Source organism: Zingiber officinale, chromosome 4A (assembly GCF_018446385.1).
Source record: "Zingiber officinale cultivar Zhangliang chromosome 4A, Zo_v1.1, whole genome shotgun sequence".
Taxonomy (NCBI): domain Eukaryota; kingdom Viridiplantae; phylum Streptophyta; class Magnoliopsida; order Zingiberales; family Zingiberaceae; genus Zingiber; species Zingiber officinale.
The window spans coordinates 40,853,882-40,925,970 of record NC_055992.1 but is presented as its reverse complement, the minus strand read 5'-3'; the positions used below and the strand labels follow the sequence as shown (position 1 = coordinate 40,925,970).

Sequence of the window (72,089 nt, the reverse complement as noted above, 5' to 3'; positions counted from 1 at the left end):
AAAAACAAGACCTCTGTTATTATGGAAGTGTGTGCTCTTAATCTCGATATAATAACAAGTACATATATTTAGTATTTATTTCTTTAATTTATCAGTGGATGAGATTTAGTTCGATAAATCAATTGGCCCAATAAGTTGAGAAATAATATTATTTATAGTGTGTGTTGTTAATTATAGAAGGAAACTGTGTCCTAGCAATCTAGGTCGATGATGTCCCCAAGAGGAGCTCATAAGGATTGTCATGTAAATCCTGCAGGTGGACTTAGTCCAACATGACAATAAGGTTGAGTGGTACTACTCTTGGAGTTAGATACTAATTAAGTGAGTTGTCAGTAACTCATTTAATTAGTGGGTATATGATATCTTAAACATAGGGAGATTAACACACTCATGATAAGAAGGAGCTCATATAGTAATATGGGATTGGTGTGGTAGTTTAATAATAACTTTTTAGTGGAATGAGTTATTATTAATGAACTTGAGTTGGGTGTTCAGGGTGAACACGGGAAGCTCAAGTTCATCGGGAGACCAAAACCAATTCCTCCTCTCGGTCCCTGTCATAGCCTGTTATTTATAAAGTCTTATATACACTCAAATTCAACTTCTTACCCACCTTAAGGTGGTCGATCAAGCCAAGCTTGGAGCCCAAGCTAGCGCAGGCCAAACTAAAGCAAGATGGGTTCAAGTGGTGGTCGGTCGTAGCTTAGAGCCCAAGCTTAGGTGGTCGGCCACAATAAATTAAAAGGGGATTTTAATTTTTTAAAATGTTTCCTTATGTGGAAGTCTTGATTTTAAAAGAGAGTTTAGAATTTAAATCTTTCCTCTTATAGCTTTCTACAAAAGATTAAAAGAAAGATTTGATATCTTTCCTTATTTGTAGTTGAAAAGGAAAATTTTAATTTTGGAGAAAACTTTTCTTTTTTGTAACCATCCACATATTTTAAAAGAGAGATTTTAATTTATAAAAGTTTCCTTTTATAACCAACCATGAAGGGAATTAAAAAAGAGAAATTTTTATTTTAAAAATTTCTGGAAACAAATAAGGAAGTTTTAATTTTGTCTTTAAAATTTTCCTTATTTAGAGGAATGTAGGGGCCGACAATAAGATGGATTAAGAGGAAATTTTAATTAAAATTTTCTTATTAGCTATTGGCAAAGAAAATAAAGAAGTTTTAATTATGTTCAAAACATTCCTTATTTGCCATGACCAAGGATTATAAAAGAGAGGGAGGGGTTTCCCCTTGAATGACACATCTATTATTTCTCTCTTCTAATTCCTTGGTGGTCGGCCCTCTCCTCTCTTCTTTCTCTCTTCTCCTTTTGTTAAGGCCGGCGGCACTTAGAGGTCTTGTTTCATCTTGGTGGTCAGTTGCTTGTGGAGAAGAAGAAGAGAAAGAAAGCTTCCCTTGAAGAATAGTTGGTGACTGAAACTTGCAAGGAGAAGAAGGAGGCTTGGGTGGATTCTCATTTTGGTAGATCGTCGCCCACACGACGTCCGAGATAAGAAGAGGAATATGACAGAAAATCAAGAGGTCTCTAGCTACAAAGAAAGATATAACTAGTTGTCTTATTCAGCATTATACTAGTTTTCTTTGTATGGATTTTGAAATACCAAACACAAGAGGCTAACGATTCTAAGTTTCGAATTTATGATTCGATTTTGTGTTTCTTTTGTTTTTTCGATCTTGTGATTCAATTTGTTGGTTAGACCTAGGAAAATTTACCGGTTCCACTGTACAAAAATTTTTGTACAAGTGTTGAACCTTTCCTTAAATAACATATTGTGTTCTTTAAAAGTTAAATTAGGAATCGCAGACGGAACTTAACATCATTGATTCTAAATTTAACTTATCTGTTTTTAATGGTTTAGATTTGAATTGCAAGCGGAACTTAACACTATTGATTCAAATTCACCTATGTTATTAATTTCATTAAATATTAATTTCCAAAATTGGCTTCCAGGATTGCATGCGAGGCACATGACCTTCTTGGATATGGGAGCAACCACCACCGCCTAGACAAAGCATTTTAAGGAAAGCTAATATTTAATTTCCTTAAATAACTCTAGGTTAACCAAAAAGAACAATCGAATCACAAATTCGAAAAATAAAGAAAACACAAACTCAAAAAAACTAATTCAAAAAACTAGATCTAATGCCTCTTGTGTTTGGTATTTCCAAAAATAACTATACAAAGAAAACTAGTATGATGCGGAAAACAATTACTAGTTCTACCTTTCATTATAAGCAAATAACCTCTTGATCTTCTACCGTATTTCTCTTCTTATCCCGGACGTTGTGTGGGAAATGATCTACCGAGATGAGAACCACCCATACCCTTCTTCTCCAAGCAAGTTTCGACCACCACATAAACTCCAAGAGATGTGAGGTTCGGCTACCACCAAGCTCCAAGGGATGCTAGAAATATTGCCTCCTTTTCTCTCCTTCTTCTCCAAGAAAGATCCAGCCACCACAAGGACTCCAAGGATGAGATGAGGTTCGTCCACAAGATGGAGAAGAGAGAAAGAGGAGGGGCCGGCCACACCCAAGGAGAAAAATAATAGAGTTCTCTAGCCATGAAGGCACCTCTACCCCCTCTTTTATAATCCTTGGTCTTGGCAAATAAGGAAATTTAAATAAAAACTTCCTTAATTCTTTTGCCATGAAAAAGAAAATTTTAATTAATTAAAATTAAATTCCTTTTTTTTAATTACAATGGCAGGCCACCTATTAAGCTATAAACAAGGAGAGTTTTAATTATAATAAGAATTAAAACTTCCTAATTTATCTCCGGAAATTTATAAAAATTTCTCCAATAATTTTTCCCTTCATGATGGATTATAAAAAGGAAATTTTATAAATTAAAACTTTCTTTTAAACATGTGGATAAAAAGAAAGTTATCTCTAAAAATTAAAATCTCTTTCAATCTACAAATAAGGAAAGATATCAAATCTTTTCTTAATCTTTTGTAGAAACTTATAAAAAAGAATATTTAATTTTTAAACTCTCTCATGAACATAGTTAAAAAAGGAAAGTTTCTTTAAAATTAAAATCCCCCTTTCAATCTACAAATAAGGAAAGATTTCAAATCCTTTCTTAATCTTTTGTAGAAAGCTATAAAAGGAAAGATTTAAATTTTAAACTCTCTTTTAAAACCATGGAATCCACATAAGAAAAAATTTATAAATAAAATCCTTTTTAATATGATGTGGCCGGCCACATCATGCTTGGACTCCAAGCATTGGCCAGCCACCAACTTGGCTCAACCTTTGGGTCTTGGCCGGCCCTAGCTTGGGTTCCAAGCTAGCTTGGCCGACCACTAAAGAGTGGGTAAGAAGGTGGGTATGTGGTGGGTATAAATCTCTATATACAAGAGGCTACGATAGGGACCGAGAGGAGGAATTAGTTTTGGTCTCCTGATGAAATTAAGCTTCTCGTGTTCGCCCCGAACACACAACTTAATTTCATCAATAATAATTCATTCCACTAAAGAATTATTATTGAACTGCCGCATCAATCCCAAATTACGTTTTGGGCTCCTTCTTATTATGAGTGTGTTAGTCTCCCTGTGTTTAAGATGTCGAATGTCCACTAATTAAATGAGTTACTGACAACTCACTTAATTAATATCTTAGTCCGAGAGTAGTACTACTCAACCTTATCGTCATGTCGGACTAAGCCCACCTGTAGGGTTTAACATGACAATCCTTATGAGCTCCTCTTGGGGACATTCTCAACCTAGATAACTAGGACATAGTTTCCCTCTATAATCAACAACACACACTATAAGTAATATAATTTCCCAACTTATCGGGCTTATTGATTTATCGAGCTAAATCTCACCCTTTGATAAGTCAAAGAAATAAATACTAAATATATGTGCTTGTTATTATATTAGGATTAAGAGCACATACTTCCATAATAACTAAGGTCTAGTTCTTTTATTAAGTCAGTATAAAAAGAACTTACCTTAAATGATCCTACTCAATACACTTAGAGTGTACTAGTGTAATTTATTAGTCAAGATAAACTAATACCTAATTACACTACGACTATTTCAATGGTTTGTTCTTTCCATCTTAGTCATGAGCAACTGTTTATAATTCATAAAGAAGCGACAACATGATCTTCCGTGTGTGACACCGCACACCATGTTATCTACTATATAAATTAATTGAACAATTACATTTAACAAATAAATATAAATATTGACCAATGGGATTCTTTTATTTCTAAATAAATGTTTATACAAAAGCTAGGCTTTTAGTATACACTCTAACAATCTCCCACTTATACTAAAAGACTATGCTGCCATAAATGTTGTCATACATCTGATTCCCAACCCTTCAACATGCCCATCAAAAGCTCTTGCCTTAAGGACCTTAGTGAAAGAATCTATAAGTCATCACCTGATGCAATCTAGGCGGCAACAACTTCTCCTCGTTTATACGATTTCTCGTATTGGGTGGTACTTGCGCTTTATTGTGTTTACTTGCCTTATGGACTTATGGTTTCTTCAAGTTTGCTACTGCACCACTATTATTACAATAAATTGTAATAATTTTTGGGCAAACCAGAAAACATGTCTAAGTCCATCATGAAGTATATGAGCCATACAGTTTCTATGACTGCCTCAGAGGTTGCCACTTACTCAGCCTCTTATGGTAGAGTCTGAAAAAGCACCTTTGCTTATCACTCTTCCATAGTTATGACTTCACCTCCTAAAGTAAACACAAAACCCCGAGGTCGACTTACTATTGTCCCTATCTGATTGGAAGTCAAAATCCGTGCAACCCACAGGGACCAAATTATCTGCCTTGTAAGCTAGCATATAATCTCTAGTGCCTCTAAGGTACTTTAATATATGCTTTACCACAGTCCAATGTCCTTGTCCAGGGTTACTTAGATATCTGCTAACTATGCCCTCGGCAAAATAGATTTCTGATCTCGTGCATAGCATACATTAGGCTTCCGACAGCCGAAGCATAAGGAACTGCCTTCATTTCCTCTATCTCCTTTGATGTCTTCTGAGACATCTCTTTAGATAAAGCTACTCCAAGCCTAAAAGGTAAGAAACCTTTCATAGAGTTCTACATGCTAAAATGAGCAAGGATTGTATGAAGTTCGGGATAAGCACAACATTCTTTTCTTATGATCCCTTATGTCTTTGATCCCAAGAATATATGCATTCTCCTAAGTCCTTCATATCGGAATGTTTGGACAACCATACCCCTACTTCCGAAAACACTTTGATATTGTTTCCAACTACCAAAAATGTTATCTACATATAGTACAAGAAATACCACCACGCTTCCATCACACTTCTTATATACACAAGACTTATCCGGACGCTGAATAAATTCATATGACTGGATTACTTCATTAAACCAGATGTTCCAAGACCTTGAAGCTTTGCATCAGTCCATAGACTGATTGAGCTTTCACATAAGATGCCTTTTGCTCTTTGCAATGAACCCTTCTGGTTGCTTTATATGGATGTTTTCTTCAAGACTTCCGTTAGGAAAAACTGTCTTGACATCCACTTGTCAATCTCATAATCCATATGAGCAGTCAATAGATAAAGGAATCCGGATAGACTTTAAGTATGTCTACCGGTAAAAGGTTTTCCTTTTTTCAACAAGCCTTGCTTTGAAAGTTTTCACCTTCTCGTCTATCCTTCCTTTTTCTATTGTGAACCTATTTAAACCTAATGGCTTTTACACCATTTGGTAATTTTTCAAGCTCCCAGACTTTATTAGAATACATATATTCTAATTCTTTATTCATTGCTCTTTGCCAAGATGCTACATCTTTATCTTGGAGTGCTTTGTCATATGTCCGGGGATTAGGTTCATGTTCACTAGGGTTCTGGTCCAAAGACTCTCCTAAAACATGAATCTTTCAGGTTGCCTAACAACCCTCCCACTACGACGAGACTCTGTCTGTATTTGTGTATTTATTTGTGACACGTGTTGTAGTTTCTTGTGGTATTACATCTTGTATAGTTGGTACTAGATTAGACGTGTCCTATTTCTTTTAAGAATAATTTTACTTATGGGCTTTGGTTCATAGTCCTCTTAAAAACGAGCATTGGTGCTAATAATGACATTCTGATTTTAAGGACTATAAACCTCCTTTCATTTCTCTAGGATATCTAACAAACAAGTGAACTCCTGTCCAATTTATTAGTGTCTCTTATGTGCTAGATGTTAGTTAGAACCCTAGAGCCAATCATTTGATGATTGTATGGACTCATGTATATCATATTCTTGTATATCAATAAAGGCATTTGTTTGGTTATTATACTTATTTATATTAGTGTCAAATAGACTAAGTATAATAGCGTCCTTGAGTAGAAGGTTCATACCTATATCAATCGATTAGTTGAATCGATAGTGAGATGATATAGGGAACACTACTCTAAATCATTCCTAGTCGAGTATTAACATTCAGGGACAATGTTAATACAATAAGACTAGCATGTAGGTCAGCTCGATGACTTGATCTCACAAGTCATGGATATAGAGATATCAAGCTGACACATGGGTATGCATTAGAGAATGTATACTGAATGACCCGCCATGAGAAAGTATCATGGATCGTTATATGAGTGTCATATACTTTCTCATGTGACTATTAGTATGACTATTAGTCCTTAGACCTGAAGTCACCATGGATCCCTACATAAGGAGTTATGTACTTTGGTTTCGTCAAACGTCACCCGTAACTGGGTGGACTATAAAGGCGATTACTGGGTATATAACGAATTATGTAGAGGGATGTGAGTGATGTAGATGAGATCTATCCCTCCCATATGACGGGAGCGACATCGGTATTCTTGATAGAGTGAGACCACTAAGTGCATGGCCATGCCCAAATGAGTCAACATTAGATGTTGAGCTCATTTGATCGAGTGAGTCTACTTGGAGTTCAAGATTTAGATTGATTAGAGGATGACACGGTCTATGCCTCATATTGATCAATCTAGATGCCTAGGATAGAAGGACACTTGTCATTATTTTGTGAGTAGTCACAATTGGTAGTCACAAGGTGATGTCGGATCTCGACATTCTTGTAACTTGGGTAGTAATGATGTGTTGCTAGATACCGCTCATTACTTATGCTCCTAAATGGGTTTAGGGCATTGCCAACGTTACAAGAACCTATAGGGTCACACACTTAGGACAATTAGGTGGAGATTATGTTCATATGATGAACCAAGAGGATTAGATTCATTTGATGAATCAAATTGGATTAAGAGTAATCCTAATTGGGCTAACTTGAGTTCGACTCAAGTTGATTCATGTGTTAAATGAGTCTAATTTAGATTTTGACTCATTGAATCAATTTAATTTAATGAATTAGATTCATTATATTAAGTTGGCTCGAATCAAATGGTTGGATTAGATCCACCATGGTAGAGATTGAGTCAAGTTTGACTTGACTTGAGAAGGAAGACCAAAGGTCAATTTTGACTTGACCTTTTTGCCACCTCATTGGTGAGTTGGCATTAGGTGGACCAATAATGATGTTCCACATCATCATGGGTGCCACCTCATGGAAGTAACAAAGCCACTCTCTTAATGGTTTCATATTAATTGCAATTAATGCAATTAATGTGATTTTATGATTTCATATTAATTGCAATTAATGCAATTAATGTGAATTTTGAAATGTGGCCGGCCACTTGATTTTTGGGCGAAAAAATTCATTTTTCATTCACTCGTGTGCATCTTCCTCCTTCTCCCTCTCAAGCTCTCCCTCTCCCTCTCCTCCCTTGGCCGAACCACATAGGTGCTAGCACACCTTGGTTTTTGGTCATCTCCATCTAGTGTGTCCGTGTGGATACTTCTAGAGGACCGGCGCTTGACGGTCTTGAGATCCGGCATCATTTGGACGAGCGGGAACGCGAAGGGCATCGCATCAAGGGTAAACACTTTTTCCTCATAGATCTAAGTAGTAGATCAGTTTTTGAACTCGTACAAGAAATAGTTTTTCGAATTTTTATACGAATCTTTGCACGGATCTACGGCTTTGGGTCCTTCGGGGTTTCCGCGACGCGAAAAAGCGGTTTTCGCGGCTCGAAGAACCCAACACTAGACCACCCAAATCCGAATATGCTTCAAACTAGGCTTACGCCCATACTGCAATTCTATGGGAGTAGAGAGTTCTGACTTAGAAGGTACTATGTTCACTTCCGTTTCCAGTGTATATCCTTAAAACGAATTTGGTAATTTTCTGAATAACTCATCATCGATCTAATTATTCCATAAGAGCCTCATACCTTCTTTCTACTACACTATTCTGTTGGGGTGCACCAAGTGCAGTTAGTTGGGATTGAATCCCTACTTTTGATAAGTGACTCCTAAATTCTCCCAAGAGGTACTTGCTACTACGATCTCACCTGTAGTGTCTTGATATTTTTACTTTGACGTTTCTCTGCATCAGCCGCATACTCTTTGAACTAATCAAAGCACTTAGACTTGCGGTGCATCAAGTAAATCTATCTGTGTCTCGAATAGTTGTCTATAAAATAGATGAAATATTTGAAACTACCTCTTGTCTGGATAGTCATAGGACCACACAAATCAGAATGAACCAATTCCAATATATCTTTGGCTTCATACCCCTTAGACTTAAAAGCTTCTTGGTTATTTTTCCTTCCAAGTAAGACTTGCAGGTTGGAAAGATTTCCATTACCAATGAATCCAAAAGTTCATTAACTACCAATGAATCCTACTTAAGTTAAAATAATCAAGCCTTTGATGCCAAAGATATAATTGCTTCATTTCTGAAGGTTGCTTTCTCTTAATAGTTAGAAGATGTGTTATTAATTTCCATTTATTACATCGTGGGAGTTATTGGATTTATAAATTGTCAACCAATGTACCAGAACAGATAATTTTCCTATTTTTCTTGATAACAAGTTTGTTATCAAAATAGATAGAATATCTATTCTTTGATAGTTTAGAAACCGAAATCGAGTTCTTTCTAAACTTGGTATATATAGACAATTTCTCAAAATTCATTTTTATTCCTATCATAGGATAAACATCTCCCACTGCAACAGCTGCTACTTTTGCAGTAGTGCCCATGTAGACAGTGATTTCTTTTCATATAGTTGTCGGGTTTCCTGGAGCCCCTGCAATGAATTGCATACATGATCAGTGGCTCCCGTATCTACTCACCAAGTACCGGTAGATAACACCACTAAACATGTTTCAACAACTAATGAATCAAATACACCTATATTGTTCTTAGTTCTAAGAGGACAGTCTACCTTAATGTCCAAGTCTTATTTCTAATCAAAATAATTGGGACAACTAAGTCTATTATATAGTATAACAACTAGGAAATTGACTAACATTTGAAAACCTAAGAATCACAAAAATATTTGGTCAAGACCAACATCTCAAAAATCTCCATGAATTTTGTATGCCACGATAGTGTGGACGTATACAAATTCTAAAAGGAGATTTTATCCATTAATTTTTATTATCTTGTCAACCTATGACAAATAAAATTAATAATTAGTCTGTCTTTGATCAAATATTTAGTAAAGACTCTAAATTTAAAATAATATTGATTCCTCAAACAATACTATTTAAATTTACCAACACCTCAAAACACCGTGAATTTTTCATACCACGTTAGTGTGGGCGTATACAAAATCAACATTTGTAAGAGGAGAGTTTTACCCATTAATTATCTTGTCAACCTAATTTTATGACATATAAAATTATCTCAAACATCATTAATTTTGTATGCCACGTTAGTGTGGACGTATACAAAATCAATCATTTGTAAGAGGGGTTTTAACCCATTAATTTTATTATCTTGTCACCCTAGTTTTATGACAAATTAATAGTTGGTTTCCCTTTGGTCACACAAGTAATAGCAGTGACTCCGTTGGGGAGGATACTATTAAGTGTGTCTAAGTGTATACCATTACTTGATACTTAGTCCATTAAATAGAAATGTGCCCCGTCAGTTGGAGAAGATCACACACATCCTAAATAATTTCCTATAATCATCCATAAAGGAAGTTTGATCTAGTGATCCACAAACAAACTCATCCTTTGTGGAGGGAGGCACTCAGAGCCAACACGCAAGTTAGTTGCATCACTTACAAACCAGTAATGGAGACCGTGAGATTTATATATTAATCCCTCTCCCACTTAGTTATTTATGGTGAGGAATTTTAACCTATGCTAGCATACATCACATGCACACACACATCACATTAAATAAAAGCAATAAATATGGAAATTAATTTTTCAACTATTATGGCATTTTCATCACTGTCCTCCGTGTGCTCCAACCTTAGCTGCTGTCATCTTTAGCCACCGCCATCAGGTCGAGTTGTCGCATCTATCTTGCTTCTTATTCCGCTGCGCCTCTGGTCCTCCGATAGCACCACGCCTCGCAAGGATACGATCCGCGACAAATATAGAATTTTACATATATCGATCCTATATTCCATAAAGGAATGTACATATATTCTAGATCGAACAAAAATAAAATTCTAAAAATAACACAGCTCATGCTGTATTTGATACATACAATCATGCACACACAATAAAATACCCTTGACATGTCCAAGAGTCCAATCACACACAATATCTATATGTCATAATAGTTGGAGCCTACAACTACAAAGTTAGCATATCCTACTATTATCCTACCTAAATTCTATATGACATGTGCATAATCTATTTGAAAACCAAACACACAGAGGCAAACCCTAGCTCTGATACCAATTGTTGGTTAGACTTAGGAAAACGTACCGGTTCCACTGTACAAAAATTTTTGTACAAGTGTCAAACCTTTCCTTAAATAACCTATTGTGTTCTTTAGAAGTTAAATTAGGAATCGCAGACGGAACATAACATCATTGATTCCAAATTTAACTTATCTGTTCTCAATGGTTTAGATTTGAGTCGCAAGCGGAACTTAACACTATTGATTCAAATCCACCTATGTTATTAATTCCATTAAATATTAATTTCCAAAATTGGCTTCTAGGACTGCATGGCGAGGCACATGACCTTCTTGGATATGGGAGCAACCACCACCGCCTAGACAAAGCCTTTTAAAGAAAGCTAATATTTAATTTCTTTAAATAACTCTAGGTTAACCAAAAAGAACAATCGAATCACAAATTTGAAAAATAAAGAAAACACAAACTCGAAAAAACTAATTCAAAAAACTAGATCTAATGCCTCTTGTGTTTGGTATTTCCAAAAATAACTATACAAAGAAAACTAGTATGATGCGGAAAATAATTACTAGTTCTACCTTTCATTGTAAGCAAATAACCTCTTGATCTTCTACCGTATTTCTCTTCTTATCCCGGACGTTGTGTGGGCAACGATCGATCGAGATGAGAACCACCCAAACCCTTCTTCTCTAAGCAAGTTTCGGCCACCACATAAACTCCAAGAGATGTGAGGTTCGGTTACCACCAAGCTCCAAGGGATGCTAGAAATATTGCCTCCTTTTCTCTCCTTCTTCTCCAAGCAAGATCCGGCCACCACAAGGACTCCAAGGATGAGATGAGGTTTGTCCACAAGATGGAGAAGAGAAAAAGAGGAGGGGCCGGCCACACCCAAGGAGAAAAAGAGAGGAGAAAAATAATAAAGTTCTCTAGCCATGAAGGCACCTCTACCCCCTCTTTTATAATCCTTGTTCTTGGCAAATAAGGAAATTTAAATAAAAACTTCCTTAATTCTTTTGTCATGAAAAAAAAAATTTAATTAATTAAAATTAAATTCCTTTTTTTCAATTACAATGGCCGGCCACCTATTAAGCTATAAACAAGGAGAGTTTTAATTATAATAAGAATTAAAACTTCCTAATTTATCTCCGGAAATTTATAAAAATTTCTCCAATAATTTTTCCCTTCATGATGGATTATAAAAAGGAAAATTTATAAATTAAAACTTTCTTTTAAACATGTGGATAAAAAGAAAATTATCTCTAAAAATTAAAATCTCTTTCAATTACAAATAAGGAAAGATATCAAATCTTTTCTTAATCTTTTGTAGAAACTTATAAAAGAGAATATTTAATTTTTAAACTCTCTCATGAACATAATTTAAAAAGGAAAGTTTCCTTAAAATTAAAATCCACCTTTCAATCTACAAATAAGGAAAGATTTCAAATCTTTTGTAGAAAGTTATAAAAGGAAAGATTTAAATTTTAAACTCTCTTTTAAAACCATGGAATCCACATAAGAAAAAATTTATAAATAAAATCCTTTTTAATATGATGTGACCAGCCACATCATGCTTGGACTCCAAGCATTGGTCGGCCACCAACTTGGCTAAACCTTTGGGTCTTGGCCGGCCCTAGCTTGGGTTCCAAGCTAGCTTGGCCGGCCACTAAAGAGTGGGTAAAAAGATGGGTATGTGGTGGGTATAAATCTCTATATACAAGAGGCTACGATAGGGACCGAGAGGAGAAATTGGTTTTGGTCTCCCGATGAAATTAAGCTTCCTGTATTCGCCCCGAACACACAACTTAATTTCATCAATAATAATTCATTCCACTAAAGAATTATTATTGAACTACCGCACCAATCCCAAATTACGTTTTGAGCTCCTTCTTATTATGAGTGTGTTAGTCTCCCTGTGTTTAAGATGTCGAATGTCCACTAATTAAATGAGTTACTGACAACTCACTTAATTAATATCTTAGTCCGAGAGTAGTACCACTCAACCTTATCGTCATGTCAGACTAAGTCCACCTGTAGGGTTTAACATGACAATCCTTATGAGCTCCTCTTCGGGACATTCTCAACCTAGATAACTAGGACATAATTTCCCTCTATAATCAACAACACACACTATAAGTAATATCATTTCCAACTTATCGGGCTTATTGATTTATCGAGCTAAATCTCACCCTTTGATAAGTCAAAGAAATAAATACTAAATATATGTGCTTGTTATTATATTAGGATTAAGAGCACACACTTCCATAATAACTAAGGTCTAGTTCTTTTATTAAGTCAGTATAAAAAGAACTTACCTTAAATGATCCTACTCAATACACTTAGAGTGTACTAGTGTAATTTATTAGTCAAGATAAACTAATACATAATTACACTATGACTATTTCAATGGTTTGTTCCTTTTCATCTTAGCCGTGAGCAACTGTTTATAATTCATAAAGAACCGACAACATGATCTTCTGTGTGTGACACTACACACCATGTTATCTACTATATAAATTAATTGAACAATTACATTTAACAAATGAATGTAAATATTCATCAATGTGATTTTTTTATTTCTAAATAAATATTTATACAAAAGCTAGACTTTTAGTATACACTCTAACACAATTGTTTTTAGTGGTTAAACCTAAGGTTACTATAAGGAGATTAAATATTGAATTTCGTTGAAAGGCTTTGACTAGGAAGTGGTGGATGATCTCATACCCAAGAAGGCATAGTGTCTCGCCATGTTTAACCTGAAAGCCGATTTCTGAAATAAATATTTAATCAACTTTGTAATATGGGTGGATTTGGATTAATAATGTTAAACATCGTTTGCGATCCAAGTCTAAACCTCTAAGAACGGATAAGTTGAATTTAGAATCAATAATGTTAAGTTCTGTTTGCGATTCCAAATTTAATTTCTAAAGAACACAATAGGTTGTTAGGAATGGTTCGGAGCTTGTATAAAATTTTTATACAAAGGAATCAGTACGATATTCCGGGTAGCAACCAACACTTTGATCTACTTGACATCTTGACCACCTAATATATTGATCAAATATCGAAACCTTAACTCAAGTCAACTCGAGCTTAATCAACTTAATTAATCTTGACTAGGGGTCGATTACCCCCACAATTAATTTTTTTTAAAACTCTTTTCCTTAATTCAACCACACATATCTTGATTGGTCATTAGCAAAACATTAAAACTATCCATTATTCTAAAATTAATAACTTCTATTAAAAAAAATTGCATCTCCTAAAACTTATTTAATCAACACAAATAAGTAATTTATTAATAATTTTCTTTCTAATTCAATTATTATAAACACAAATAAGCCATTAGTGTTAATTGTTTCCTTTGCGTCTAATAAAAAATTAATATCTTTTTCCCTATAATAACTATTTATTTCACTACTTTTCCGTTTTATTTTTTTTTAAAAAAAAGACAAATTTGAAATTCTAATGGCTGATCAAAAGTTCCCAATTAAAAAAGGGCTACTTTTGTAAATTGAGCATCGGACTCGTCGCCTTATCCAATCTTTATCCACAACTTTGAGCTGCGAATCCAGGTCGGCAGCACAACTGTCCGCCGCACTATCTTGAGGACCAATCACGGCATACCCCAACCGTACCTCGGCGGGTCCCAGTGTGGTTACAAGGGGAGGAACATTCACGAACCGGGCCCCACGACCGCGGCGCTTTTGTCTTCATCCGGCTTTCGGCACGTGCCGGCGGCCACCGCACGTGGCCGAGCCCGACATATCCAATACGACCATGCGTTTTCCTACCTCAAAAGTCGAAGCAGCCCTTTGCTAATCACTGTTTTCTTATTAAATCTAATAACAGATTTAATTATTTATTTTTTATGATAATTGTTTAATTCAATATACATTTTTTTGTTTGTAGATATTTGTAAGAAAAATGAGTCAACGGCAAAATTGTACACACCAGGAAGAAGCTTTGACATTTTTTTTTTTTTTTTTTTGATATGCCACGTGGGCTGCTGCACGAGGCACGTGTGTGGCCGTACGACATGAGCGACAATTTTTGCAATTGCCCGTTTATTTATTCCGCCCAAATTTTGACAAGAAGCCAGCTTGACAATTCCTCTCCTCCACCTCCCCAGCCAAATCCGAATTCGTCTTCTCTCCCTTTCGATTTTGCTTGTTTGTTATTGCGCTCTCTGGATCTGGATTCGAAGAGAAGCTGTGCAGGGCCGACGTGGTTGCGTGGATCATCTGTCCGTTGTTCTGGGGTTCCCGGCCGTCGTTGATTGTGGTGTGGCTTTATGGTTCAGTTGGCGGGTTACGGCAAGCTGCGGCGGGGGTCCGAGCTGCCGGTGAAGAGGCCTTTGGTTGCGGACGCGTCGGGTTCTGTGAAGTTGGAGATTGAGGACCAGTTTGAGGGCGAACGAGGGCCGGTCGTCAAGCGAACTAAGGTTGCCCCTTTTCTGCATTAGGTCAATCTCAAGTTTGGTAAAATTCTCTTTCAAAAGGATTGAACCGAAATTGTTTCTGTCATTTTCTTCGTAGCTGCGGCTGGCTGAGGATGATTCTTGAATACTTTTATAAAGTGATTTGGCTTGATAGTTCGTGTTTCTGGTTCGTCATGATGTTTTTGATATTATTTGGAAACTTGATGGATATGCTTTTACAAAGATGTATCTTGGTGCCCGATTTCTAAAAACTTTTTTTTTTGTCCCGGATCCTAGGGAATAATAACCTCCTAACTGTTTTTTTTTTTTTTTTTTGATATTCCATTCCAGTAGGAAAAGGTTAAATATTTATTCCTAGTTTGTTTGGATGCTTTTCGTACTTGATGTTTAACATCAGTTTTTGATGCTTCACATTCTCTTATTTTCTTTTTATGAGATTGGTTACCTCAACAATTTAAGATTGTGTCCTATAATTGGAAATTCGATGCGATTTGTTGCGATGCTGTTTACATAGAGAAAAAAAAATTAAGTTATCATGCAGATTAACTCATTAAAATGTTGTGTTATATCAGTGGGGAACGGGTAGCATGCCGCCAACTGAGGTCATCCAGAATAGCTTACTTAATGAACCTAGTCCACTTGGTCTTCGTTTGAGAAAGAGTCCGTCACTACTGGATTTGATTCAAATGAGATTGTCTCAAGCAACTTCTTCTTCCAATTCATCTTGCACGACAAATAATGAGAGCTTGGATGAAAGCAAAAAGAAAGATACAAAATCTGATGGATTTTTGACTATCAATGAAAAGATGAAAGCCTCCAACTTTCCAGCTTCCCTTTTAAGGATTGGGACTTGGGAGGTAACTCGTTTTTGTTGAAATCTTTTTTTTCTCTTTAAATTCACTGAAAATATTTTTAAGAATGAATTGATTTCTCTTCATAATTTCATAAAAGTCCAAATCTTTCATTAATTTAAATATTTATTGCATTTGTTAATTTGTTGTTATCGAGATGAATTTGTAGGTATATTAATCAAATCAAATTGTTTTTGGTACTTCTCACTATTTTGAGTATGCTAGCCTAAACAAAAATATTTTGCACTTGTTTTCTGTACACTATAGTTTTTCCTACAATATGCCAAGATTAATAGTATTGCAAAGCTGAGTTAGTGCATTTAAGTGTGGATCTATTAAATGGATTCAAGGGCTTTACTTCTGCTAGTGCAACTGGTAGATGTGAGTCAAATAAAGGCATATTTCACCTGGTTCCAAAGAAAAATTTGCTCAATCTGTAGATTATGTTTTTTTGACGCCTTTCACCTTGTTCAAGCTATTCTTGAATGGGTGTGACCAGTTGTCGTATGATGATAATCACTGAAGGAGACTAATTCCTAGTTGAATCGTCCCTTCAACAGGTTCTGCTTCCTTGAAAGAATAAGGAGGAGGGATTGGGAGCTAGAGATAAGTCAAGAAATGGATTCTCTATTTCTTGTTTCTTTTCACAAGAAAAGAGGGAAGATGAATATTTGAAAAGATAAATTTAAACATTCATTTTTTTTGTAACTTATCCATCCAAAATCAGACCAAACGCTAATAATATAGTAAAAAAGTGATTCATCCTCTTCATTCACATTCATCGAGGAGACAAACATAATGTTTCTTTGGTCATCCCTCCACCTTTTCGTCTTTCTATATATCCATTCTTTTAATTTACCATATCTTCAGGGAAAGAAGACCAGTTTGATAGCTTTTGAGCACAAGTTGCGTCTCCCCTATGGTTTGGATTACAAATGATTAGTTTTCTTTCTTTCTTTCACAGTATGTATCAAGGTATGAAGGAGATTTAGTTGCCAAGTGCTACTTTGCAAAGCGGAAGCTTGTATGGGAGATTCTTGATGGTGGTCTCAAAAGCAAGATCGAGATCCAATGGTCTGATATCACAGCCCTTAAGGCAAATTCTCCAGAAGATGGTCCAGGGACTTTGGATATAGTGGTAACTTTGATTTGATCTTCATACATTGCAATGCATTTACCCAGAATTCTTTACTAATCAAGGCCCTTTTATAAGTTTTTGCAGCTGGCTAGACAACCTCTTTTCTTTAGGGAGACCAATCCACAGCCTAGAAAGCACACTCTATGGCAGGCTGCTTCTGACTTCACTGAAGGGCAAGCTAGCATACACAGGTAAAAGATAATCTTGTGTTGGTTAATTGACATCCAGTGGGAGTTACTGGTGTGCTGGTTAATTGACATCCACTCAGAGTTGCCACTATATCGGTTAACTTAATTCACTAGGAGTTTATAGTTATAATCAGTATAAAAATGTACTTTAATTCACAATGTTTTTTTCCTGTTAAGATCATAATATTGCTTTTGTTTAGTCAGCTGTGTTTATTTTGCTTTTTCATTTGAAGATTGGTTTTGTGCGTCACTAAGAGTATGGTATTAAAGCCAGAACCATTTTTCAGGGTCAGATTTTACAAGTCCCCTAAGGGAAGGTCACCGCTCCCACCACTAGTGGCCTCCTTTTGTTTAGACCATTTTCTTCTTTCTCTTTTTGTTGTCCCTGCTGCTTGCTTCAGGTTCAGCTCCATGTTGCGCAACAGCCCTCTGCATACAAATAGATACTTTTTTCTAGCTGAACTGAGAGAGGCATGAGCATCTTTCTTGGATTTGCTACCCTGCTAGGTGATATGAAGATGTTTCATGTGGTAGATAAGCTACACTTTATTTACTTAGGTTACTTCTGCAAAGCATCCAAAGGAATTGCTCTAGTCATGTATGCTTAGGCATGGACATGATATTATTTTTGACCTGCTTATGTGAGGAAAATGTAAATGTACAGAAGAGTTACATTTGAGATAATTACTAGAAGTTAGTAGTTGGCCTTAGTTTTTTTTGTTTTTGTCACGCACATCACTAGGTTTTATCTTCATCTGTAAAAGTGCCTTAGGAATGCCCTTAAGTCATCTGAAATTCTGTAGAAATTTTCTAATATACTGGTATTTCAGGATTCACTTTCTGCAATGTCCCCAAGGTGTATTAAGCAAACATTTTGAGAAGCTTATCCAATGCGATCCACGGTTATGTGCACTAAGTTCTGAACCAGAAATTAGTTTAAAAAGCCCATTCTTTGAACCAAAAAGCTCTTTTTTAGAGGACCATGAAGAATACAAGTGCCATCAATTTGATAAGTTGAAGGACACATATGGATCTGCAATTCAGGAATCATCTTCAAGTTGTACTAGCACGTCAGCTTCTGTTAAGAATGACATCAGAGATTCTGTTGCTAGGTTGTCAGATGTTTCCATGGGTGATATTCATGCACAAGATCCAGGTAGGCTTCAAATCTTGTCTATTAGTTCATCAATTTTCTAGTTTTTCACTGAGTAAATGTTCTGCACTTTCTACTAATAAAATTGACAACTTGCAGTCAATTGAATGAAAATATGCTATTCCAAGGATTAGACAATTTTCAAAGTAATATTCTATATATCCCAATTGAAATTATTTAAATTTGTAATTCCATCTCTTAAAACTCTTTTTTTGGGAAAAATTAAACTTTGAGTGACTATAAATGTGTGTGTGCGCGCTTTTAAAATCATATTACATTTTCTTCAATTCATGGTTGGTAAATCTCCACATTGAGAGAACTATAGTTGATAATTTTTCTTGTTGTATTAGTTAGTTTCTTTTATCTTTTATATCATTTCTAAATAGAAACTTGTTTCGGTGTTATCATTTTTTATTGGACTGTATTAGAAGTTCATTGCTGTTTTGGCTATATCCAAGTGAAAGGGTCAGGTGAACTTTAATTTAATATTAATTTAAAATTCTTCCAAGTTTTGACCTAACACAATTTGGGCAATTACTAGGCCATGTGATTACTATTACAATTACTTTAGACGTGCCGTCTGATACTTCTTCATTGCACTTAGTCTTTTTGCTTCTAGTGTTTTTTTTTTTACATTTTATTCCTACTTCATGTTCCTCTCAATCTTGCATACCAACACACTTTTAATTGCCCATGTTTCTTGATACTTCATGCATTCCTAGGCTCATCTATGCATCTTTTCTATACATTTATGCACCTGGACCTTGTTTGGACAGATATTAATATACTTAACTTTCAATAATTTATTACTACAGTCGTTTGTATCTCGATGGATAGATAGGGATGACTCAATGTGGTTTTGTACTTCACTTTCTGTAAGATTATGTTATTTCCTAATAGTATTCCTTATCATCTGAAATGCAATGATATTGTTGGCGAAACAAATTCCATTGCATGTTAATATTTATACATTTTGTTTCAGTGATAAAATCTGGATTTCTCAAAGGAGTTAATGCAGTTGGCTCTGAGGTTACTAATCTTCAAAACTCCTGGGATCAGTTGAAAGCTTCTGGACTGAAGCCTTCAATGTCTGTTAGTGACTTTGTAAGTCAACTGGAACAATGCATCTCTGAGCAGATCACTTCAGGCAATCCACATTTATCGGGGGCTACAGCGCCTGCCAAGGTGATGTTGGAAGAGTTGGTTCAGCACCTCTTCAGTGATTCCCAGGTTCCTGCGTCTGATGAAAACTGTGTCATGACGAAAGTGAATTCCTTTTGCTCCCTGCTCCAGAAGGATGTTGGTGTGGTACAGAGCCAACAGATGAAGGGCGCTTCCACTTCAGCCTGTGCTGGTGTCTTGCATAATGATTCATTGGAGCACACGTCAGTTCAGGAAGACATCGGCACAAAGAATGCAACAGGAATGCCGAGAAGAGATTCATTCGGGGAGTTGCTGATGCATCTTCCGCGAATTGCCTCACTACGTCAGTTCTTGTTCGATATCGCAGAAGAAGATTGTAATCCCTCTTGTCCTGCATCTAATGAAAATTCTGTCATGATGAAAGTGAATTCCTTTTGCTCCCTGCTCCAGAAAGATGGTGTGGTACAGAGCCAACAGATGAAGGGCGCTTCCACTTCAGCCGGCGATAGTGCCATGCATAATGATTCATTGGATCACACATTAGCTCAGGAAGACACGGGTACAAAGAATGCAACAGGAATGTCAAGAAGAGATTCTTTCGGGGAGTTGCTGATGCATCTTCCACGAATTGCCTCACTGCCTCAGTTCCTGTTTGATATCGCAGAAGAAGATTGTAATCCCTCGTCTCCTTCAATCTAACAAAGCGTGCAGATTCGCCTTAGGTGTTTGTATCTTCTCTTTATGTAAATAGTAAAAGTCAAGGTAAAATTCAGAGCTTCAGGTACTTGGTAGGACGAAGTATCGCAAATATGTTTGAATAATGTAGTTTTTGACTTATTTTTGTGCTTTCGTGATGTTACTTCCTTCATCTTGGTCTTTGTTAATAGGCTGGGTGAAAACGATCTCTTATTTAAATAGCCAAAATTCAGCTTGATCATTTTGTTTTACATCATGGCCCGGTGAGAGTGATACTTCAATTGGATAGAGTCATGGGCGTCAGTTTTGCTACACTAAAAATGTTGGCATTATACCTATAATATACATATTGGTATGGTGATAATCTTTACGGATCTGAAAGCTCCACATAGAACTCGAACCCGACCCGTCTCGGACATGTAATTTCAACTTACAATTTTTTGTTTGTTTTGGAGTTTTTTTATGTGAGATTATTTTATCTTTTTATAAAAGTTAATTTTACATTTTACTTGCCTATCTTATTTTTGCAATTCTTCGATGGATAATTACTTTATCTTTAACTCAGTAAATTTATTAATTGTATTTAACTCTCTTCATTATTAAAAATAATTATTTTATTCATTTAATATTAAATTTATAAAAACTATTTGACGTGTACGCTGTATTGAACAATAAATTTATCAAGAAATATAATTTATTTAATAATAATAATAATATATAAAGTAAATTTATTGTTTAATATAAATATATATATATATACCATTAATTAAAAGATATAATTTATGTAATATATATCTAGATATGATCCTGAGCTAGGTCCATAATCGGATGAACGATCAGTTCTGGCCATTAAGTTTTAAATGTAAATTTATATTTTTAAATAACTTTTTTAAAATAATAATAATAATTTTAAATCGTCTTGAATCAATAGCATTAGTCTGAGACCGATAAGGTTAAGAGTCGATATTTCATGAATCATCGAAATGTCAATTTTGAACCATCATTGAATCTAACTCCACAAGGTCAAGCCACAATCTTAGTTCAAGCGCTCTACGAACCCAAGCAGCCTTCACTCAGTATGTCACCAAGGAAGGGTCAATTATTAATTTCATTTACAGCATGAGATGTACTTGGTTACGATACAAAAACCAGTATTAATCTATGCTATATAGTCCACTAATTATTAGCTGCCCTTTGATATCGATTACCTAAAATGTTCTTGGTTTCAAAAAAACAAACATTGATGCTATATACTCCTATCATGTTTTTTGAGAATTAACTAAACTATCGCTTCTTATGAATTTGGGATTTGTTAACATTGATTTGCTTCCTGTCACCCAATATATTTAGATCTATTATTTTTGAATATCAAAATCACTTTAACATTTTCAAACTCTAACTCTTTTTTACTAAGTCATATGATTTATAAAGTCAATCTAATTATTTTAAAGATGAAAAATTTTTACTAGATATGTGATGTGATTAATAAGGTCAGTAGAATGATACAAACCATAGGAACTTGTTTTATATAATTCCGAACTCTCTAGACCCACTTCCACATTTTGAACGTATTTTATTTTTGAAAAAATAAATTTTGGAGACGAACTTTGAAATTCGTCCCAAATTTGCGACGAACTTCTAAGTTCGTCCCAAATTTGAGACGAATTTAAAATTCATCCTAATGTTTTTTTATTTTTAAAAAAGTTATATTTCCTAAAATTAGAAGATGGCCCTAGAGAGCTCGGAATGACATAAAACAAGCTCTTATGAATTCATATCATTCTCCTGATCTTATTAATGGCCTCAAACATAATTTTCACCCAATATACTGACCTTAATAAATTTTTTAACATGAATGAGTAATAAATATTTAATTATTGTTTCAAAAATTTATAAACATTAGTATATTGGGTGAAAATTATGTTTGCGGCCACTAGTAAGATTAGGAGAATGATATGAACCCATAGAAATTTATTTCATGTCATTTCGAGCTCTCTAGGGATATCTTCCGATTTTAGAAAGTATAACTTTTTAAAAAATAAAAAAAACTGGGACGAACTTTGAAATTCGTACCAAATTTGGGATGAACCTAAAAGTTCGTTGCAAATTTGGGGCAAACTTTGAAATTCTTTCCAAATTTGGGATGAACATGGAAATTCGATGCAAATTTGGGACTAATTTCAAAGTTCGTCCCAAAAATTAATTTTTTAAAAAATAAAAAAATATGTCTAAAATGAGGAAGATAGGCCTAGAGAGCTTAGAATGACATGAAACAAGTTTTTATGAGTTTTTATCAATCTCCTTATCACAATGGTCTCAAACATTAATTTCATCCAATATATTTAGATCTATGATTTTTGAATATCAAAATCACTTTAACATTTTGAAACTCTAACTATTTTTCACTAAGTCATACGATTTATAATATCGATCTAATTATTTTAATAATAAATAAAATTTATTAGATATTTGAGGTGATTAATGAAATCAGAATGATATGAACCCATAAAAACTTGTTTCATATCATTTCGAGTTCTCTGAACTCATCTTCCTTATTTTGGACATTTTTTTTTATTTTTGAAAAAATAAATTTTAGGGATGAACTTTGAAATTCATCCCAAATTTGCAACGAACTTCCAAGTTCGTTCTAAATTTGGGACGAATTTCAAAATTTATCCCAAATTATGAGTTGGGAATGACATGAAATAAGTTCTTATGAGTTTGTATGATTTTCCTAATCTTATTAATAATCTCAACTATAATTTTCATCCAATATACTGACATTTATAAATTTATTAACATAAATGAATAATAAATATTTAATTCTTGTTTTAAAAATTTATAAACATAAGTATATTGAGTGAAAATTATATTTGAGGTGATCAGGAGAACGATAAGAACCTATAGAAGTTTGTTTTATATCATTCCAAGCTCTCTAAAATTATCTTCCGATTTTAGGAAGTATAACTTTTTAAAAAGTAAATAAATAATTTGGGACAAATTTTAAAATTCGTCCTAAATTTAGAACGAACATGAAAGTTCGTTGCAAATTTAGAATCACCAATATTTCTTAGAAAGAAGTTTATTCCCTCAACATCAACAAGCATACCTTTGACTCCATCATCACTCGATCCCAATTTAAGCGAGGAAGAACGCAAGGTAAAGAAAACCAAATCTTAAGACGTAGGAGTAAGGGGTGAACATGACTGCATTGCTCTTAGTGGGATGAGGTTGATGAATTGATTGCGACCCTCCGGCTCCAGAGTTACTTTTTCTCAAATAGTTGTCCCATTTCCGGCTTTCCAAGTCCATCTTCTCCTCATCATTGCTCGCATTGACTATGTCATTTAGTTCTACAGTCATCATCATTATTATTGTCATCATCATTATATATGGTGCATAGCAACTATTTGAGATTCAGCTATATATACATAGAGTTCGACTATATCATTAGTCTCTACTTTGTAAAACATTGATAAATTGAACATAACAAATTATAATGTAACTATATTACCTTGAAGTGGCTTGCCATGGAAGGAGAACTGAGGCGGCTGTTGAACTTGAGCTGAGTTGCCGTGTCTGTCATCACTAGCCGCACTACTCTGGCTCACAAGGAGAAACAAGAGGTTGAGGAGTAATATGAGGAAATTAGGCTTCATCCCAAGAGTTAACATGAAAGAAGTGATGATCTGAAGAGCAATAATCAGTTCTATTCTTCAGCCAAATATATATACATAAACATATTAGGCCAGGCTGGTTCCATAAATAATAATAATACTACCAGCACATGCACTGGGTCAGAGAAGGAATAGCTGGATTGGGGAAAAAGCTAGAGCAAAAGCAAGAAAAAGAGTGACGAAAGTATTCCATGCACACACATCCTAATCAGCTCTCAGAGAGAAAGAATAAGTAAAAGGTTCACTGGTAAAACTGTAACTTGTCTAGTAAGGTAGAATAAATAAAGATGTGTGTGCAAGGAATGCTAAGGAGAGCAAGATTGAGTCCTAATGAGGTTGCAAAGTTTAGGACAAGAGGTTTAGTGTCGGCGTAGTCAGGATTTTTAACCCAGAGGGATGATTTTAAAAAATTTCAAGCATTAATGTAGTTCTATTTTCACAATTCAAAATCCTAAATTTCAAATTTAAGAAGTGAATTTAAATTCAAAATTTCAACCTTAGTCTTTGATTCTAGTTGAAAAAAATTGATCCCAAGAGCTCATCTATGACCCAAAGTCAAAAATTTATTTATGATCTCATTTCCTTGTAATATTTAGCATACATATGAGACTTCCGTTTAGATTTTATCAATCAAATAAAATAAAATTTATACTTTGCAACTTTTTTCAATAAATGTTGTTGTTGTTGTTAGACAAAGAGGAAAAGAGTTGTTTGTAAAGGGCTACTTGTTGGAAAAAATAAAAGCAAGACCATTGCTTTTGAGAAAAGCAAAGAAGAGAAGATGGGGAGGAAAAAGCAAAAGAGGGTTTTACCTTCTTCATTAGCAACCTTGACTAGTTTCGATGAGCTCAACAATAACACAAAGAGAGCAAGACATGGTAAATAGGGTTATTCTTGTAGTGTCAATAAAATCCTAGAAAACATGAGAAGAGGAAGAAGATGTGAGGGTTGAGGGTTACTTTTGTTGTGGGAAGATAGCAGCGGCTGATGTTGCGTTTCTTGCTTGCTGGATAAGAGAAAGGGTAATAAAAAGAGTTCTTATGGTTGAGAAGAACAGAGGAAAAAAAAATTACAGATTTATTTCCATTGGAGAAGAAGAGAAGAAAAAGAAGAAAATAGGGAAGAAGAGGAAGGGAAAAATAAAATAAAGGGATGAACGAAAGCATGTCGACGTATGATATACGGCGGGGGTTGTAAAATTTGTAGGGAGAAAAGGGAGAGAAAAAAAAAATGAAAGAGAATATTTCCTAAAAAAATACCCTAATTTATTTTTAAATGATTGAACTTGTTTAAACCTTAAAGTTGATTCGATGATAACTTGAACAAATCAACTCCAAATTAATCCCAGTTTAAACCTAATCCTTATATTCGCGCCTGCCCGTTAGATTTAGTTTGAATACAATCCAATTTTAATTTAGTACCCTCACTTAATGTTTTATGATTTAATTCATCTGTTTATTATTATATATTTTATTTTTAAAATTCAATACTTAACATTTCAAGTCATAATATTTCCTAGTAAAAGTGATATCAATGAATAACTTAGGTCGAAAACTTTCTAAATATATGATCAATTTTAATTTTTTTGACGACTAATGATGGTGAATTGGCTGGTCAAAATGACAGTGAGGCATTTCCAAATATATAATATTATTTTTTTAAAAAAAAATCAAGGGATGTTGCACCCGGTCCCCACATGGCTACGCCACTGTTAATGTTTGCCTAGAATATTGGAGTAAGTTGCAATTGCTTAAACATTGTGAGAGAGGGATGTGATGGATCAAATATTGCCGCTTCTATTTGCGACGATTGAAGAGAATCGAGGATTGGATAAGGCTTAATAATGCTATTGAATCTACTCTAGGAGAGGAGCTATTGATGATTCGTGTTCGACATAGTGACTTGCTAATACAGATGAAGATGATAAAGTGGGGCTAGAGGTTAGTCAAAAAATAGTCCTACCATTCATTGGGTATAAATTATAAGAAGAAAAAAAAATGATAAATCTAGCTAGTGCTAGGGTGATTAGTTCTGTCCCATAAAAATTTTCTATCAGTCATTAGGATAAATCAGGAAATGTTCACGATGGACGGTCAAGAAGCCTAATATTCTTTAATTGCGCACCCCATTTGGAAGATAAATTCTTACAAATTCATGATACCTAGGGATCAAATCACACGTGTCTGGGTAATAACCTGAATGCTCTATCGCTGCACCATCGCCCGAGGCATAAATTGTAAGGAAAAAGAGTATAGAGGAGGAACATCACATCTTTATTTTCTCCCTTTTGTTAATTTAGGTATCCAGACTTCGCTTAATTAATCATGAAGATTCATAGCCTTCCTCCCTTATTCTTCTATCGGATAAATTTCAAGCACAACTTACATACCCTTAGACATCATCTTAATTTTCTTCCTTGTATCCACGATGTGGTGGATATCTTTTTCAATAACTAAAAAATAAATATTTTAATTATCCTTTTAATTTGATTTTTCTTCCTGGTGAGTTGTGCCACTTTGTGGATGGTGGGTGGTGCTGAAGGATGCTTGTAGTTTTGAAGGAGATTTGTGAAGGATAGCTCTTGGCGAAGGTGTTGCGACAATGATTCCTTCTTTATGATCAGGTTGATCCATAGTTTTTTTTAATGTCTTGACAATAAAATTTAAATGAGCATTTATATTTGATAATTTGCATTAAGTGAGCAAGTCTATTCATGTGAATTAGAGATTATAGTGATTAAGCTTGCATGATTGCTTTCATGGATTGAATGTGGAACCACGAGGAGCTTTGATTCATGGATGATCATCAATTTTAAAGATGGATCCGAAGACTCGTGTATTAATTGTTGTTGTAATCTTAGGTTTATATGGGGCCGATTGATTATACTGATAGGGATTAGCTTCTAGGTAGAATTTATTATTTAGAGAGCTTAATCATTAGCACCTCTAATTCTAGGGGGTGTGTTTTATGTTAACGAAGTAGATTCTGAACCTTAGGACTACTTAGAACAGAATCAAAAGAGTGCTAACTAAAAAACAAACCTTCTATCCTGAGTGATTGACTCCTCTTTATATAATATGAGAACGGACTCTGAGGGACATCTAGGATAAGTATAATCATCTTTTGCTAAAAAACATTATTGACTAAAAAATATTTATGTAAACTAATATTGCCCAAAATTAAACATTGGAATCTTTAATAATAATAAAAAATATTTATTCAACCAGTATTACCAGAATTGGGCATTGGAAACTTAAACAATAAACAATATTTATGTAAACCAATATTACCTGGAATGGAATCTTCAACGACTATATTTCTAGTATTAATCAAGTGTTTTATTGACAGAAGTGCTCGGATAGAATTGCTAGGGTTTGTTTAAAGGATCTGTTGATGTGTCATTGCCTCATTGAAATGAGTGTATTAGTAGATTGTGAGGTGATGCACCAAACACATCGTAAGTTGTGGAGTAAGGTCTTCAAAGTATATTTATATCTAGCTTATTTTATCATTTATTTTTGCTACATATTTTGGCGCTTCAATTGATAACACACACTTGAATTTGATCCTTGTGCTCAAAGCTATGCTATTCGAAGAAAAGCAGAATCAGGTCATGTTTATTTACCCTTAGCAATGAATATAGAGACAACTGGGATCTCTATCTTTAGGGTAGAGGCTTGTAGAAGGAAAATGTGCACCCAATGGGAGTAAACGAGTTGAGAGACTATCATTGCAAAAGGGTAATAATCCTGTCCGTCAGTGTCGATGGATGAATTACTGATGAATTAGATCAGTTGCTAATTTCATCGCTAATCGTCGGATGATAATGAGGATGATGATGTGGTTAGGGGTCTAGATAGAGAAATAACAAGAAGAAGGTTAGAATGATAACAGGGAGTTCCCCAGTATAGTACTCTGACGCTCAAGTTAGAGGATAAAGAACGTGAAAAATACTAGGGTTTCAATGTACATAGTTATGCCTATATGTATGTGTACCTTGGAGATTGAAAAGTGTTGGTGCGGTTAGTACTAACGGTCTAACTCAGGTTTTGATGAATGACAAAGTAAGTTAAATTAGATTTGTTGTGATCTAACAATCTAACTGAGTGTGCGGGAGAAGTCTAGATAGGTCGATGGGCCGACCGGATATCTGGCAAGAAATCCAGCTAGGTCGACGGGCTGACCGGATAGCTAGTACGAAGTCTAGATAGGTCGACGGGCAGACCGGATATCTGGCACGAAGTCCAGCTAGGTCAACGGGCCGATCGGATAACTGATACGAAGTCTAGATAGGTCGACTGGCTGACCGGATGTCTGGTAAGATGGTAAGTTAAGGTAAATCACTGGAGAGAAATGACTTAGTGAGGACGTGTTCCCTATCTGAGGGAACTGTAGGCGTCAATCCAACTTAGATCCATTTTGAAAATCTAAGTTGATATCATGACTAGATTCTAATATCGAGGAGACAAAATCTAATTACTTCTCTGTTTTTATTATATTTGTACTAACTTTTGTTTTGCAAGGTAGTATAATGTTTATTGCCTCGGACTAATCTTTTTCTTACAGGAAAAATATTTTGCTGGAAAAAGGGGTTTGGGCGCCCGGAAGGGATCCGAGGGCCCGGAGCTGGTCCGAGCACCCGGAATGCAAAAGTTTATCTCATCGTAACGTGGAGCGCGCTGATTGATTCGACCGACGTCACGGTCCAGGTGCCCAGAAGGGATCCGGACGCCCGGAGCTACTTATATAAGGAGCCCTCCACCTAAAGCAAAGACACACAACTTCCTTCTACGGACTACGATTTCTCTATTGCGCACTGTTCTTGCGACGCTGCAAAGCTCCTCCAACAATCTGCGACTCAATTTCTTTTTCCTTGTTGTTGGTATTTTTTTCATAATTCTTGTACTAAATCATGTAATACTTTTGTGAATTATGAGTGACTACCCAACGAAAGCACTCTCACGTGCGGGCCTTGGAGTAGGAGTCGACGAAGGCTCCGAACCAAGTAAAATTGGTTTTGTTAGCATTGTGTGTAATTTTCTGTTTCCATTGCTTACTCGATAACAAATTTTCGATGATCGCTATTCACCCCACCTCTAGCGAACTTTACGATCCAACAAGTGATATTAGAGCAGGTATTGCTCTAACTTGGTGCAACCACCAATTAGGCAAAAGGGGTGAAATGTTTTTATTTTCTTATTTTTTCGGTTTTAAGTTTTTCAACATAATCCAAATTGGTATAGTTGTCTCTTCGGAAAATTCTTTTTCATAGCAAATTAAATTGAACTGGTGCAACACCAATTCAGTCTTAAATTTTTTCTTTTTCTCCCACACTACTAAATCCAAGACCAAGTCTTGGGATCCTCTTCCTTGTTTCTTTGTGTGCAAGAGTTATAACACAAATCGAGGGATTCAACACCATCCGTCCTCCCCTGTACAATGGTGATGACTTCCTGTACTGGAAGAGGTGAATGGAGGTCTATCTGAAGACCGACTTAGACCAGTGGTTCAACGTCACCAGAGGCTACAAGGCTCCAGTCAACAACTCTGGAAATCCAATGGACCCAGTGTTGGTTGCTACTCGGAAAACCTAGAGGTTCCACTGTACAAAAATTTTGTACAAAAGTCTGAACCTTTTCCTAGCTACCATGTGTTCTTTTAAATTAAATTTTGGATCACCTGCGGAACTTAACACGTTTGATCCAAAACTTAATCTATTCGTTCTTTTAGGTTTTGACTTGGGTCTCCTGCGGAACTTAACACGTTCGACCCAAATCACCTTAAGTTATTAATTCCATTAAATATTAATTTCCATAATTGGTTCTCAGTACTGACGTGGCGAGGCACACGACCTTCTTGGATATGAGAGCAACCACCACCGACTAGACAAAACCTTTTATGGAAAGCTAATATTTAATTTCCTAAAATAACTTTAGGTTAACCGAAAAGAACAATCAAATCACAAGGAAAAATAAAACAAAAGAACACAACATTGAAAAACATATTCGAAATACTAGAATCGTAAGCCTCTTGTATTTGGTATTATTTCCATAAATAACTAGTATGATGCGGAAAGAAAAAATTACTAGTTATACCTTCTAGAAAGACCTCTTGATCTTCTACCGTATTCCTCTTCTAACCTCGGACGTTGTGTGGGCAATGATCTTCCGAGATGAGAAACCACCAATCACCTTCTTCTCCTCCTAGCTAGGTTCGGCCACAAGAAGGAAGCTTTACCAAGGATGAAGAACAAATCACCAACCAAGCTCCAAGGGATGCAAGATTTCTCTCCTTCTTCTTCTTCTTCTCCAAGTAGTATCCGGCCTCCACAAGATCTCCAAGCAATAGGGATGATTCAGCCACCACAAAGAGGAAGAGAAGAAAAGAGGTTGGCCGGCCACAACACCAAGGAAAAGAGGAAGAGAAATAATAGAAATTGTGTCTCATGAAGGCACCCCCTCCCCTTCTTTTATATTCCTTGGCCTTGGTAATTTAGGAAATTTAATTACAATAAAATTTCCTTAATTTTCCTTGACATGAATTAATTAAGAAAAATTAAACAAAATTTCTTAAAACAACATGTCTTGGCCGGCCACATCAAAGAGAAGCAAATTAGACAAGTTTCAATCAACAATTAAAACTTCCTTATTTGTCTTTGGAAATTTTAAAAAATAAAATTTCCCTTTATAATCCCTTCATGGTTGATAAAAAGAAATTTCTATAATTTTAATTTTCAACATGTGAATAATTTTCAAAGAGAAAAATAAAATATCTTTCCAATCTACAAATAAGGAAAGAGATCTAATCTCTTTCTTTAATCTTTTGTAGATCCTTTTTAAGAGAGATATTTTAATTTTAATTCTCTTTAATAAATTATGTCTTCCACATAATAAAAATTAAAATTAAAATTCTTTTTAATTTAATTATGGCCGACCCCCTCCAGCTTGGGTTCAAGCTAGGGTCGGCCACCCTAAACCATGCTTAGGCCGACCCTAGCTTGCTTCCAAGCTAGCTTGGCCGGCCCCCTTTAGGTGGGTATAGAAGGTGGGTATAAGTGGGTATAGTACTCTATAAATAAGAGGCTACGATAGGGACCAGGAGGAGGAATTGATTTTGGTCTCCCGATAAAATTAAGCATCCCGTGTTTGCCCCGAACACACAACTTAATTTTATCAATAATAATTCATTCCACTAGAGAACTATTATTGAACTACCGCACCAATCCCAAATTACATTTTTGGGCTCCTTCTTATTATGAGTGTGATGGTCTCCCTGTGTTTAAGATATCGAATGTCCACTAATTAAGTGAGTTACTGACAACTCATTTAATTAATATCTTAGTCTAAGAGTAGTACCACTCAACCTTATCGTCATGTCGGACTAAGTCCACCTGCAGGGTTTAACATGACAATCCTTATGAGCTCCTCTTGGGTACATTATCAACCTAGTATCTCTAGGACACAGTTTCCTTCTATAATCAACAACACACACTATAAGTGATATCATTTCCCAACTTATCGAGTTTATTGATTCATCGAACTAAATCTCACTCATTGATAAATTAAAGAAATAAATATCAAATATATATGCTTGTTATTATATTAGGATTAAGAGCACACACTTCCATAATAACCGAGGTTTTTGTTCCTTTATAAAGTCAGTATAAAAGAAACGACCTCAAATAGTCCTACTCAATACACTCTGAGTGTACTAGTGTAATTATATAGTCAAGATAAACTAATACCTAATTCCACTACGACCTTCTAACGGTTTGTTCCTTTCCATTTTGGTCGTGAGCTACTGTTTATAATTTATAAGGTACTGATAACATCATCTTCTGCATGTGACACCACATACTATGTTATCTACAATATAAATTAATTGAACAACTACAAACAAATGTAGATAATTTGACCAAATGTGATTCTTTATTCCAAATAAATGTTTACAAAAGCTTAGGCTTTCAGTATACACTCCAACAATCTCTCACTTATACTAATGACTAAGCTGCCATATCTTCTACCATACATCTGATTCTCATTCCCTCCACATGCCGATCGAAAGCTTTCGCTGGAAGGGCCTTAGTGAAAGGATCTGCCAGGTTATCCGCTGATGCAATCTTGGCGATGACAACTTCTCCTCGCTTCACGATATCTCGTATCAGGTGGTACTTGCGCCCTATATGTTTACTTGCCTTATGGGCTCGTGGTTCCTTCGAGTTTGCGACTGCACCGCTATTATTACAATAAATTGTGATGATTTTGGGCAAACCAGGAATCACATCTAAGTCCATTAGAAAGTTCCTAAGCCATACTGCTTCTTTAGCTACCTCAGAGGCTGCTACATACTCAGCTTCTATGGTTGAGTCCGAAACGCATTTCTGCTTAACACTCCTCCATGAAATGGCTCCACCTCCTGAAGTAAACACATAGCCTGATGTAGATTTACTGTTGTCCCTATCTGATTGGAAATCTGAATCCGTGTAACCTACAGGGAGCAAATCGTCTGCTTGGTAAACTAGCATATAATCTCTAGTCCTTCTTAGGTACTTTAATATATGCTTTACCACAGTCCAATGTCCTTGTCCAGGGTTACTCTGATATCTGCTGACCATGCTCACGGCAAAACAAATATCAGGCCTCGTACATAGCATTGCATACATAAGGCTTCCTACAGCCGAGGCATAAGGAACTGCTTTCATGTCTTCTATCTCCTTTTATGTCTTAGGAGACATCTCTTTAGATAGAGGTATTCCATGCCTAAAAGGTAAGAAACCTTTCTTGGAATCCTGCATGCTAAAACGAGCAAGGATTGTATCTATATATGAAGCTTGGGACAGACACAACATTCTTTTCTTGCGATCCCTTATTACTTTGATCCCAAGAATGTGTGCACACTCTCCTAAGCCCTTCATATCAAATTGTTTGGACAACCATACCCTTACGTCTGATAATACCTTGACATTGTTGCCAATTAACAAAATATCATCTACGTATAGTACAAGAAATACCACCACATTTCCGTTACACTTCTTATATACACAAGACTCATCCGGACTTTGAATAAATCCATATGACTGGATTACTTCATTAAACCGGATGTTCCAAGATCTTGAAGCTTGCTTCAGTCCATAAATGGACCGATTGAGCTTGCACACTAGATGCTCTTTGCCTTTTTCAATGAACCCTTCTGGTTGCTTCATATGAATGTTCTCTTCAAGAATTCCATTAAGGAAAGCTGTCTTGACATCCATTTGCCAAATCTCATAATCCATATGAGTAGCAATGGATAAGAGTATCCGGATAGACTTAAGCATGGCTACCGGTGAAAAAGTTTCCTCATAATCGATTCCCTCTTTCTGAGTGTACCCTTTCGCAACAAGCCTAGCTTTGAAGGTTTCTACCTTCCCGTCTGTCCCTCTTTTCCTTTTGTAGATCCACTTACATCCAACGGCTTTTACACCATCAGGTGGTTCTACAAGCCCCCAGACCTTATTAGAGTACATAGACTCTATTTCAGAATTCATCGCCTTTTGCCAAGATGTTGCATCTATATCTTGGAGTGCTTCGTCATATGTCCGGGGATCATGTTCATGTTTACCCGGGATCAAGTCCGAAGACTCTCCCAAAAACATGAATCTCTCAGGCTGCCTTACAACCCTCCCACTACGACGAGGCACTGTCTGTAGTTGTGTATCATGTGTGACACGTGTTGCAGTTTCTTGTGGTACTTCATCTTGTACTGTTGGTACTAAAGTAGACGTGCCCTCTCTCAGTTCTTCTAAAACAACTTTACTACTGGGCTTGTGATCCATTATATAGTCTTCTTCTAAAAACTGGGCATTGGTGCTAACAATGACCTTCTGGTCTTTAGGACTATAAAATAAACCTCCTTTCGTTCCTTTGGGATATCCCACAAACACTCGAACTTCTGTACGAGATTCTAACTTATCAGCATCTGGTTTCAGCACATGTACTGGACTGCCCCAAATCCGAATATGTCTTAGACTGGGTTTTCGCCCATTCCACAATTCTGTGGGAGTAGAAGAAACTGATTTAGAAGGTACTAAGTTCAGAACGTATACTGTTGTTTCCAGAGCATATCCCCAAAACGAATTTGGTAATTCTGAATAACTCATCATCGATCTAACCATCTCCATAAGAGTCATATTCCGTTGTTCTGCTACACCATTTTGTTGGGGTGTTCCAGGTGCAGACAATTGGGATTGAATCCCGGCCTCTGATAAGTAATTCCTAAACTCTCCTAAGAGGTATTCGCCACCATAATCAGATCGTAGTGTCTTGATACTTTTACCTAGTCGTTTCTCCACATCAGCCTTGTATTCTTTGAACTTATCAAAGCACTCGGACTTGCGGCGCATTAGGTAAATGTATCCGTATCTTGAATAATCATCTATAAAAGAGAAAAAATATTCAAAACCACCTCTTGCCTGGACAGACATAGGACTACACAAATCAGAATGAACCAATTCTAACACTTCTTTGGCTCTATACCCCTTGGTCTTAAACGGCCTCTTGGTCATTTTACCTTCCAAGCAAGATTCACAAGTTGGAAAATTTTCCAACTCTAATGAACCCAAAAGTCCATCGGCTATTAGCCTCTGAATCCTACTTAAGTTAATATGACCAAGTCTTAGATGCCAAAGATATGCTTGGTTCATTTCCGAAGGTTCTTTTCTCTTATTTGAGTTAGAAGATGAGTTATAAATTTCCATGTTTTGCTTTGTGGGAGAAATTGGATTTAAAATATATAAATTGCCAACTAATGTACCAGAACAGATAATCACTTTATTTCTCTTAATAACTACATCGTTACTAAAGGAAACTGAATATCCATCTAAAAACAGTTTAGAAACTGAAATTAAATTCTTTCTAAAACTAGGTATATAAAGACAATTTCTTAAAACCAAATTTTTATTTCTACTAAAAGATAAGTAGACGTCTCCCACTGCAACAGCTGCCACCTTAGTAGCATTGCCCATGTAGACGGTAATCTCTCCTTCAGATAGTCGTCGGGTTTCCTGGAACCCCTGCAAGGAATTACAGACATGATCAGTGGCTCCCGTATCTACACACCAGGTGCTGGTAGATAACACCGCTAAACATGTTTCAACAACTAGAGCATGAGATATACCTTTGTTGTTCTGATTCCTACGAGGACAGTCCGCCTTCCAATGCCCTGACTGCTTGCAGATGAAGCACTTGCCCTTCGGCTTCTTCATTCCAGCTTTAGGTCCTGTACTCTGAGATTTATTCACTTTCTTTGCTGAACCAACTTGTTTCTTCTTCTTCTTTCCTTTCGGCTTAGAAGTAGAACCATTTTCAACATAGTGAATATAAGAGTTGTGACGAAACAATCCTTCTGCTACCTGAAGTTCTGTCAGTAGTTCCGCCAATGAATATACCCTTTTGTTCATATTGTAATTCAGGCGGAATTGCTCAAAACTTCTATGTAGTGTTTGGAGGATCATATCGATCTGGGTTTCCCCATCAATTTCTCCTCCAAGGATCTGTATCTCGTTCAGATAAGCCATCATCTTTAGGATATGATCCCTCACAGGAGTACCCTCTTGCATGGTGGTTGTCATTATCTTTCTCATGACTTCTTGTCTAGAAGCCCTATCCTGATGACCAAAGAGTTCTTTGAGATTGTTCATAATATCATAGACTGTTGGTAAATCTTGATGCTGATGTTGCAATACATTTGACATTGAAGCCAAAATATAACACCGCGCCATCTCATCTGCTTTTACCCATTTCCTATGATATTCAATCGTCTCTTGGGTAGATTCACCAGTAGGTGCTTCAGGACAAGGCTCAGTCAGTACAAATTTATAGCTTTCAGCAGTAAGGACAATGTCCAGGTTCCTTTTCCAATCTATGTAATTAGGTCCAGTAAGTCTATTCTGTTGAAGTATGATGGACAGTGGGTTGAAAGTCATCCTAAGAATCACAAATAACTTTTGGTCAGAACTCTAAATTTAGAATAATATTGATTCCTCAAACAATACTATTTTAAATTAACCAACACCTCAAACCACCGTGAATTTTGTATGCCACGATAGTGTGGACGTATATAAATTCAACATTTGTAAAAGGAGGGTTTTAACCCATTAATTTTATTATCTTGTCAACCTAACTTTTTGACAAATAAAATTAATAGTTGGTATCCTTTGGTCACACAAATAATAGCAGTGACTCCGATGGGGAGGATACTATTAGTTGTGCCTAAGTGTATACCATTACTTGACACTAAGTCCATTAATAAGATTGTGCCCCTTCCGATGGGGAAGATCACACGCTCTTAATTAACTTCCTATAGTCATTCTAAATGGAAGTTTGTTCTAGTGATCCACAAACAAGCTCATCCGATATGAAGGAAGGCACTCAGAGCCAACGCGCAAGCTTGTTTGCATCACTTACAAACCAGTAATGGAGACCATGAGTTTTACTTAAAAAAAAACCTCTCCCACTTAGTTATTTATAAATGAGGAATTTTAACTATGCTAGCATACTAAACATGTATACTAACATACACACACAACACAATATAAAAGCAATAAATAGAAAATCTAATTTTCAACTATTATGGCTTTTATCTATGGTTGTCCTCCGTGTGCTGTCATCCCAAGCTGCTGCCATATTTGGCCACCGCCACCGGGTCTAGCTGTCACATCCATCTTGCTCCTTGTTCCGCTGCGCCTCTGGTCCTCAGAAGGTTCCACGCTTTGCAAGATTCGATCCGCGACATAAATAGAATTTTACAATTTTGATCCTATATTCCATAAAAGGAATGTACATGTATCTAGATCAAAAATAAAATCCTAATAAAACTAAATACAGCTCCTGCTGTATTTTATAATACAATCATGCACACACATATAAATGTCCTTGACATGTCCAAGGGTCCAATCACACACATAATAACTAAAAGCCATAATAGTTGGATCCTGCATCCACAAAGTTAGCACATCCTACTATTAACCTGCCTAAATTATGTATGACATGTGCATAATTAACCTAATACCAAATACATAGAGGCAAAAACCCTAGCTCTGATACCAATTGTTGGTTGCTACTCGGAAAACCTAGAGGTTCCACTGTACAAAAATTTTGTACAAAGGTCTGAATCTTTTCTTAGCTACTATGTGTTCTTTTAAATTAAATTTTGGATCGCTTGCGGAACTTAACACGTTTGATCCAAAACTTAATATATTCGTTCTTTTAGGTTTTGACTTGGGTCTCCTGCGGAACTTAACACGTTCGACCCAAATCACCTTAAGTTATTAATCCCATTAAATATTAATTTCCATAATTGGTTCCCAGTACTGACGTGGCGAGACACACGACCTTCTTGGATATGGGAGCAACCACCACCGACTAGACAAAACCTTTTATGGAAAGCTAATATTTAATTTCCTAAAATAACTTTAGGTTAACTTAAAAGAACAATCAAATCACAAGGAAAAATAAAACAAAAGAACAAAACATTGAAAAACATATTCGAAATACTAGAATCGTAAGCCTCTTGTATTTGGTATTATTTCCATAAATAACTAGTATGATGCGGAAAGGAAAAAATTACTAGTTATACCTTCTAGAAAGACCTCTTGATCTTCTACCATATTCCTCTTCTAACCTCGGACGTTGTGTGGGCAACGATCTTCCGAGATGAGAAACCACCAACCACCTTCTTCTCCTCCTAGCTAGGTTCGGCCACAACAAGGAAGCTTTACCAAGGATGAAGAACAAATCACCAACCAAGCTCCAAGGGATGTAAGCTTTCTCTCCTTCTTCTTCTTCTCCAAGTAGTATCCGGCCTCCACAAGATCTCCAAGCAATAGGGATGATTCGGCCACCACAAAGAGGAAGAGAAGAAAAGAGGTTGGCCGGCCACAACACCAAGGAAAAGAGGAAGAGAAATAATAGAAGTTGTGTCTCATGAAGGCACCCCCTCCCCTTCTTTTATATTCCTTGGCCTTGGTAATTTAGGAAATTTAATTACAATAAAATTTCCTTAATTTTCCTTGACATGAATTAATTAAGAAAAATTAAACAAAATTTCTTAAAACAACATGTCTTGGCCGGCCACATCAAAGAGAAGCAAATTAGACAAGTTTCAATCAACAATTAAAACTTCCTTATTTGTCTTTGGAAATTTTAAAAATAAAATTTCCCTTTATAATCCCTTCATGGTTGATAAAAAGAAATTTCTATAATTTTAATTTTCAACATGTGAATAATTTTCAAAGAGAAAAATAAAATATCTTTCCAATCTACAAATAAAGAAAGAGATCTAATCTCTTTCTTTAATCTTTTGTAGATCCTTTTTAAGAGAGATATTTTAATTTTAATTCTCTTTAATAAATTATATCTTCCACATAATAAAAATTAAAATTAAAATTCTTTTTAATTTAATTATGGCCGGCCCCCTCTAGCTTGGGTTCAAGCTAGGGCCGGCCACCCTAAACCATGCTTAGGCCGGCCCTAGCTTGATTCCAAGCTAGCTTGGCCGGCCCCCTTTAGGTGGGTATAGAAGGTGGGTATAGGTGGGTATAGTACTCTATAAATAAGAGGCTACGATAGGGACCGAGAAGAGGAATTGGTTTTGGTCTCCCGATAAAATTAAGCATCCCGTGTTTGCCCCAAACACACAACTTAATTTTATCAATAATAATTCATTCCACTAGAGAACTATTATTAAACTACCGCACCAATCCCAAATTACATTTTTGGGCTCCTTCTTATTATGAGTGTGTTAGTCTCCCTGTGTTTAAGATATCGAATGTCCACTAATTAAGTGAGTTACTGACAACTCATTTAATTAATATCTTAGTCCAAGAGTAGTACCACTCAACCTTATCGTCATGTCGGACTAAGTCCACCTGCAGGGTTTAACATGACAATCCTTATGAGCTCCTCTTGGGTACATTATCAACCTAGTATCTCTAGGACACAGTTCCTTCTATAATCAACAACACACACTATAAGTGATATCATTTCCCAACTTATCGGGTTTATTGATTCATCGAACTAAATCTCACCCATTGATAAATTAAAGAAATAAATATCAAATATATATGCTTGTTATTATATTAGGATTAAGAGCACACACTTCCATAATAACCGAGGTCTTTGTTCCTTTATAAAGTCAGTATAAAAGAAACGACCTCAAATGGTCCTACTCAATACACTCTGAGTGTACTAGTGTAATTATATAGTCAAGATAAACTAATACCTAATTACACTACGACCTTCTAACGGTTTGTTCCTTTCCATTTTGGTCGTGAGCTACTGTTTATAATTTATAAGGTACTGATAACATCATCTTCTGCATGTGACACCACATACTATGTTATCTACAATATAAATTAATTGAACAACTACAAACAAATATAGATAATTTGACCAAATGTGATTCTTTATTCCAAATAAATGTTTACAAAAGCTTAGGCTTTCAGTATACACTCCAACACCCAGAATATTGGAACCCAAAGATGAAGAAAAAAAAAACCCAAATAGACTTCAAAGCTCTCAACACCCTCCTGTGCGGGCTAACGAAGGAGGAACTTAACCGCGTCGGCCCACACAAAAATGCAAAGGAACTGTGGGTCAAGCTCATCAAACTACACGAGGGAACTAACACGTAAAGGTAACCAAACAAGATTTTTATTTAAATAAGTTATTTAATATAAAAATACAGGAAGGAGAATCGGTGAGTCAACTCCACGCAAGGATAAAGGGCATCCTCAACGGGCTTCACACCATCGACCACCAAATGGAGAACCACGACCTAATAAAGTATGCTTTAAACGCATTTCCTCGGAATGCATTGTGGGCATCCATCGTGGATGCCTACAAAATATTGAAGAATCTTTCAAAATTAAAGTTAGATGAACTATTTTGTGAACTTGAGCTACACGAACAAACTAATGCCCGAACCGAGAAAGGTGTTGCTCTTTTTACAAGTTCCTCCAAGGAAAAGTCAAGAACCAAGCCTAAATATGAAGGTGAGTCTGACCAAGACTCAGAAGACGAAGAACACTGGGTGAACTTGGTAAGAAAAATGTTCACCAGGAGAAAGAACTTCAACAGAAATGACTTGCCGAAGATCAACTCCACTACTGAACCAAAGAATGTCACCTGCTTCGGATGCAATAAGATGGGTCACTACAAGAATGAGTGTCCAAAGCTGAAGAATGACAAGAAAAACAACCAAGAAGAAAGCACTCAAGGCAACATGGGACGAATCATCAGATGAATCAGATGTCGAAGATCAGAAGCACCGAAGCTACCTCGCGCTGATGGCCCACAAATTAGAATCAGAGGACGAATCAGAAGGCGAGTCCGAACTCGAATCAAGCCATGAGTCCATACTTATTTTCGAAGGTTCCGATGAGGTATGATTTAATTTAAGCAAAAAAGTTTTTTAAATTCATTTCATGCTTAAATAGAAAATTAACTGAACAAGAAAATGCTCCTTGAAGAAAATCAATGCCTCAAGGAACAAATTGAAAACTCTAATCCAAATCAAGTTGTAAAGCTTGAGGAGGAAAACTCAATATTAAAAATTGAAATTCATAAAATTAAAGGGTTGTTAGAAAACTTTACAACTAGATCTAAAAACTTGGATTTAATTCTAAAAAATCAAAAAGGTGTATACAACAAATCTGGGCTTGGATACAAGTCCAATTCAACAAATAAATCATTTATGTCACTTGTAACTCAAAACAAAATACAAACTAAAGCTTGGGTTCCAAAAGCGTGGCTAACCACGCATGTAGGAATTAACCAATACTATATACCTAAAGATAAAATATATTATGGAAAACTAAATAACCCAAATTAAAATTCAAAACATAAAATTAAATCAACTAAACCAAAGTCAAACCATAGAAATAATTACAAGACCAACTCAAACCCAAATTATCATCAAGTCTACTTCAATTACAAAAGTAACCAACATAAACCCAAAACCAAAACTTAAGAAATCCAGACCAATAATTCAGGGGGAGACTCCAAATTAGTTGGCACCTCCAAAATAACAACTTACTTGGCAGGGTAATTAGGATTAGATTAAAAAGAGATAAAAATTTAACTTAACCTACGGTATTGGTAAAATTTTGGATGATAATAGGTTAGGAAAACTCTGTCTATGCATGTCTAGGAAGATATGACATCGACCTAGTGTATTTGGCTTAGTGGAACTAACTGAAGTTACCCCTTACGAATCCTAACTAGTTAAACCAAGGTTTTGTACTAAGTTCAGTGGATAGGACTATTTGGAAAACCTCGAAGGCATGGTTACTCTAATGATGTCTAGGTGACTCACCATAGCCCAGAAGTTTATCTAAAAAATGTCTATTTGTTGAACCTAAAGCTAAACCTGAATCTAACATAAAGTTAAACCAAACCCTGAAATTGAATTTAACTCATCTCACAAAAATTATAAGATTACCTGATTGAAAACATATATCAAGTGAGATGACTAAGGACTTAAATTAAATTAAACTTAAATTTAAATTAAAATTAAATTAAGTTTAAATTTAAATTAAATCAAAATTAAAATTAAATTAAAAATCAAATTGGACTAAATTAAATTAAAATTAAATCAAAATTAAAATCAAATTGAACTAAATTAAAATTAAATTAAATTAATTTAAATTGAATTTAAATTAACTTAACTAGAAATTAACTTAAATTATATTAAAATTCAACTTAAACTAAATTCAAATTAAAATAAATTCAACTTAAATTAAAATTCAACTTAAACTAAATTCAACTTAAATTAATTTAAAATTAAAATTAAATTAAAATTAAAACTCAATTAACATAAAATTTTTTTAAAAAAATTAAAAATTAAACATAACTTAAAATTCAAACTAACTTAAAATTAACTTAACATTCAAATTAAATTAAATTAATTCATAATTTAATTTTTAAATTAAAATTAAAAAAACCAGGGCAGAGCCGGGAACATGCTTCAAGTGCCTTGCCCTTGTGTGTGTGTGTGTGTGTGGGGGGGGGGCAACAAGTGCACGATCTCCTTTTGCAAAGGCTTTCTCTAGCCTTTAACTGAAAAGGAATACAACTTTAATTTTTTTTTCTTCCTCCTCTGGTTATTACGCTGCTGCGGAACAATCGAGGTCGTCAATTCTATTATTTTCATTAATGATGTCTCGGTAAATTTCCTTCCTTTCCTATCCTATCCTTTTAAATTATTTTATTTTAGTATTTTATGCTTAGGTTAGTTTTCTTTGATAAATTAGGAAACGTTCTAGACTTGGTGCTGGGCCCTCTACTTGTCACGCCCCAAAGGGGTCTCTGCCAGACAAAAATCCGACAGCACCTCCTCTGTACGGCTGACAATCTGAAGCATCACTACAAGCAAAATACATCAGCCACATGCGGCTGAAATATTTATATACACAACCACGCAGTTATAATAACAGCCCACACGGCTGGAATGAAACAATCACAACCACGCAATTATATATAAAACAGCCTACACGGTTGTACCAAAAACCAACACAGCGGAAAAACAAAAACGGAAAGCCCACACAAGACAAATAGATACAATGCATGCCGGCACGGCTTAAACACAAATACAACACCAAAACCATAGGATAGCCACATGGCTATACACAAATACAATGCCAAAAATAAGAAAAGAATATACAAAAGAAAACAATCACGATCTTCGGATGTGACGTAGGACCCGGCAGATAGGCTGAGCGACACCAACCATCTACAGGCTACCTGAAAACATAAAGGTATACATGCGGTGGTGAGTATAGGTAACTCAGCGGGTAATAGAAAAGATAGTGCATGGTCCATAAACAACATGGAGATCACAAGTATACAGTCTCAGTAGGGAATAAAGAACATGATCATACTATCATAATCAATGCAGCTAAACATACCTGACATAATAACCTGACATAAACTGTACAAACCACAACTAACATAATGACAGATACATACCCAATCTGGAATCGACACATGGTACAATGATCAGTAAACTCACCGGATCTGCAACAGATATACCCGTGACACCTGTGCAATATAGATACGACTGCATATACATGTAAAATAAATGACATGTATGCAGCATGACAACCAAATGCAACAATCATATCTCAAACAAATGCAACAACGACAATCACATGCAACTAGTATCTACTAGGCATGTATGCAAATATAACCCCCAGATGCACCGTGCATCATATGCAAAAGTGCATGCATGCTCCATGGTCACCCCGCCACCTCTCTAGACACCACGACCCCTGTATGGCCGAGAGGCTTGGGTCTGTGACGACTGTACTACCCTCCAGCCCACTATATAGTGGTCGAGGCGGACAGTCCGCTAATAGCTATCTAGCTAAATAGCATCAGGGTCCCTGACTGCTCACAACGCCGGATCTCACTAAACCTCATGACCGGGTGGCACGACAGGACGAGCGGCAACTGCTCTAGCTACCACTACCCATGAGCGGCAGAGTGTGCGGCGCTAAACCAAACCAACTGATGACTCTCTCACCACAAGGGAGATAATGGTCATCAGATGCAATGAATGATGAACATGATATATATATATATAATCATCATCCATGCAACAACCCCAAACCTCATAAATACCTCCAACAAGAGTATAATCGTCATGATACCCCCACGTATCCCACCAAACATATATACCCACTACACATGTATAATCAACCAAACCTCCAATAATCCCACCAGACACATGTACACAAAAATATAAGTACAATCAACATGTATCCTCCAATAAAAACACCACGGACATGTGTATATACGCCGAACATACAATCAACGCAACTCCTCCAAAACACATGACAAATACATATGTACACACCACATGTAAATGTACGGTCAACAAGATAACTCCTATGACACATACCCATCTATGCACAGTCCACATCATACACCCAATCAGCATGGTAATACCAACAACCCGACAATCCCTACAAGGCATACTCTACACGTGTAATCACAACAGAGTAGATATCAAGAGTAGAGACTGTATATGAATTAAATAGACCATCTCTAAGCTCAAGCAAAAGAAACAAGCAGGAAAAAATAGCAACTGAACACGATATAGGGTAAAGTAACATAATCCATCAAATAACAACCATGCACTAAGCTCAAAGGAAATCTACATAGAGGCAAAGGAAGAAATACCTGCCTTAAATCTATCGATCGTATCAGATAAACCAATCCACGACGAGACGCTTGCCTCGAATCCAAGTCCTGCGATCACATAATATATTTAGTTAATTACATACGAAGTAATTAACTAAACAACTTCCCCCAACCTAATTAGAATAATCCTAATCAAACATGATTATGGATTAATCCCCCAACTAACCTGAACCATAATACAACCTAATTAGATTAGGTTATACATGATACATCTCCAAAACTCCTCTAAATCAACACCTCATTTAATCCAATAATAAATCTATTCTCTTAATTACCAACCCACCACATAATGATATCAACCACAAAACCTATCATAAGCTCAAATCTCCATCATAAATCCACATCAACCCAAACAACCACATCATCAACCTACCTCATCTGATAATCCAATCAACAATCAATCCAATGATACTAAAAATGATCACAAACTAATCTATATCAACCGAAACCTTAATCCTTAATCCACAATAATTCATCCAATCCACATCACAATACTCATAAATCTAAGCAATACAAAACCCCACACAACCCATAGAAAACCTAATTACGTAACACACTACTGATAAGAACTGAAATACCTCACTGTAAAACACTTACCTTGAGGTATGACCACAATCAAGAGCTCACATCTCCTACTAACCTCTGCCCACAGCCACCAAATCAAGAGCTCACATCTCCTACTATCCTCTGCCCACTGCCACCAAGAACTCTTACACTAATTCTTTCCAAGATCAATCCCGAAAACAATTGCACAACAATGAATTTGCTAGAACTCTAACAAATAAGACAACATGTACCTCAATTGAACTCTTACCTCTTCACCCGAGGCCTGCACAGCTTGAAGAAGTAGAACTGGCAATGGTCGGCAACAAGGAAGGTCCACCACATATTGATCCAATGCTTCCTCTATTCCAGGACAGAAAGAAGAACAAAAATTGGAAACAATTAAGGCAAGACCTTGATTCCATATGAATTCGGATGAAGCTTACTAAGGTTGATCACCCTATTCGATCCGTCTAGTGCGAAGATACAGAGCATACCCCAGTGATCGGATCCAGGAGGAGGATTGAAGGTGGTCAATCGGCTAGGAGGGCGTTGCGATCCCAAATCTTGTTGTGCCCTAGATCGGATCCCTCCGATCGCTGTCGACCACGCGCAAGGGCCAGCAGAGAAGACGAGCGCTCCACCAGATATGATCCGAATAACCTCCTTATCTCCAAGATCCAGCGGCGTTCCTCCAATGACGCGGCGAGGATGAGATCGTCGGGGAAGCCGTCGGCGTCGGGTCGTCCGTGCACATGAGAGGAAGCAGAAGAGGGGAAAATGAGAGGGGAAGAAAGATCGGCCAGTTGCTTCCCCCTCAAAGCCCCGGTGGTTGCTCGCGCTGGCGACGCCGAGAGGGGAAGAGGGAGATCACCGATCGCTGGTGAGTCTCGGGACGAAAGGAATCGGGGAAGACGTTGGGGGAAGAATCGGTAGAATTAAGCAAATTAGGTTTAATTAGCATATATAACTTAGGTTTAGGTAATTAAAACCTAAGTTAATTCCTCAATCAAATCCCACATTAATTGGGTATTCTAATTAGGCCTCCACTGGACCCAGAATTTATCCCCTCAAAACGAGTCATACGGACTCCGTTTAAATCCCAAAAAATTTCTAAAAATTTTTGAAAAATCCAATAAGATTTTTCGTCCAATAATATTTATTATTAAATTTTGCGGTATCTTACATTCTCCCCCACTAATAAAAATTTGGTCCCCAAATTTACTGGTCAATTTAGGGATTCTCATCCAAGGGTAACCACCAAGCAACATACTCATATACTACTCCATTCAAATATCATGAACCAATCTCCAACCCTAAAGGATGACTCTGTGAGTCATGAGCTCACCCTACTTCTGTTATTCCCACACGGTTACCTAACCAACTGTGGATAAATCAAACACCTTAAAAATTCAAAATCCACTATCAATAAATCCTCCAACACCTGTATAGAGCGTTCAGACTATCCATCAGTCTGAGATGAAAATCTATACTAAAGTGCAACTCCTAATCCAAAGTCTGCTGTAACCATAATCAAAACCATGACATGAAATCACTGATCTCCATCCAAAACAATACTCAGAGATACATCATCCAGTCCGGTAATCCCTCTAGAGTATAATCCTACTACTCAATCCAAAAGAATCTATCCTACCAATTGATAGCTAGGAAGCTAAGTCATCATCCAACAATGATTACCCAAACTATTATATCCTCTCCATGTCCTGGATAATCCCACAACAAAATCCATCATAATATGCTCCCAACTCTACTCTATTATCCAAATCAACGGAGACAATCCTACTAAACTCTGATGTTCAGCCTCCACTTGCTGACATAATAGGCATCAAACTGCAAAATTCGCGATGTCTTTCTTCATATCGTTCCACCAATAAGAGTGCTCCAATGTCTCCACACATCAGGTGTCACTCGAATGTATCGCAAATCCAGATCAAAGTGTTTCCCGCAGTAACTCCTCCGGATAAGAAATGGCTCGGAAACACACATAATCTCCTATGAAGATAAAGAATTTCATTCTCATTACCTGTGAATTCTACTTACCAGCACAAGACTACTCTGCTCATGCTACATCGGAACTGCACTAAATCCTAGGTACAATACATCTGTGTAGAGTACAAATCCGTCTACACTAGAAAGCATAACTAGGATAGTGCGGTTAACAGCTTTTCGCTTAAACTCCTGAAACTGATCTTGTACGCATCTATCCAGGAAAATTCCATACCTATCCTAGACAATCCAGTCAACGGCATAATAATGCTGGAGTAACCCTCAATCAATCTCTAGTAATATCCAGCCAGACCAAAGGAACAACGAGTCTCCGGTATAAACTACGACTACTCCCAACTGCTAACAGCCTCTATCTCCTGTAGATCCTCGGTATACTCCTACTGGTCACCACGTGTCTCAGTAATCTCACAAAAGACAATCACAATACGCACTACTAAACTTCGCATATAGATGTCCCCGTCGAAACATCTCTAGATCTATGCTAAGATAGTGTACATAACCCACCTCAGATCAGGAATAGATCATAACATCATCAATGAAGACAATGCAAAATGACCTAACCCCCTAAGAATACCAAGTGCATCAAGTCCATGAAAACATCTAGGGCACGGTATGCCCAAATGGTAACACCAAAGACTCATATTATCCATACAATAAGCACACTCAACCGTAAGATCCCCAACAAATCTGTGATCTGATCACCAACTATAAATCCATAAATATCACACAAGTGTTACTCCTCATGTCTCTATCAGCATCCAACATAACTAATAGATTATCAAGTCAAATATCTACTAATAGATCATCAAAGGACAACATATCACCACACTTGATCTCACACATCCACTAATCAAAATCATCCTAAACATCAATCAATCAAACCAGATAGTCCCCTAAACAAAGATAGAGTAAAAGGAAAGTATCCAACCCTCAACCCCTACTTCCAACAAACTAAATGTATCCATAAAGTCTGTCATATCTCATCATCTCATCCTTTCTGATAATCAATTATCCACAGTAAAGGAATGTCAATCCAAAGTCAACGAGTCACACAATCTCCTGACTAAGAGTCTACCTATCAAGAGAGTATCTCCACCACCCTCATAATCATCCTATATATATCCCTCGACAAATATCGATAACAGAACCCTCTAATCTGAGATATAGACTACAAGATCTGGTAAAATGATCACGTGATCAAGGTATTAAGCCACCTGATAGAGACAATGTTAGCTGAGTCGTCTAACCATTGTCTTGTACCCCATCATACTGTGATTGCTCCACCCTAAGGTTCAACAACCTCCAGTATCGAGCAATGAACACAAAGATAAAGGAATACTATAACCAAACAGCTGATCAAAATATCTGTCAATCGACGCTCTACCCCTCAAAGATCATCATATGAAATTATACCTAGTTATGATCAGAACTCCTAGGTATTACTCAACTAATACCCCTACCTCCGTATCATCACAGGTCGTAAATCACTAGGTACATCAAGGATATCTAACTACATCCGACAGCTCTATGAGTCAGGATCTCCCATGGAGCAACGTTAGACGAGTCTACTAGTCATCACCTTAAAATCCATCGTGCTGACGAAAGAAGTAGAGAACTACTCTCTCTCCAAACACCTCAAAGAAATCACTAAGTGACGACCTGATCTCCAAAAATATTCTCTGCTTCTTCCTTCACGTGGTACCGGGTCACGTAAAGGTTAAGCAGCTAACTTCAACTCTCCTACCCCAGTACAAATCATATATCCAAATGTACTCTCCAACTCATACATACTAGTAATGGATGTATCTCATAAGTGTTAAGCATGTAGCCCTACACTTTTCCACAACAGTGGAGGTATCCCATCCGAATGTATCTTCTAAGTCATCTTATCAGGTACAAACCGTCCATAGTCAAAGTCCCCATGGAATAGGATGCATCGATCCTCTATAGACTGACTAAGCCGATAATAGTATACGGCCAACTCAGTCCTTTCAACACTGGTACGAGTCACGTACTCAAATATATCCCTTAAAATGTCTAACCAAGCCTGAGTATCCCAAAGATAGGAATATCTAAAAATAGAGTATAATGATGCCCTAATGATCGAACTGCTGAATAAATCGATCGTCAACTAACAGATCTAATAAGGATAAATCAATCCTCGTCCAAAGCAACTAAGGTAAAACAATCGATCCACCACTACCCAAGTCAACGAGGGTAATCTACAAACCTAACCAACAGGAGTAAATCAATACTCTACTAATCAAAATAACAAGGGTATGGAACTAACTAAGATAGATCAATCCACAATGGCATAAGTCAATCAGGTAAATCAATCCTAAACTGATCTAACCAACCGGAGTAATACAAACTGAGTCAACATATGCATACAGATACCATCCACTATCCAGCTAATAATAATAGAGACTGGTATGTGACTCTAAATCTCAACCAACTAATAGTAGCAACAACTAACACAACTGGTAGTATGATATGAAGAATCCCTTGAGACTGTAAATCCTTGATCTCCAATAGGTCAACCGTGATCAGTGATTGACCCAACACATGCAATGCATGCTAAAATAGGCAGGTACTAACAAGAGTACTAACACATGTCATAACTAACTATCATGGGCAACAATACATACACCAACAGAAATGTATGATAACAATGCAAACATACCTCCTATAGCCTGGAGATGTCCTGCTGCTGCCTGGTCCCAAAGCCGAAAAGTCACATCAAGAAAATCGAATCACGAAATCCAAAACACGAATAATAGGCATCGTATCTACTCTGATACCAAAAATTGGTATCAGATAAATCTCAAAAATCCAAAACGCATAGCAAATACCGTATACCTGCTCTGATACCACTAAATTGTCACGCCCCAAAGGGGTCTCTGCCAGACAAAAATCCGACAGCACCTCCTCTGTACGGCTGACAATCTGAAGCATCACTACAAGCAAAATACATCAGCCACATGCGACTGAAATATTTATATACACAACCACGCAGTTATAATAACAGCCCACACGGCTGGAATGAAACAATCACAACCACGCAGTTATATATAAAACAGCCTACACGGCTGTACCAAAAACCAACACAGCGGAAAAACAAAAACGGAAAGCCCACACAAGACAAATAGATACAATGCATGCCGGCACGGCTTAAACACAAATACAACACCAAAACCATAGGATAGCCACATGGCTATACACAAATACAATGCCAAAAATAAGAAAAGAATATACAAAAGAAAACAATCACGATCTTCGGATGTGACGTAGGACCCGGCAGACAGGATACTCCGAGCGACACCAACCATCTACAGGCTACCTGAAAACATAAAGGTATACATGCGGTGGTGAGTATAGGTAACTCAGCGGGTAATAGAAAAGATAGTGCATGGTCCATAAACAACATGGAGATCACAAGTATACAGTCTCAGTAGGGAATAAAGAACATGATCATACTATCATAATCAATGCACCTAAACATATCTGACATAATAACCTGACATATAAACTGTACAAACCACAACTAACATAATGACAGATACATACCCAATCTGGAATCGACACATGGTACAATGATCAGTAAACTCACCGGATCTGCAACAGATATACCCGTGACACCTGTGCAATATAGATACGACTGCATATACATGTAAAATAAATGACATGTATGCAGCATGACAACCAAATGCAACAATCATATCTCAAACAAATGCAACAACGACAATCACATGCAACTAGTATCTACTAGGCATGTATGCAAATATAACCCCCAGATGCACCGTGCATCATATGCAAAAGTGCATGCATGCTCCATGGTCACCCCCGCCACCTCTCTAGACACCACGACCCCTGTATGGCCGAGAGGCTTGGGTCTGTGACGACTGTATTACCCTCCAGCCCACTATATAGTGGTCGAGGCGGACAGTCCGCTAATAACTATCTAGCTAAATAGCATCAGGGTCCCTGACTGCTCACAACGCCGGATCTCACTAAACCTCATGACCGAGTGGCACGACAGGACGAGCGGCAACTGCTCTAGCTACCACTACCCATGAGCGGCAGAGTGTGCGGCGCTAAACCAAACCAACTGATGACTCTCTCACCACAAGGGAGATAATGGTCATCAGATGCAATGAATGATGAACATGATATATATATATATAATCATCATCCATGCAACAACCCCAAACCTCATAAATACCTCCAACAAGAGTATAATCGTCATGATACCCCCACGTATCCCACCAAACATATATACCCACTACACATGTATAATCAACCAAACCTCCAATAATCCCACCAGACACATGTACACAAAAATATAAGTACAATCAACATGTATCCTCCAATAAAAACACCACGGACATGTGTATATACGCCGAACATACAATCAACGCAACTCCTCCAAAAGCACATGACAAATACATATGTACACACCACATGTAAATGTACGGTCAACAAGATAACTCCTATGACACATACCCATCTATGCACAGTCCACATCATACACCCAATCAGCATGGTAATACCAACAACCCGACAATCCCTACAAGGCATACTCTACACGTGTAATCACAACAGAGTAGATATCAAGAGTAGAGACTGTATATGAATTAAATAGACCATCTCTAAGCTCAAGCAAAAGAAACAAGCAGAAAAAAATAGCAACTGAACACGATATAGGGTAAAGTAACATAATCCGTCAAATAACAACCATGCACTAAGCTCAAAGGAAATCTACATAGAGGCAAAGGAAGAAATACCTGCCTTAAATCTGTCGATCGTATCAGATAAACCAATCCACGACGAGACGCTCGCCTCGAATCCAAGTCCTGCGATCACATAATATATTTAGCTAATTACATACGAAGTAATTAACTAAACAACTTCCCCCAACCTAATTAGAATAATCCTAATCAAACATGATTATGGATTAATCCCCCAACTAACCTGAACCATAATACAACCTAATTAGATTAGGTTATACATGATACATCTCCAAAACTCCTCTAAACAACACCTCATTTAATCCAATAATAAATCTATTCTCTTAATTACCAACCCACCACATAATGATATCAACCACAAAACCTATCATAAGCTCAAATCTCCATCATAAATCCACATCAACCCAAACAACCACATCATCAACCTACCTCATCTGATAATCCAATCAACAATCAATCCAATGATACTAAAAATGATCACAAACTAATCTATATCAACCGAAACCTTAATCCTTAATCCACAATAATTCATCCAATCCACATCACAATACTCATAAATCTAAGCAATACAAAACCCCACACAACCCATAGAAAACCTAATTACGTAACACACTACTGATAAGAACCGAAATACCTCACTGTAAAACACTTACCTTGAGGTATGACCACAATCAAGAGCTCACATCTCCTACTAACCTCTGCCCACAGCCACCAAATCAAGAGCTCACATCTCCTACTATCCTCTGCCCACTGCCACCAAGAACTCTTACACTAATTCTTTCCAAGATCAATCCCGAAAACAATTGCACAACAATGAATTTGCTAGAACTCTAACAAATAAGACAACATGTACCTCAATTGAACTCTTACCTCTTCACCCGAGGCCTGCACAGCTTGAAGAAGTAGAACTGGCAATGGTCGGCAACAAGGAAGGTCCACCACATATTGATCCAATGCTTCCTCTATTCCAGGACAGAAAGAAGAACAAAAATTGGAAACAATTAAGGCAAGACCTTGATTCCATATGAATTCGGATGAAGCTTACTAAGGTTGATCACCCTATTCGATCCGTCTAGTGCGAAGATACAGAGCATACCCCAGTGATCGGATCCAGGAGGAGGATTGAAGGTGGTCAATCGGCTAGGAGGGCGTTGCGATCCCAAATCTTGTTGTGCCCTAGATCGGATCCCTCCGATCGCTGTCGACCACGCGCAAGGGCCAGCAGAGAAGACGAGCGCTCCACCAGATATGATCCGAATAACCTCCTTATCTCCAAGATCCAGCGGCGTTCCTCCAATGACGCGGCGAGGATGAGATCGTCGGGGAAGCCGTCGGCGTCGGGTCGTCCGTGCACATGAGAGGAAGCAGAAGAGGGGAAAATGAGAGGGGAAGAAAGATCGGCCAGTTGCTTCCCCCTCAAAGCCCCGGTGGTTGCTCGCGCCGGCGACGCCGAGAGGGGAAGAGGGAGATCACCGATCGCTGGTGAGTCTCGGGACGAAAGGAATCGGGGAAGACGTTGGGGGAAGAATCGGTAGAATTAAGCAAATTAGGTTTAATTAGCATATATAACTTAGGTTTAGGTAATTAAAACCTAAGTTAATTGCTCAATCAAATCCCACATTAATTGGGTATTCTAATTAGGCCTCCACTGGACCCAGAATTTATCCCCTCAAAACGAGTCATACGGACTCCGTTTAAATCCCAAAAAATTTCTAAAAATTTTTGAAAAATCCAATAAGATTTTTCGTCCAATAATATTTATTATTAAATTTTGCGGTATCTTACACTACTGCTAGTACTGACCCTAGGTTTCCTACTGAGGAACTTAGGATTATGTTTGCTAGTACTATCTACATGCCTATATGAACTAGGTGTTTAGATAGATAGTTTTTTATGTGTTCATGCATTCTTGCTGTAGAAGTCATTGACTACTATATCTTGCATCATCTAATTTATTGTAGCAGTTTAGTTAACATAGATTTATGTGTCAAACTGTACAATAACCTAGTTAGAGTAGATGACCTTATATACACCACTAGGGTAGCTGATATTGATATCACGCTATTCCCTGTTGTCATCCGTACCTTTCTAGGTTTACGCCCATCTGCATACACTTTTCAGTGCTATCTCCCTAGGGATCCACCATTTGGTGATCCTTACTCACACATCACACTTGATATGATTTACTTGTATTTTTTTGAGAAAAGCAAGTACCAATAGTTACCCTATTTAGGTCAGTCTCCCTTAGAGTTCAGGACTATGCCCTTTATAGAGTCTTAGTCTCTTGCATTTTGCCATTGACCACTCGTGACATCGCGATGATGCATCATTTTCACTTATTCTTACTATATGCTTTATGTCATAGACTAGATATAGATATTAGTTTATATATTTTTCATGTCATCATTCACTCAGCTGGACTTATCACCAGTAGACGAGTTCACGTGCCCTACTGTCACATCTTGACCACATATATTGCCTCCTTAGATATTGATGTCGCCAGAGGTGATGTCAGAGCCCTGACTGAGTTTGACATGGTAGGATGTAGGAACTTTTTTTTAGGTGGTATACATATAGATGATGAGAGTGCCTTGTCATGGCAGAGGGGCGCCCAGCACCAACTTGACCCGGACGTCGAGCCACAGCCAAATGTCGTGGGGGAGGAAGCAAGGATGGATGAGTTCATGGATGCACTTTTTGGCGATCCTCCTGCTCCAGCATCGCCTCCAGCTTGAGCACCACGTCCCGCCCCTCGCACTTTAGTCAATCAACTTACCGACCTTGAGACAACTATGACTGGTCTTCGGCAGGAGGTCTCTATTTTTCGACGGAGCATGCAGCAGGAGATTTCCGATCTTGGACGAGACATGCGGCAGGATGTCTCCGATCTTCGATAAGACATATCCAGCTCTCAAGAGGATGACCGGACTCGTCACACTAAGTTGGTAGAGTTGTTATGCTCTTTGGGTTCTGGATCACCCTCCTCATCATCATAGTAGACTAGGTTGATATTATCTCCGTGTATTTTGCTTTGATCGTTGTCCTTGTATATTGATTTATTCTTCACTTCAGATATTGACTTGTCATATTGTGCTTAATAGAATAGGACTCTTACTTTCAAAATTAATTTCAAAAAATTATTTAAAATTCTAGGATAAAATTCTTTATTTATTTTTCTTAAAACTTCCCTTATTTTTAGAATTTTCAAAATTACTTTGAGCTTTAGTCTAGATCAAACCCTTAGAAAGCATGCTTCTATAGGTCTAGAACTTGAGCATCTTACCAACATCCTAGGACTACCTTGTTTGTGTATTGCTAAACTTAGAAAGGGGTGAGATGCATAGGCAGATTGCCTGGACTTAAGATGCTTATATCAGTGCATCAATACAAGTCTGGGCGTTAAAAACTAAATTAGCAGTAATCATGTTAAGTTTTTCAGTTTAGTCAAATACTAACTGGATAAGTAACTTAACTTAACTGTAACGCCCGAAAATTCTCAAAACACTTTCATAAATATTCTATGATTTTTCTGGAATTTTTAGATATTTTTCCGGAATTTTCCGAGTAGCGGAAGTAGCAAAAATAATTAGAAGAATAAAAAAAAAGGCTTAGGCGGGAATCGAACCCGGAACCTCTCGGGTCCGCTAAACCTTTAGTTAGCCTTAGTAACCGGTGAACCCAGCAGGGCCGTTCTGAGAGAAAGGAGAATCATATATATTTATAATTGAGTTTGGCGGAATTAATTACTTAATATAAATAGGAAGACATAAGTTGGTTTGGTTTATTTTAGAGGTTGGTTCGACAACTTTCTTCTCCTCACCCTAACTCACGCCGATCCCCTCTTCTCCTCCCTCTCTCGGCGCCAACCACAAGGAGACCTAGGGTTCTCTCCCTAGGGTCCCAAGGTCACTTTCCGGCGACGATTTCAGCACAAGGACATTCCCCTCCGCGAGTAGAGCACGTGGACGCGAGCGAATCGTCGAGAAGTCGTCTCCACCGGAATTTCTAGTGATTAGATTTGTAAGAAATCTAGCACACGAGGTAAGAAACCCCTCACCTGCAGTATAATAGCTACCATGTGATTTTTCTGTGCATTAGTATAGTTATATGCGTATGTTTTAGACACATAGAGTGTATTTAACCCTCCTCGCAGGTTTAGGGATTTAGTGAGTACCTTTAGATGGGCCGGACACATCTTTTCTCCTTCAGTTGGGGGTTTAGATGCTGTTGGGTGCCTAAAGGTAGTCTCCCTAATAGAGAGGGGAGTTAAAGCACACTAGGTGTTCGATTAAATAACCAGCTTAGAAAAGAATGCAACTTAGGCATTTTTATTAGCACGGTTGAATGCATTAGAAGCATCTAAATTAGTAAATCAGTTTATTCTAGCTTATATGGGACTACGGTCCAATGGGTGGGCTCCCACAGTCGCCTCTAGGTTCAGACAACCTAGCTCTAGGTTCAGATAACCTAGAAAGAGCAATTTAGAACAGTTTAGCTATACTCAGTATTTTACTTTTCAGTTGGCACTGTACTGGATTAGATATCCATTGGATTGGGCTCCCATAGTCGTCCCTAGGTTTAGATAACCTAGTAGCTCTACTAAATTCGGGACTTGCAACCCCGGGTCTAGTTAGAGATGCGCGCATAGCACATATAGTTGCTGGGCCCAAACAAGATGTTTAGTATTTTCACTTATTATATGTATATGGTTTTCAACCTTTCACAAATTAGTTCATGAATTCGGTACAGTTCTAGCAGTAGCTCAGTATTAGCGTAGCTCAGTTCTTAGTATCAGCTTAGTTTTTCCCTGTGAATATGTATGATGACCTTATGTTCAGCTTTAGATATGCCATGATTGTATGCTTATATGCCATGCCATGCTTAGTTTATTCAGTATATCCAGCATATATTTTAACCAGCATGATTTAAAATCATATTTGCATCGTTGCATGTTTTTGTGAGGTAGATGGTTTCTTACTAAGCTTTTTAGCTTATAGATACTACTTTTCTTATACTGCAGATAAAGGTAAAGGAAAAGTGGATCAGTAGCGGAGGCTGGAGGGCAATGCTATCAAGATGTGTGTGGGCAGGAGTTGGAATAAAGATCTTTGGGATCTAAACAGTTTTACTTCAGTATTAGCACTTTGCGTTTTTAGTTTTCATTATTCAGTTTTGATTGTTAAGTGTTATGAGATAGTAAACCATGCACTATGTAGTATGCCAGGTTTAGAATGTTAGTAGTTTTATATTAGTGTGATTTGCATTGGTTTAGAGTTTTTATGTGAGGTTTTGGCACGCCAAAGTGCTGAAATCAGATTGCCGGGCGAAATTAGAATTCTGATCGGTCTCCAGACCGATCAGGGCCTGAGCAGTGCCACTGGATCGGTCAGCCGACCGATCCAGACAGATACAGTATGCTACTGTATCCTCCTGGATCGGTCAGCCGACCGATCCAGCACGATACAGTAGCGTTCCAGGAGAGCGTCAGGTGCCTGGATCGGTCAGCCGACCGATCCAGTTGGGAACAGAATGACCGCAGCTCCGATCGATCTGTGGATCGATCGGCAGGTCTGTAGGTAGTTGGGAAGTTGAGTTTCTAGTCCCTAGCTCAGTTGGGATGTTCAGTTTCCCCTCCTTAGCATATGTACACCAGCAAAGAAGGTCTTTAGACCTTTCTTATCAGTTGTATCCGTCCTTAGTAGAGTAAAATTTTAATTAGCCCAGCTTTCCGCACAGTATAGTTTAGCATAAATTGTAGCGACCGGCCTTACAGCCTGTACCCAGAAGGTGGGTCGTTACAGAGTGGTATCAGAGCAGTGTTCCATACTTCCTACACACACATCAGCATTGAACCTGCAGCTTCCAAGTAAGAATACCTCTACTTTATTTATGCTCCTTGTTTTGTTATTACAGTTCATGTTTATATGCCTACTGCTTGTTAGTATGTGATAGTTTTTAAACATGACATTAGTTATGTTATGTTCTCTACGTCTTTAGAAATGGCACGAGGACGCCCAGCTAGAAAGGCACTAGCTACTGAGCCCCAGCAAGAGGCAGGCAGTTCAGTGCCTCCTCCAGACCTTACAGCATTAGTGGCTCAGTTACAGCAGCAGCTAGCTGAACAGCAACAGGAAATAGCCACCTTAAAGGCTAATCAGCAGCACAGTCACCCCGGAACCGAATTTGACGACTCCGGTAGTCTTAGAGGTTCCACCAGCTCAGCCTATAGCACCAGCACCAGCACCAGCACTAGCAACCCCAGCAGCTGAGCCAAGAAAGGAAGCCTATCTGATCCAGTGGTAGCGAGTCAAGCCAGAGAACTTCTCAGGCACTAGTGAACCATGGGATGCACAAGCCTGGTTCAAAACACTGGAGAGCACGATGAAGCTTCTGGACTGGCCAGAACACGAGAAGGTGAAGTGTGCCTCCTTCTGCCTGACAGGAGACGCACGCATGTGGTGGGAAAGAATCAGAACGAAGCGCCCAGTGAACCAGATGTCATGGGCTGACTTCGAGAAAGAATTCTTCGAGGAGTTCTTTCACATACGGGTTACAAACCGCCACTACGACGAGTTCACTGAGTTTCATCAGGGCAACCTATCAGTTGAGGAAGCAGTGAAGAAATTCAACAGGTTGGCTCGTCTATGCCCAGAGCTAGTCAGCACAGAAAAGGAACGAATCCGGTTGATGCTCAAGATGCTGAGGCCAGAGATAGCAGTGAACGTGGCTGGTGGCATACATAGGCCACAAACCACAGAGGAGTTAGTGAGCAGTGCCTTGACCACAGAGCATTACCAGAACAGCATAAAGCAGTCTCCTCAGAGTCCAAAGGCCAAGGAAACTCTCACACTCAGAAACAGCAAGGCCACAACTCTAACTGGAAAGGGAACTCCAACAGCAAGCGCAAATCAGGGAGTGACCCAAAAGGAGGACCATCTAGCAAGAGACCCAGTTATCCAAAGTGTGCTACTTGTGGGAAATTCCACCCAGGGGTGTGTCGCAAGGGCACACGAGGATGCTTTGAATGTGGACAAGAAGGGCACATGGCCAAGCGCTCGAACAAGACCGGTCTTCCTCACCACAGCAGATTCAAGATGCAGCCACCACCGCTTATATCGATGCAGCGCCTAGAAGGTCCACTTATCACCAGGCAGATTAGAAGCCCTCCGCTATGGCGAATGCGAGGATCTACTCACTTATCAAAGAGGACGTAGCCAATGCCTCGACAGTCATCAGTCAGATTAGCATTTTTCAGTATAATGCTACTGTTCTATTTGATACTGGGGCAACCCATTCATATATAGCCCGGATGTTCTCCGAAAAATTAGAAATACCCTCAGAGGTACTCAGTGGTCAGTTTTTGACGGCACTATCTTCAGGAGAGATCATGGCATCCACGCACTGGCTCAGAGCAATGCCGGTCATTATAGCAGACAGAGAGCTCTTTTGTGATCTGATAGTGCTAGAGATGACCGACTATGACGTTATCTTTGGAATGGACTTTCTGATCAAGTACGGTGCTACCATAGAGTGCCGTAAACAGAAAGTCATCTTCCAACCTGAAGCGGCAGTGCAATTTGAATACAGCGGGGAACCAAAGAGAAAGGCCAAGAAGCTTCTCTCAGCTATGAAAGCACAGAAGCTACTGGATTCAGGATGTACAGGATTCCTAGCACATGTAGTCAACGCCAGCCAGGACAAGAACCAACAGCTAGCAGAGGTTCGAGTCGTATGTGACTACCCAGCAGTCTTCCCTGAAGAGTTACCAGGCTTAGCACCAGACAGGGAGATTGACTTTGAGATAGAGCTCATTCCCGGTACAAATCCTATCTCCAAAGCGCCTTATCGCATGGCTCCAGCAGAACTGAAGGAACTTCAGGAGCAATTACAGGAGCTGCTCGACAAGGGTTTCATACGCCCGAGTCACTCACCATGGGGAGCGCCTGTATTGTTCGTGAAGAAGAAGGATGGAAGCATGTGACTGTGCATAGACTACAGATCACTGAACCAAGTCACGATCAAGAACAGGTATCCCCTTCCCAGAATCGATGACCTGTTCGACCAGCTGAAGGGAGCAGCAGTGTTCTATAAGATAGATCTCAGATCAGGTTATCATCAGGTGAAGGTTAAAGAAGGGGATATACCCAAGACAACATTCAGAACCAGATACGGACACTACGAGTTCGTAGTCATGCCCTTTGGCGTGACCAATGCTCCAGCTACATTCATGGATCTCATGAACAGAGTATTCAGAGAGTATTTAGATAAGTTTGTTATTGTGTTTATCGATGACATTCTTATCTATTCAGGAACTCAGGAAGAACATTCAGAGCACCTAAAACTAGTATTGCAGACCCTTCAGCAGCACCAGCTATACGCCAAGTTCACGAAATGTGAATTTTGGTTAGATCAGGTGTCCTTCCTGGGTCACATCATCTCAAAGGAGGGTATCATGGTAGACCCCAGTAAGATAAAAGCTGTGAGCAATTGGAAGAGACCCAAGAACGCTAGCGAGATCAGAAGCTTTCTAGGATTAGCAGGATATTACAGAAAGTTTGTAGAGGACTTCTCCAGGATAGCCTCCCCACTGACAGCTCTTACCAGAAAGAACAGGAAATTTCAGTGGACAGAGGACTGTGAGAACAGCTTCAGCGAGCTAAAAAGGAGATTGACCAGTGCTCCCATTTTGGCTCTACCAGACAACACCAGCAGCTTTGACATCTATAGTGATGCCTCTAAGTTGGGACTAGGAGCAGTACTGATGCAAAATGGCAAGGTGATCGCCTATGCCTCCAGACAACTCAAGGATTATGAGAAGAATTACCCTACTCATGACCTTGAGCTTGCAGCAGTAGTGTTCGCTCTCAAAATTTGGAGACATTACTTATATGGAGCTCAGTGCAGAGTGTTTACAGATCATCAGAGTCTGAAGTACTTCTTCACTCAGAAGGATCTGAACATGCGACAGCGCAGATGGCTTGAGCTGGTCAAAGACTACGATATAGACATCCTCTACCATCCAGGGAAAGCCAATAAGGTAGCCGACGCACTTAGCGTAAAATGCTACCTTATTATCTCTTACGACCATGTCACCGCCCTATAGAAGGAGATCGAGATTTCGGTCTCGAACTCATCATTGGACAGCCTCTACTATGACCTTAGAGTCTACCTTGCTTGGTGATATTCAGTCAGCGCAGGACCTTGAAATTCAGAAAATCAAGCAAGGGCTAGCGGAATCAGAAATAGAGAATTCAGAGTGTCCGATAGCGGGTGTTGTACTTTGGTGACAGACTCTGTGTTCCAGATCGAGGAGCTACGGAGGCAGATTCTAGATGAGGCTCACAAGACTCCTATGCGATGCATCCAGGTTCCACCAAAATGTATCAAGACCGAAGAACCATTTTGGTGGCCCGGATGAAGCGCGACATCGCCAGATATGTTAGCATCCCTCACCTGTCGGAGGGTAAAGGCGGAACATCAGTGACCAGGAGTTCTGCAGCTTCTGATTCCAGAATGGAAGTGGGAGGATATCTCTATGGATTTCATAGTGGGACTGCCCAGAACCACGAATGGTTTTGATGCCATCTGGGTAATAGTCGACAGGTTGACTAAATCAGCCCACTTCTTAGCTATCAAGATATCCTATTCCATGGAGAAGCTAGCTCAGTTGTATCTTCAGGAGATTGTCAGACTTCATGGAGTCCCACGGACCATTATTTCAGACAGAGACAGCAGATTTACATCACACTTCTGGGAGTGTGTACAGTCAGCATTGGGCACTAAGTTAAAGTTCAGCACAACATTCCATCCTCAGACAGATGGTCAGACGGAGCGAGTAAATCAGGTACTCAAAGATATGCTCCGAGCGTGTGCCCTAGACTTCAAGGGAAGTTGGTGCAAATATCTGAGCTTAGCAGAATTTGCATACAACAACAGCTATCAGGCCACTATCGGCATGACACCTTACGAGGCTCTCTATGGGCGGAGGTGTAGATCTCCAATCTTCTGGTATGAGAGTGGTGAGCAGAAAGAACTAGAACTTCAGATAGATCTAGTAGCAGATACCACAGCAGCCATACAGCAGATCCGCCAGAGGATAGAGACAGCTCAGAGCCGCCAGAAAAGCTATGCTGATACACGGCGCAGACGCTTAGAGTTTTCAGTTGGGGATTCAGTGTTCCTTAGAGTAGCTCCCATGAAGGGAGTAATGCGTTTTGGGAAGAAGGGCAAACTTAGTCCCAGATATGTGGGACCATACCTTATCAGCAGAAGAGTGGGCAAGGTAGCATATGAGCTAGAGCTACCCCAGGAAATGTCAGCTGTCCATAACGTATTTCATGTCTCTATGCTGAAGAAGCATACCCTAGATGCCACCCAGGTGATTGAGCCCTAGTCGGTACAGATCCGCGAAGACCTCAGCTATGATAGTCGGCCTATTCAGATAATAGACCGAGCAGTTAAGAAATTGCGGAACAAGGAAGTACCATTAGTCAAAGTCATTTGGCACAGTCACACAGCAGAAGAGGCAACTTGGGAGACAGAGGCCAGCATGAGACAGAAGTACCCAGAATTGTTCTAAGTTCGAGGATGAACTTTTTATAAGGTATGGGGGATTGTAACGCCCGAAAATTCTCAAAACACTTTCATAAATATTCTATGATTTTTCTGGAATTTTTAGATATTTTTCCGGAATTTTCCGAGTAACGGAAGTAGCAAAAATAATTAGAAGAATAAAAAAAAAGGCTTAAGCGGGAATCGAACCCGGAACCTCTCGGGTCCGCTAAACCTTTAGTTAGCCTTAGTAACCGGTGAACCCAGCAGGGCCGTTCTGAGAGAAATGAGAATCATATATATTTATAATTGAGTTTGGCGGAATTAATTACTTAATATAAATAGGAAGACATAAGTTGGTTTGGTTTATTTTAGAGGTTGGTTCGGCAACTTTCTTCTCCTCACCCTAACTCACGCCGATCCCCTCTTCTCCTCCCTCTCTCGGCACCAACCACAAGGAGACCTAGGGTTCTCTCCCTAGGGTCCCAAGGTCACTTTCCGGCGACGATTTCAGCACAAGGACGTTCCCCTCCGCGAGTAGAGCACGTGGACGCGAGCGAATCGTCGAGAAGTTGTCTCCACCGGAATTTCTAGCGATTAGATTTGTAAGAAATCTAGCACACGAGGTAAGAAACCCCTCACCTGCAGTATAATAGCTACCGTGTGATTTTTCTGTGCATTAGTTTAGTTATATGCGTATGTTTTCGACACATAGGGTGTATTTAACCCTCCTCACAGGTTTAGAGATTTAGTGAGTACCTTTAGATGGGCCGGACACATCTTTTCTCCTTCAGTTGGGGGTTTAGATGTTGTTGGGTGCCTAAAGGTAGTATCCCTAATAGAGAGGGGAGTTAAAGCGCACTAGGTGTTCGATTAAATAACCAGCTTAGAAAAGAATGCAACTTAGGCATTTTTATTAGCACGGTTGAATGCATTAGAAGCATCTAAATTAGTAAATCAGTTTATTCTAGCTTATATGGGACTACGGTCCAATGGGTGGGCTCCCACAGTCGCCTCTAGGTTCAGACAACCTAGCTCTAGGTTCAGATAACCTAGAAAGAGCAATTTAGAACAGTTTAGCTATACTCAGTATTTTACTTTTCAGTTGGCACTGTACTGGATTAGATATCCATTGGGCTGGGCTCCCATAGTCGGTCCCTAGGTTTAGATAACCTAGTAGCTCTACTAAATTCGGGACTTGCAACCCCGGGTCTAGTTAGAGATGTGCGCATAGCACGTACAGTTACAGGATGTTTAGTATTTTCACTTATTATATGTATATGGTTTTCAACCTTTCACAAATTAGTTCGTGAATTCGGTACAGTTCTAGCAGTAGCTCAGTATTAGCGTAGCTCAGTTCTTAGTATCAGCTTAGTTTTTCCCTGTGAATATGTATGATGACCTTATGTTCAGCTTTAGATATGCCATGATTGTATGCTTATATGCCATGCCATGCTTAGTTTATTCAGTATATCCAGCATATGTTTTAAACAGCATGATTTAAAATCATATTTGCATCGTTGCATGTTTTGTGAGGTAGATGGTTTCTTACTAAGCTTTTTAGCTTATAGATACTACTTTTCTTATACTGCAGATAAAGGTAAAGGAAAAGTGGATCAGTAGCGGAGGCTGGAGGGCAATGCTATCAAGATGTGTGTGGGCAGGAGTTGGAATAAAGATCTTTGGGATCTAAACAGTTTTACTTCAGTATTAGCACTTTGCGTTTTTAGTTTTCATTATTCAGTTTTGATTGTTAAGTGTTATGAGATAGTAAACCATGCACTATGTAGTATGCCAGGTTTAGAATGTTAGTAGTTTTATATTAGTGTGATTTGCATTGGTTTAGAGTTTTTATGTGAGGTTTTGGCACGCCAAAGTGCTGAAATCAGATTGCCGGGCGAAATTAGAATTCTGATCGGTCTCCAGACCGATCAGGGCCTGAGCAGTGCCACTGGATCGGTCAGCCGACCGATCCAGACAGATACAGTATGCTACTGTATCCTCCTGGATCGGTCAGCCGACCGACCCAGCACGATACAGTAGCGTTCCAGGAGAGTTTTAGGTGCCTGGATCGGTCAGCCGACCGATCCAGACATACCTGGATCGGTCTGCCGACCGATCCAGTTGGGAACAGAATGACCGCAGCTCCGATCGATCTGTGGATCGATCGGCAGGTCTGTAGGTAGTTGGGAAGTTGAGTTTCTAGTCCCTAGCTCAGTTGGGATGTTCAGTTTCCCCTCCTTAGCATATGTACACCAGCAAAGAAGGTCTTTAGACCTTTCTTATCAGTTGTATCCGTCCTTAGTAGAGTAAAATTTTAATTAGCCCAGCTTTCCGCACAGTATAGTTTAGCATAAATTGTAGCGACCGGCCTTACAGCCAGTACCCAGAAGGTGGGTCGTTACAGAGTGGTATCAGAGCAGTGTTCCATACTTCCTACACACACATCAGCATTGAACCTGCAGCTTCCAAGTAAGAATACCTCTACTTTATTTATGCTCCTTGTTTTGTTATTACAGTTCATGTTTATATGCCTACTGCTTGTTAGTATGTGATAGTTTTTAAACATGACATTAGTTATGTTATGTTCTCTACGTCTTTAGAAATGGCACGAGGACGCCCAGCTAGAAAGGCACTAGCTACTGAGCCCCAGCAAGAGGCAGGCAGTTCAGTGCCTCCTCCAGACCTTACAGCATTAGTGGCTCAGTTACAGCAGCAGCTAGCTGAACAACAACAGGAAATAGCCACCTTAAAGGCTAATCAGCATAGTACCCCCACAGTCAGTCCAGAACCGAATTTGACGACTCCGGTAGTCTTAGAGGTTCCACCAGCTCAGCCTATAGCACCAGCACCAGCACCAGCACTAGCAACCCCAACAGCTGAGCCAAGAAAGGAAGCCTATCTGATCCAGTGGTAGCGAGTCAAGCCAGAGAACTTCTCAGGCACTAGTGAACCATGGGATGCACAAGCCTGGTTCAAAACACTGGAGAGCACGATGAAGCTTCTGGACTGGCCAGAACACGAGAAGGTGAAGTGTGCCTCCTTCTGCCTGACAGGAGACGCACGCATGTGGTGGGAAAGAATCAGAACGAAGCGCCCAGTGAACCAGATGTCATGGGCTGACTTCGAGAAAGAATTCTTCGAGGAGTTCTTTCACATACGGGTTACAAACCGCCACTACGACGAGTTCACTGAGTTTCATCAGGGCAACCTATCAGTTGAGGAAGCAGTGAAGAAATTCAACAGGTTGGCTCGTCTATGCCCAGAGCTAGTCAGCACAGAGAAGGAACGAATCCGGTTGATGCTCAAGATGCTGAGGCCAGAGATAGCAGTGAATGTGGCTGGTGGCATACATAGGCCACAAACCACAGAGGAGTTGGTGAGCAGTGCCTTGACCACGGAGCATTACCAGAACAGCATGAAGCAGCAGAAGCAAGTCTCCTCAGAGTCCAAAGGCCAAGGAAACTCTCACACTCAAAAACAGTAAGGCCACAGCTCTAACTGGAAAGGGAACTCCAACAACAAGCACAAATCAGGGAGTGACCCAAAAGGAGGACCATCTAGCAAGAGACCCAGTTATCCAAAGTGTGCTACTTGTGGGAAATTCCACCCAGGGGTGTGTCGCAAGGGCACACGAGGATGCTTTGAATGTGGACAAGAAGGGCACATGGCCAAGCAGTGCCCGAACAAGACCGGTCTTCCTCAGCCACAGCAGATTCGGATGCAGCCACCGCTTATATCGGATGCAGCCTAGAAGGTCCACTTATCAGCCAGGGCAGATTAGAAGCCCCTCCAGCTATGGCGAATGCGAGGATCTACTCACTTATCAAAGAGGACGTAGCCAATGCCTCGACAGTTGTCACAGGTCAGATTAGCATTTTTCAGTATAATGCTACTGTTCTATTTGATACTGGGGCAACCCATTCATATATAGCCCGGATGTTCTCCGAAAAATTAGAAATACCCTCAGAGGTACTCAGTGGTCAGTTTTTGACGGCACTACCTTCAGGAGAGATCATGGCATCCACGCACTGGCTCAGAGCAGTGCCGGTCATTATAGCAGACAGAGAGCTCTTTTGTGATCTGATAGTGCTAGAGATGACCGACTATGACGTTATCTTTGGAATGGACTTTCTGATCAGATACGGTGCTACCATAGAGTGCCGTAAACAGAAAGTCATCTTCCAACCTGAAGCGGCAGTGCAATTTGAATACAGCGGGGAACCAAAGAGAAAGGCCAAGAAGTTTCTCTCAGCTATGAAAGCACAGAAGCTACTGGATTCAGGATGTACAGGATTCCTAGCACATGTAGTCAACGCCAGCCAGGACAAGAACCAACAACTAGCAGAGGTTCGAGTCGTATGTGACTACCCAGCAGTCTTCCCTGAAGAGTTACCAGGTTTAGCACCAGACAGGGAGATTGACTTTGAGATAGAGCTCATTCCCGGTACAAATCCTATCTCCAAAGCGCCTTATCGCATGGCTCCAGCAGAACTGAAGGAACTTCAGGAGCAATTACAGGAGCTGCTTGACAAGGGTTTCATACGCCCGAGTCACTCACCATGGGGAGCGCCTGTATTGTTCGTGAAGAAGAAGGATGGAAGCATGCGACTGTGCATAGACTACAGATCACTGAACCAAGTCACGATCAAGAACAGGTATCCCCTTCCCAGAATCGATGACCTGTTCGACCAGCTGAAGGGAGCAGCAGTGTTCTCTAAGATAGATCTCAGATCAGGTTATCATCAGGTGAAGGTTAAAGAAGGGGATATACCCAAGACAACATTCAGAACCAGATACGGACACTACGAGTTCGTAGTCATGCCCTTTGGCGTGACCAATGCTCCAGCTACATTCATGGATCTCATGAACAGAGTATTCAGAGAGTATTTAGATAAGTTTGTTATTGTGTTTATCGATGACATTCTTATCTATTCAGGAACTCAGGAAGAACATTCAGAGCACCTAAAACTAGTATTGCAGACCCTTCAGCAGCACCAGCTATACGCCAAGTTCACGAAATGTGAATTTTGGTTAGATCAGGTGTCCTTCCTGGGTCACATCATCTCAAAGGAGGGTATCATGGTAGACCCCAGTAAGATAAAAGCTGTGAGCAATTGGAAGAGACCCAAGAACGCTAGCGAGATCAGAAGCTTTCTAGGATTAGCAGGATATTACAGAAAGTTTGTAGAGGACTTCTCCAGGATAGCCTCCCCACTGACAGCTCTTACCAGAAAGAACAGAAAATTTCAGTGGACAGAGGACTGTGAGAACAGCTTCAGCGAGCTAAAAAGGAGATTGACCAGTGCTCCCATTTTGGCTCTACCAGACAACACCAGCAGCTTTGACATCTATAGTGATGCCTCTAAGTTGGGACTAGGAGCAGTACTGATGCAAAATGGCAAGGTGATCGCCTATGCCTCCAGACAACTCAAGGATTATGAGAAGAATTACCCTACTCATGACCTTGAGCTTGCAGCAGTAGTGTTCGCTCTCAAAATTTGGAGACATTACTTATATGGAGCTCAGTGCAGAGTGTATACAGATCATCAGAGTCTGAAGTATTTCTTCACTCAGAAGGATCTGAACATGCGACAGCGCAGATGGCTTGAGCTGGTCAAAGACTACGATATAGACATCCTCTACCATCCAGGGAAAGCCAATAAGGTAGCCGACGCACTTAGCAGAAAATCCAGTGCTACCTTATTATCTCTTACAGCCATGTCACCGCCCCTACAGAAGGAGATCGTAGATTTCGGTCTCGAACTCATCATTGGACAGCTCTCTACTATGACCTTAGAGTCTACCTTGCTTGGTGATATTCAGTCAGCTCAGGAGCAGGACCTTGAAATTCAGAAAATCAAGCAAGGGCTAGCAGAATCAGAAAGTAGAGAATTCAGAGTGTCCGATAGCGGGGTGTTGTACTTTGGTGACAGACTCTGTGTTCCAGATCAGGAGGAGCTACGGAGACAGATTCTAGATGAGGCTCACAAGACTCCCTATGCGATGCATCCAGGTTCCACCAAAATGTATCAAGACCTGAAGAACCATTTTTGGTGGCCCGGGATGAAGCGCGACATCGCCAGATATGTTAGCATCTGCCTCACCTGTCAGAGGGTAAAGGCAGAACATCAGCGACCAGGAGGAGTTCTGCAGCCTATACAGATTCCAGAATGGAAGTGGGAGGATATCTCTATGGATTTCATAGTGGGACTGCCCAGAACCACGAATGGTTTTGATGCCATCTGGGTAATAGTCGACAGGTTGACTAAATCAGCCCACTTCTTAGCTATCAAGATATCCTATTCCATGAAGAAGCTAGCTCAGTTGTATCTTCAGGAGATTGTCAGACTTCATGGAGTCCCACGGACCATTATTTCAGACAGAGACAGCAGATTTACATCACACTTCTGGGAGTGTGTACAGTCAGCATTGGGCACTAAGTTAAAGTTCAGCACAACATTCCATCCTCAGACAGATGGTCAGACGGAGCGAGTAAATCAGGTACTCGAAGATATGCTCCGAGCGTGTGCCCTAGACTTCAAGGGAAGTTGGTGCAAATATCTGAGCTTAGCAGAATTTGCATACAACAACAGCTATCAGGCCACTATCGGCATGACACCTTACGAGGCTCTCTATGGGCGGAGGTGTAGATCTCCAATCTTCTGGTATGAGAGTGGTGAGCAGAAAGAACTAGAACTTCAGATAGATCTAGTAGCAGATACCACAGCAGCCATACAGCAGATCCGCCAGAGGATAGAGACAGCTCAGAGCCGCCAGAAAAGCTATGTTGATACACGGCGCAGACGCTTAGAGTTTTCAGTTGGGGATTCAGGGTTCCTTAGAGTAGCTCCCATGAAGGGAGTAATGCGTTTTGGGAAGAAGGGCAACTTTAGTCCCAGATATGTGGGACCATACCTTATTAGCAGAAGAGTGGGCAAGGTAGCATATGAGCTAGAGCTACCCCAGGAAATGTCAGCTGTCCATAACGTATTTCATGTCTCTATGCTGAAGAAGCATACCCTAGATGCCACCCAGGTGATTGAGCCCTAGTCGGTACAGATCCGCGAAGACCTCAGCTATGATAGTCGGCCTATTCAGATAATAGACCGAGCAGTTAAGAAATTGCGGAACAAGGAAGTACCATTAGTCAAAGTCATTTGGCACAGTCACACAGCAGAAGAGGCAACTTGGGAGACAGAGGCCAGCATGAGACAGAAGTACCCAGAATTGTTCTAAGTTCGAGGACGAACTTTTTATAAGGTATGGGGGATTGTAACGCCCGAAAATTCTCAAAACACTTTCATAAATATTCTATGATTTTTCTGGAATTTTTAGATATTTTTCCAGAATTTTTCGAGTAACGGAAGTAGCAAAAATAATTAGAAGAATAAAAAAAAAGGCTTAAGCGGGAATCGAACCCGGAACCTCTCGGGTCCGCTAAACCTTTAGTTAGCCTTAGTAACCGGTGAACCCAGCAGGGCCGTTCTGAGAGAAATGAGAATCATATATATTTATAATTGAGTTTGGCGGAATTAATTACTTAATATAAATAGGAAGACATAAGTTGGTTTGGTTTATTTTAGAGGTTGGTTCGGCAACTTTCTTCTCCTCACCCTAACTCACGCCGATCCCCTCTTCTCCTCCCTCTCTCGGCGCCAACCACAAGGAGACCTAGGGTTCTCTCCCTAGGCTCCCAAGGTCACTTTCCGGCGACGATTTCAGCACAAGGACGTTCCCCTCCGCGAGTAGAGCACGTGGACGCGAGCGAATCGTCGAGAAGTTGTCTCCACCGGAATTTCTAGCGATTAGATTTGTAAGAAATCTAGCACACGAGGTAAGAAACCCCTCACCTGCAGTATAATAGCTACCGTGTGATTTTTCTGTGCATTAGTTTAGTTATATGCGTATGTTTTCGACACATAGGGTGTATTTAACCCTCCTCACAGGTTTAGAGATTTAGTGAGTACCTTTAGATGGGCCGGACACATCTTTTCTCCTTCAGTTGGGGGTTTAGATGCTGTTGGGTGCCTAAAGGTAGTATCCCTAATAGAGAGGGGAGTTAAAGCGCACTAGGTGTTCGATTAAATAACCAGCTTAGAAAAGAATGCAACTTAGGCATTTTTATTAGCACGGTTGAATGCATTAGAAGCATCTAAATTAGTAAATCAGTTTATTCTAGCTTATATGGGACTACGGTCCAATGGGTGGGCTCTCGCCTCTAGGTTCAGACAACCTAGCTCTAGGTTCAGATAACCTAGAAAGAGCAATTTAGAACAGTTTAGCTATACTCAGTATTTTACTTTTCAGTTGGCACTGTACTGGATTAGATATCCATTGGGCTGGGCTCCCATAGTCGGTCCCTAGGTTTAGATAACCTAGTAGCTCTACTAAATTCGGGACTTGCAACCCCGGGTCTAGTTAGAGATGCGCGCATAGCACGTACAGTTGTCGGGCCCCTCAGCAGCATGTTTAGTATTTTCACTTATTATATGTATATGGTTTTCAACCTTTCACAAATTAGTTCGTGAATTCAGTACAGTTCTAGCAGTAGATCAGTATTAGCGTAGCTCAGTTCTTAGTATCAGCTTAGTTTTTCCCTGTGAATATGCATGATGACTTTATGTTCAGCTTTAGATATGCCATGATTGTATGCTTATATGCCATGCCATGCTTAGTTTATTCAGTATATCCAGCATATGTTTTAAACAGCATGATTTAAAATCATATTTGCATCGTTGCATGTTTTTGTGAGGTAGATGGTTTCTTACTAAGCTTTTTAGCTTATAGATACTACTTTTCTTATACTGCAGATAAAGGTAAAGGAAAAGTGGATCAGTAGCGGAGGCTGGAGGGCAATGCTATCAAGATGTGTGTGGGCAGGAGTTGGAATAAAGATCTTTGGGATCTAAACAGTTTTACTTCAGTATTAGCACTTTGCGTTTTTAGTTTTCATTATTCAGTTTTGATTGTTAAGTGTTATGAGATAGTAAACCATGCACTATGTAGTATGCCAGGTTTAGAATGTTAGTAGTTTTATATTAGTGTGATTTGCATTGGTTTAGAGTTGTTGTGTGAGGTTTTGGCACGCCAAAGTGCTGAAATCAGATTCCCGGGCGAAATCAGAACTCTGATCGGTCTCCAGACCGATCAGGGCCTGAGCAGTGCCACTGGATCGGTCAGCCGACCGATCCAGACAGATACAGTATGCTACTGTATCCTCCTGGATCGGTCAGCCGACCGACCCAGCACGATACAGTAGCGTTCCAGGAGAGTTTCAGGTGCCTGGATCGGTCAGCCGACCGATCCAGACATACCTGGATCGGTCTGCCGACCGATCCAGCCACACCTGGATCGGTCTGCCGACCGATCCAGCCACACCTGGATCGGTCTGCCGACCGATCCAGTTGGGAACAGAACGACCGCAGCTCCGATCGATCTGTGGATCGATCGGCAGGTCTGTAGGTAGTTGGGAAGTTTAGTTTCTAGTCCCTAGCTCAGTTGGGATGTTCAGTTTCCCCTCCTTAGCATGTGTACACCAGCAAAGAAGGTCTTTAGACCTTTCTTATCAGTTGTATCCGTCCTTAGTAGAGTAAAATTTTAATTAGCCCAGCTTTCCGCACAGTATAGTTTAGCATAAATTGTAGCGACTGGCCTTACAGCCAGTACCCAGAAGGTAGGTCGTTACATTAACTAACTAAGTGAAAACTACTATCTTCTAATAGATAGTAAGTAACAAATGGTTAGACAGTTAAAGACACTTTTTAGTTGTTTATTTTGAATTAATGTCAGGTTCAGAAGGAGGATTAATAACTTTAAATATTTTTGAAAAGCTGCTTCATTTTAGCTTTTTCAAAGTTGTAAAATTTTAACCTTACGAACTTCAAAAGTGTTTTATAAAATGACTTTTAAAGAATCAGTTTGACAACTATTTATTTTTTTAAAAAAATATTTCTTTAAAAAGACAGTTTT

The 72,089-nt window shown here is 38.7% G+C and overlaps 2 protein-coding genes and 1 long non-coding RNA gene across 4 annotated transcripts; 1 reads left to right on the top strand and 2 right to left on the bottom strand.

Moving 5' to 3' along the window:
* Positions 1-14,804: 14,804 nt before the first annotated feature.
* LOC121969846 lies at positions 14,805-20,581 on the top strand. Of its 2 annotated transcripts, none has more exons than XM_042520122.1 (6): positions 14,805-15,164; positions 15,734-16,018; positions 16,977-17,150; positions 17,226-17,341; positions 18,169-18,494; positions 19,474-20,581. In XM_042520122.1, the coding sequence occupies exons 1-6, from the start codon at positions 15,015-15,017 to the stop codon at positions 20,331-20,333; spliced, it is 1,911 nt and encodes a 636-aa protein (XP_042376056.1). In that variant the 5' UTR covers positions 14,805-15,014; the 3' UTR covers positions 20,334-20,581. The 2 variants fall into 2 exon arrangements, with proteins under 2 accessions (XP_042376056.1, XP_042376057.1); XM_042520123.1 differs by having other exon boundaries at positions 14,806-15,164; positions 17,235-17,341.
* Positions 20,582-23,374: 2,793 nt separating this feature from the next.
* LOC121973270 lies at positions 23,375-24,042 on the bottom strand. Its single transcript, XM_042524797.1, has 2 exons — positions 23,845-24,042; positions 23,375-23,683 (listed from the first exon to the last, which is right to left on the bottom strand). The coding sequence occupies exons 1-2, from the start codon at positions 24,002-24,004 to the stop codon at positions 23,469-23,471; spliced, it is 375 nt and encodes a 124-aa protein (XP_042380731.1). The 5' UTR covers positions 24,005-24,042; the 3' UTR covers positions 23,375-23,468.
* A 26,058-nt stretch (positions 24,043-50,100) lies between these two features.
* On the bottom strand, positions 50,101-53,083 carry LOC121973269. Its single transcript, XR_006109465.1, has 3 exons — positions 52,663-53,083; positions 52,437-52,526; positions 50,101-50,158 (listed from the first exon to the last, which is right to left on the bottom strand). It is a non-coding gene; the product is annotated as an uncharacterized LOC121973269 (long non-coding RNA).
* Between the last annotated feature and the right edge of the window lie 19,006 nt (positions 53,084-72,089).

Bases quoted from the DNA above. Each gene is read 5' to 3' on its own strand.
- LOC121969846 (XM_042520122.1), top strand. From the start codon at position 15,015: ATGGTTCAGTTGGCGGGTTACGGCAAGCTGCGGCGGGGGTCCGAGCTG. The intron at 16,019-16,976 runs GTAACTCGTTTT...TTTCTTTCACAG, and splicing joins TAAGGATTGGGACTTGGGAG to TATGTATCAAGGTATGAAGG. The intron at 17,151-17,225 runs GTAACTTTGATT...CCCTTTTATAAG, and splicing joins CAGGGACTTTGGATATAGTG to TTTTTGCAGCTGGCTAGACA.
- LOC121973270 (XM_042524797.1), bottom strand. From the start codon at position 24,004: ATGTTAACTCTTGGGATGAAGCCTAATTTCCTCATATTACTCCTCAAC. The intron at 23,684-23,844 runs GTAATATAGTTA...TGATGACTGTAG, and splicing joins CCATGGCAAGCCACTTCAAG to AACTAAATGACATAGTCAAT.